The sequence below is a fragment of the Euprymna scolopes genome, chromosome 45 (assembly GCF_053919585.1).
Source record: "Euprymna scolopes isolate OS-2025 chromosome 45, ASM5391958v1, whole genome shotgun sequence".
Lineage (NCBI taxonomy): Eukaryota > Metazoa > Mollusca > Cephalopoda > Sepiida > Sepiolidae > Euprymna > Euprymna scolopes.
The window spans coordinates 52,622,403-52,694,491 of NC_136526.1; the positions used below are offsets into that span (position 1 = coordinate 52,622,403).

Genomic DNA, 72,089 nt, shown 5'->3' on the forward strand with positions numbered 1-72,089 from the left:
GGGACATAGTTTTGAAAGCCAGTTTATCATAATTTTTATATACATATTTCTGACTACCTTTTGAGTGTATTTGAAAGATTAAAGCCTAAAGTTAATTTCCAAAAGAAAAAAAAAATATATTTGTACATGTGGAAAAAAAAGTTATAATGAAAAATGTTTTCACGGCGATATTTAGAAGCTGACAATTTCAGCTTAATTTTTAACTTAAATAAATCCATTGTAAACATTCTTTGAAAGATAAATATTAGTTTTCTGGGTCTATTTCAAGGATAATTAGTAAAGTCTTAAGTGCTACCTGTGTAGACATTGGTATGAACAAATGACACGGAGCTAGGTAGAAATCAAATATACTTTATTGCCGGCCAAGCTGGAAGGCGCACTCTCCCCTCCAAGGTGAGTTTCCTCAACCAGGGGAAGTCAGTAGGTGTACCTCTACGAGGAGAGTTATGCAGACAAGGAGCAGTGTATTGTTAAGTGTGTCAGAAACTGACCTCACGAATGCGTGAAATATATTGAATAATTCGACCCCCTGCCTTTCCAAGCTTATAACTACTCGAAAAATGTAATTCAAACCCTAATTTATGTTCAATTAAAGGAGCAAGGACCAAGGTTTCATTTAAAAAAAAAAACAAAAAAAAAAAACAACGTAGTTAAAAAAAAAAAAGGTTTTAAACTTTGGACTTTACAGGTAAATTTCTAAAAACACTTATTTTTTTGTTTTAAATTTGAATATATTATTTATTGATCTTTTATCTTCAATTTGTGACATATAAAACTTTGGTGAGTAAATTAATTATTTACTTTTTAATAGGCATTTCACAGTGGGGAGGAGGCGTGAATTTAAAAAAGTTTGTCTAAAATATTATATTCGGTTTATTGGAAAGAGCATAAAATTTCACATTGACCCTGAAAATATCGTAAAAACAGAATCAATAGAAAAATTTTGATAGATTTTTTAAATTTAAAAATTGAAAAATATGTAACTCGTAAAAATCAATTGATTTCATTACTGTTTTTTTTTTTAAATAAAAAAATAATATTTCTATTACTTTTTATACAACTTTAATAGTTTATTTTGGAAGTATAATCATGAAGAAAATAAACAATCCACTTTTAAATGAGAAATTACGAGTTTTTTATTTTTTTATTTTATTGGCAGTTTCGTGTTAGGGGTGTCAAAAATTCATACAAAATTCTGATATACCTATTGTATTGTTTATACACGTAGCGCTAAGATATTGAATTAAATTTTTAAAAACACCTTGTTTGTAAAAAATAGCTTTATTAGCCTCCAAAAGTGAAAGATTCTGGCTTCGCACAAACCAAAACAAAACGAAGTCGTCTAAGAACGGATTATATGGAAGCCAAAGATATCAGAAATTCAAAAGGCTATTTGAAAATGACGTCAGGTAGTTGAAGGGATGTAGGAAGTGTTGGTTTTCTCCCCCCCCAGCCATGCATCGGTACATTCCTATCGTAAACGTTTGTATAATTTTTACCAGTTTTTAATTTAATTATTTTTCTGTGTTCTGTTTTTAAATTAATTTTTTTCAAGATTATATTAAAAAAAAAATGATGTTACGCTGAAAGTTATACATTCATGCAAGCAATGAAAATTTTAGAATCTTACATATAAAACTTACGCAAAACATGTAATCTAAAAAAAAAAAGTAGAAATATTTTTTGCAATGATAATTTTTTGTGGGAAAATATTAAATGAACAGTGCTTAATTCAACGATAATATCGATAGTTCGAGAAATTAATTCTTCTTCAAGTTATATCGAATTCATTAATATGGACTTTAGGGATTTTTTTTTTATAATCTTTCTGACAAATTAATTTTTATTTTCTACTGTTACAATTTACGATGCTTTATTTTCATTAAAAAAATCATTCATGTTTTTTTTGTTTTGTTTTTTTACTACTGAAAACCATAACTTTTGTAGTAAAAAAACATGAATGATTTTTTTTTACTACTGAATACCATAACTTTAGTAGTAAAAAAAATTATGAATGATTTTTTTGGGTTTTTTTTTTTTACTACTGAAAATCATAATTTTATGAGTAAAAAAAAAACATGAATGATTTTTTTACTACTGAAAACCATAACTTTAGTAGTAAAAAAAAAACATGAATGATTTTTTTTTACTACTGAAAACCATAACTTTTGTAGTAAAAAAACATGAATGATTTTTTTTTACTACTGAAAACCATAACTTTTGTAGTAAAAAAAACATGAATGATTTTTTTTACTACTGAAAACCATAACTTTTGTAGTAAAAAAAACATGAATGATTTTTTTTTACTACTGAAAACCATAACTTTTGTAGTAAAAAAAACATGAATGATTTTTTTTTTACTACTGAATACCATAACTTTAGTAAAGGTGTTTTTTGTTTAAAGAAAATAGTACATTTCTGCTAAGATTCAAGTAAAAATAATGTATCCATTATATTCCGTGATAATTATTTGATAAATACTGAAAATTTCATTAAAAATTAGTTAATTTTTTTAATGATTTTTTAAGCAAAGGTCAAAATGATTATACATTTTGAGCATCGTCTTCCAGTTTGCACGTACCTAATAAATAATGTGTAGCAGAATCGAACAACAACATTAGGGAAATTGATTGCATGGTGAAAGTATTGAAGAAAGTGACTTATACAAACGGGTGCGACCCCCCCCTCTCTCTCTCTTTTTTCTGTCGGGTGACGGATTGGGGAAGGAAAGAGAAAGAAAATGTCTTCGTTTGTAGAAAATCTCAGTGATATACAGATAGCATTAATCTGCATAGCAGGACAGAAACTTTTTCTTTTTACATGGGGGTCAACACTTATCAAGGCCCGGAAGCCATTCGGGGATAAGGGTTATTGCTTCTACAGTAATCAATGGGATAATATCGTAGCAATCATTAGTATTAGAGATTTGATAAAGTGTCTTACTTAAGGGGGCGATTCATCGGGAATTTGTTTATGTTGGACTTGAAGATATCCAAGTTGTAGTCAGCTGGGAAGCAGGCAAACGGAACAGTTCTACAGGCGTACACTTCTAAGAAAGAAGGTTTGTTCATGGAATCTACGTTTTGATTTAGGCACAGATAAAGAATAGGGAAAATTATTGACAGTAGTTTCAGCTAGACGGGTGTATTTCAAGATAGATTGGCGAGGGGGGACCAGAGATTGAAGCTTGGATGAGCACTTGCCATGGAAATAACGATAAAACAAAGACAGGCTCGCAACGTCTCTTCTGTAGGAGAGGTTGCAGGGAAGAGAAAAGGGCATCCCCCACTAAACCACGAAGTCTATTTTGTACTCTGTCAAGGCAGGATAGGCTGTTTTTAGCAGCTCCAGCCCAGATGTGGCAGTAGTACTCCATCCTTGGACGTACTTGGCACTTGGCTTTTATACAAATAGAGAATTGCATCAGTAGTGAGATATCTTCTGGAGCGGTAGAAGGATCCCACCCAAACTATGACAAAGAGGAGTTGCAAGCACGAGGTGTTTTTTGTTTGTTCGTTTGTTTGTTTTTTTGTTTTGTTCGACAGCTGAGAGAGAGAATGGACAGTGGAAACTACAGTTGAAGTTAGTTGTAGAAAAGTAGGAGTTCAAACAAATATTTTTTCTTTGTTCAATTTCCTTTTTCCCCCCCATTCATAATGAGTCTGATTTTATCATTATTTTCAAGTGAAGATATGTATTTGTGTGCAATATGTTGTATGAGGAACTAAGTAGTGTTTATTGTATTTCATCGATTACCACCCAATTATAAATAATAATAAAACAATGTTTTCATGGCATTTTGTTCTCATTTAAAGTCTAATTGCATTTGATTACACTAGTATATGCTAATTGAGTTTGAGATCTGATGGTACGTATCTATATATTATTACGATAGTGACACCCTGCTTTGTTTGGGGTGAAAATGTAATTTAAAAAAAAAATCCGAACTCAACTCGTACAATCGTTTAATTTATCTATGATCGTCTGATGTTTATAAACTAAAAAAATGTTATTTATGCAATTTTCGCTAATTCGTCTAAATTCTTTTTTCTTTTCTTTTTTTTTAATGGAAATTACTTTAGACAAGGCATGAAGCCATTTAATGTGAGGAGCTATCAAGAAAGAAAGATAGGAACGACAACAGACGCCTATTGACCACAGTCTTGAAAAGAGCAAGGTTAAAAGTAGAGGGAAACAGTCAGCAGGCAGAGAGTTCCACAAACATGCGGTTCCAGGTAGGAAGCTACTGGAATATGAAGTTGTATTAGTATGTAGTATCAAAACAACGAATTGATGGAGACGACTAAACCAACGAGTCAGATGTTGCAACATCTTTATAAACACCTGTTATATAAAGGCCAGTTGTCTGTATGTGTCCATTTAAAAGTCAGAAATTGGCAATATTTTTTATATCTAATGGCGGCATCCCCCCCCCTCAAAGTTGGGAGATTCTACTTATAAACGCTACTGATAGGAACTGACTAATCAAATTAATTCACGTTCTGCTATCAACAAATTAGAAACCAGAATTGCTCCATAAAAAATTAAACCTCTCAGCATTTTAGCACATATTTTTATTTGTGTGTCAACACGAGAAGGATCTTCTGCTCTTTGGCTGCAAAATTAAAAAGTCTGGAACCTGTACAAAACAGCCGTACAGTACTGAGAATTCGTCATCTCCAGGACTTGTATAGAATAACTACCCATCGGAAACTCTTCTGAAATTAAACATGGCTTCCAATTCCAAAACTCTTATGACAAGGTTGACGCAGGCATCGAATCGTGAGAGAAAGACACTTTTGTATGAGAGAAATGATGGCCGAGTTTATTTCATACAGGAAGAGAACGAGAAATGTACATATGTATTAGGTGTGAGTGAAGTCCTGGACGGAGAAGGCGCTGATAAAAACAAGAACATCTGTGTGTCCTGATGATGTCAGCTAGTCTGTAGCTAATTATACGCCAGAAAACGAAAAAGCAAGCTGCAATTAGTACAAAGAAGTTTTATTTATCTAAAACTCAGAAGCCGCACCTAAAAAAGCTGATATATAATTATTTTTTTAGGGTTGTTTTGAACAGTAACATTGTTTTGGAGAGTGAGCAACATAAAAGATAATTAGTACATCATGAACTTTGGAATATAATCTGTTGTCATTTATTCACTATATATAAATATATATATATATATATATATATATATACGGATCGAGAGAGAGAGAGAGAGAGAGAGGGGGGGGAGGTGTGTAAATTAGATTGAGACACGTTGACCGGAAGTCAGGATCAGCTGATTGGATTGCGTGTGAGTCACGTGATCAGGTTAGCTGAATCGTAGAGATTTGGTTTGGGTGTAGAACGCGATGGACGTCTCCTCCCCTACACTGGGTGAGGGGAGACGCTGACGTGTGTAGAAATAAGACCTAGAAGAAGAAACAACACAACCCAGATTCACTTTCCATCATTCTTCGAGACATCTGGAAAGTGAAATAAAAACTATAAAACCAATTCATCGTGTTGGAGTGAATGAATATTCGTCTAAAACAAGTACCAGTCTCCCCTCCAAGACGAGATGATTCCAGATGGACCAACATCCAAGACGCAGAATGTATGTTGAAAAATTATATGTACCACACACACACACACACACACACACACCAGCATATGAACATATCATTTAATAGACTGGACCACTAGACGATCACATGACGTTAAGGCTGATTAGATATATCATACACGATCTCACTTATTGGAGATAACAACGCAACAAACTCTCAATTTTGGTGCCAGTGAACCAGAACGCTCAATTTGGCGTTTGTGAACCAGAGCGCTCATACAAGAGTGTGAAAAAAAATCGAGCCTGGAGGTTACTATAATATATATATATATATATATATATATATATATATATATATATATATATATATATATATATATATACTCGGGTTTTTTTATATTCAAAAGTAATGGACTAATGAATTCAACGAGGTTGTTAGATAGTGCTCAATAAAAAGAGCTGATAATACTTGTTTATTGTTATATAAACATGCTCACATCCCGCTGCTATAAATAGCCACTTGTTTCAATCAAACAACAGATATCATCAGGCAGCGACTTGACTATTCAAAAGTTCAATGGATAATTATTCATTGAACTTTTGAATAGTCAAGTCGCTGCCTGATGATATCTGTTGTTTGATTGAAACAAGTGGCTATTTGTAGCAGCGGGATGTGAGCATGTTTATATAACAATAAACAAGTATATATATATATATATATATATATATATATATAGAGAGAGAGAGAGAGAGAGAGAGAGAGACAACGAAAAGAAAAAAGAAATATTGTACACTAGACATATAAGGTTTGAAAAGATAAAGAAAATTAAAAAAAAAAAAAGAAGGTAGGGTCCATTTAATAAACCACGGTGAAAAAAAATATAGACACAACGAAAAAAAAGAAGAAAAATAGACACATTAAAACTATGTATTGACAGATTTATAAGCTAAATTAAGAAGAAATAAGAAAAAAAAACAGATAGCTCGATCGACATACAGATATATATATATATATATATATATATATATATATATATATATATATAAAATTGTAATTAGTAAAATCCTGAAGAAAGTGCTCAATAATATTGCAGAGCAAATATGTGCTTTATTTTTTTTATTGCCGTTTTATCTGCTTATCGTGTTTCGGTTACCGAATTGTATTAACGATCCAGTAACTTCGTCAGACTTTACAGAAATGGTTATTATGATTGTAAAAATGATATTAGAAGCACGAAAAAAAGGGGGAAAAGAAAAAGTCAAAACGAGGGCGGAGGTCGACGTTTTAAGGTTTAAAAAACATTAGACGGTATGGGGGGTTAGGGTGAGTTTAGGAAATTCAGCTAGGCAGGGAGAGAAATATAGGGAGGGGGAGGGGGAGAGAGGAAGATAAAGAGAGGGGTAAGGAAAGGAGGGGGGAAGAATTTCAATTTTAAGTTTTAAGATTTTATAAACAATAGGATGTGGTGGGGGTTAGGAGGGTTTAAGCTGTTCAACCAGACACAGGAATATATGAAAGGGGTAGAGAGAGAGAGAGAGAGAGAGAGAGAGAGAGAGAGAGAGAGAGAGAGAGGGAGAGAGAGGATCAGATGGAAAGAGTTTTGGGAGCGGAGATGAGGAAAAAGAAATATAGAGATAAGAATAAATACCGAGAGGGAGAAAGGCAAGCGATTCAACACGTGGCTCTGGGCTGTCACGCTTATATATATATATATATATATATATATATATATATATATATATATATATATATATATATATATATAATTTAGGACGTAAATTGTTAATAAAAAAAAAGATGTTTCAAATAAAAACAAAAAAATATTGTTTTTTAACTACTTTATTTAATATAACAGTTTTATTTTTTGAAACTTGTGGTAATGTCACTAAATAGTATTTGTGGGTGATAGATAGGGACTGCCAAACGATTGTGAAGATTGGACCGCATGTTTCCGTGGCGTCAGATTTGTGTGTACTATATGAACACGAACTATGGAAAAGCAGAAGCGACTTAATGATTTTTAAAAAACTTTTGTTTATCTTCTTCAAACTGCAATTAATAATTAATCTTTGTTATAATTTTGTTAGGTTTTAAGATTTACACAGTTTAATGATTAATAATATTATGAACATTTGTACATTAAATATGAAATACGGTTTTACTGAATGTTCTTTGGTTACCTACGGGCTTCCATATTTTGTTCGGTAAAAAGAGACAAACAAAATATGAGGGGGGCTACAAAATGCTTAATATTTGTGCAATAATATTTTCAAATTGGTTTTAATCTGGCGATAAAATAGCTGACAAGAGCCATCTTTATATTAAAACTTAATATTTAAAAAAAAAAAAATTAAACAAAATTAATTAAAAATCTAAGAAATTAAGTTAAGAAATGTTTTTTTTAGTTGCCTACACAGACTTATTTTTTCATATTAACCACAAACACTCTAGAAGTGTAATCCATGTTTAGTTTCAGAACAGTTTCCGGTAAAATCCATTGAAAGCGGTCGGTGGTTCTATGAGAAAATAAAGCTGTGTACGCATTATAAATGTTTCTTTTCTGTGTCTTATGTTATACATTAGTACATTAGGGGTCATTTCGAGGAAAAAGTTTATTTACTGCACTCATCTGGACTAGAGAAAATCATGTGTATGTCTCGTCTAAATAACTAACGATAATTCTCTGATATGGCCGACCAGACGGGTGATCAAAAAGTCAGATCGAGCGTACCGGAAAACGAAATGAGACTAAAAAAACGGGCAAAAAAAAAAAAACACGGCAAAAAAAAAATTATCCACCAAGAAAATAAAACATAACAAAATAATCTGAAAAGCGCAAAGTTCAAGCCAAAAAAAAAAAAAAAAGGCCAATTGTCAATTTGATCTCATTTCGTTTTCCGGTACGCTCGATCTGACTTTTTGGATCACCCGTCTGGTTGGCCATATCAGAGAATTATCGTTAGTTATTTAGACGACACATACACATTTAAATTATGATTTTCTCTAGTTCAGATGAGTGCAGTAAATAAACTTTTAACTCGAAATGACCCCTAATGTACTAATGTATAGCATAAGACACAGAAAAGAAACATTTATAATGCGTACACAGCTTTATTTTCTCATAGGACCACCGACCGCTTTCAATGGATTTTACCCAGTTTCCGATGATCCGTTGTTCTACACAAGTCCTGGGAGGTGACTGGTTCGCAGTAGACAGTTCTCGAGTTGGAATCCACAAAGCAAAAGAAAACATATGCGAAATTTAGGGTCTACCAAACGATTGTGAAAAATGGACCGCATGTTTCCGTGACGTCAGATTTGTGTGTACTATATGAACACGAACTATGGAAAAGCAGAAGCGACTTAATGATTTTTAAAACCTTTGTTTATCTTCTTCAAACGGCAATTAATAATTAATCTTTGTTATAATTTTGTTAGGTTTTAAGATTTACACAGTTTAGCGATTAATAATATTATAAACATTTGTATATTAAATATGAAATACGGTTTTACTGAATGTTCATTTGGTTACCTACGGGCTACCATATTTTGTTCGGTAAAAAGAGAGAAGCAAAATCTGAGGGGGGAGCCTACAAAATGTTTAATATTTGTGCAATAATATTTTTAAATTGGTTTTAATCTGGCGATAAAATAGCTGACAAGAGTCATGTTTATATTAAAACTTAATATTTAAAAAAAATTCAACACAATTAATTAAAAATCTATGTTGTAAACGAAACATTTTGAAATAATGGAATTTTAATCGTTTTAATCTTTTAAAAATAAATTAATGTTTACGAAGTTTCTTTGTCTTGGCAATTCAACTGATTTTAGTATATATTAATTCGAAAATAAAACGCTATTTGAAAAAAAAAACATAATAATATTAAGTTTATATCAATTTTTTAATTGCAACTTCAAGGTAAATTTTTGTTCAATACGTGTATTTAAATTTTTTTTAAATAAATAATTTTTACTTATTTGAACTCTTATGTTTCATAATAAATAGAAATTTCGATAGATTTAAATATATTTTGTTCGAATTTCGAAAAAATAAATAGGGGGGGGGGACATGCACTAAAAAATATTTCCCCTTCTATATTTTACGAAAACTGCATTTTATATGTAATTTAATTCTAAAATGGATAAGTATTGAAAATTTCACGAAAATCCGACCATTAGTTGATTTTTGCTAGATTTATTAAATACGAGTATGTTTTCACGTTCGGAATGTTTACTACATGGGAACGTTATTTTAAAACGCCAATTATGTAAACACGATTTTCGTCTCGCAATTTCATTATTTTCATTCGATGAAAAAAAAAATTTATAAAATTATAACTGGTTTATTTTGCTCTTCTTCTTTTAAATGGTACAAAAGTTATATTGATAATATTCATTTATAATAAAGTTACATCGTTTTACATATAGGGTAGGGTAATTCTGTAGTAAATTTTAGCAGTCTCAAGCGAAATTGCTACAGAACGGTTTAATATTTATGGGGCAATTCTGGTTTCTCTTTGGTTGGAAGCAGAACTTGAATTAATTCGATTTGTTAGTTCCTAGCATCGTTTATAAATAGAATCTCTCGAGACTCTCGACTGTGTGGGATCATACCTCAATACCCCCATCAGAAGTCCATTGTGATGGGATGTGTCTCCTAGCGGCTTCGGCTGCAGGGAGACAGGGCACAGGGCAGTACAAGTCAAGGATTCGTCACTTGACACTCGGCCTCTAGCACCTGTTGGACTGAGGTAGGTACGCCGCCTGGGTAATACCTAGGAGGTCCACCCTCCCAGGCCTTGCCACCGGGCTTTCCGGTGGGGCAAGTTTATTGCTTGCTGCCTGAGGCGCCCCGACCGGGGAATGCCGACGGGGTTACTCAGGCAATTTTTTAAATTGCAGGAGTGCCCCTCCTTTAGGGGAGCCTGCGGGTTCCCACTTTCCGGCCTTGTGCCACATAATGCTGATGTGGGTGGGCAGCATTTAAATATATACCTCATTATAGTGCATTAATATTGTAACAAACACTATTTAGTGACATTACCAATTACTCCAATATGTTGTTTAGGAAAATGTACGATACTGATAATTATGAAATATGCGACTAGGTTGCCTTTTTTTTTTTCTTGGCCTTCAAGTATCTATTTTGAAGCTACACATTAGCCTACACTTCATATTTTGGTCTCGGTTAATGAGGAGAAATCCTTCATTACTGATACATTTATTATTTTTCGGAGAGCTGGTTTCTCCACACACATACACATTAAAACCCGACCTCGTGTCTAACTCTGCCCTCGTGGAGAGGCGAGTAAAAAAAAAAAAAAGCGACCAGTTTTTCTTTCAAGCGAGAAAAGGTTTTTAAACTTTTAACAACAATTTTATAAGGATGCGACTATTTAGAAAATTCAACTTTTTTTTTTGTTTTTGTTTTTTGTTTTTGAAACAAAAAATGTCTCATCTTCCTTTTCTTACAATCAGCATCCCAAATTATCGTATAAAATAAAACAAAAACAAACTTATCTTTTAATAAAAAAATAAGTTACGTGTCTTAGACGAATTGGTCTTTCTTTTCTTTTTTTTTAAACAAATAAGTTAAATTAAATTATCATTTGGAGAAAATGACAACAAATAAAATCAATTAAAAACGAAATACAGTTTTGCTTATAAAAATATTGTTGTTGCAAATCAAGTTTTGGCAAAAAAAATATTTCTTAATTGCCTCCCTTTAGTTGTCTTAATTGTCTCCCGTTAGACTATTCTTAGTTATTTCCCTTGAAGCCATTTGTAGTTGTCTCCCTTTAGTATAATAAGAGTTGTTGTTATTGAAATCTTAAAATATAAAACGAAACTATAATAATCGGCGTTCGTATCGAAAGGATATAGAATGCAGGGGTGAGGGATAACAAAGTTTCATTTGCAACACTAGCATACAATGAAAAGAGGATTTAAAACGCTGAAAACGTACGCAATTTATTAGATAATAAATTAAATAAATAATAATAATAATAACTATAATTAATAAATAATAGTAAATAAATCATTTTAAAGGTTTTTAAAGACTTAGGTTAGTGAATTTTTATGTGAAGTTCATTGTGAAGTCGATTGAATCACGACCACCGAGATATAGAAGGCCTGTTAACTGAAAAATGCTTGCAAGCAATGTAGGTAAGATCTGTCAGACTGTCGGTACTATTTGAAAAAGAGCAATAAAACATTTTTAAAAAGAAAAAGGAACACAGTTCGATTAATACTGAAACTGAACTTTATAAAATATAAATATTATCTATGTAAAATTAAGTAATTTTAAAGCAATATACAATTTAATACTGATAAAAGTGAATTATGAATTTAGGGAACAAACAATTAAAGAAACATATTAAACACAAATATTTTGGGGCCTTTGGAACAAGATCACAGTGTAGTATCTGTTTTGATGCTACACTTCACCTTTTCTGTCCTCGGTCAGTGGAAGAGAAATCTTTCAAGACTGAGATTATTTTTGTTCTTATCCAGAGTGCCCCTTATTGGGAAGCTAAAATATAGAAATTATATTCAACGTTTTGGTTTTCTGTTTTTCTAATGTTCATTTTTTCACATGTTTTTCATGAAAATGTGTAGCGTATTAGCTGTCTCACAGGCCATCATCAGTGATCGTTCCTTGGCAGTAACTTGTGGTGTTCCCTGGAGACCAAGTGACAACAAGTCTCCCCAGATTTCCAGTGTTCTCCACCTCTTGACCACTTGTGCAGATGATTGCATGTTATCGCAACAGCCGTTGTCACTGAGTTCTGGTTGGCATCGACCATTGGTGTTTCCTGGGGGTTGGGTGACAAAATACCTCCCCAAGGTACCAGATTTGAACTGCACACTTTCAGTGAAGATTTGGTTAGTACTCCCTCACCTCGATTTTTCCATCCTCCCTGCCTCTTCACAACTAGCTGGTGTGGCACCAGTCGATGTCATCTACACCAGTTTTTTTTTTTTATTATTATTACTATAATTATTATGATAATAATAAGGGTGCTTGTGCAGTGTACGCACATGTATTTCAAATAGTATTTCCAAGTTAAATTAAATTTTGGGTTTGTATTACTGTACACAGATTCGAAAAAGTTGTCAAAAAAAAACAAATATTTAACAAATAAATCTGGAAAGGTTTTTAGTTGTTTTACTCACTTTAAAATGTGTAATCGCTTCGAAAATCACACAATGTTTTTCGACATATTTTAAAAAGCAAAATGTCGGCACGCTCACTAGTGAACTCGATAAGTTTGGGAAAATGAGTTCAAATAAACAAATTATACAAAATACTGTTAGAAACCCACCGGATATGTCACGGTAACATATATGGAGTGAGTTTCTAACAGTATTTTGTATTTTTTTGTTTAAGCTCGTTTTCACAAACTTACCATGTTCAACAGCAAGCATGCTGTCATTTGCATTTTTCAAATACATCAGTAATCACTGTATATTTTTTGAGCCAAATAACCACTTTACATTAAATAAAAACACTAAAACATTATCCAGTTTGGTAGAAAAGTAACTTATCTTGCCTTTGATAACATTTATTTGTTATATATATTTGTTTGTTTTTTTTTACAACTTTTAAAAAATTTTTTTTTTTTTTTAAGTTCTTTTAAATCTATGTGTATAGTAAAACAAACCCTGAATTTTTAATTAATTTGTGTCGTTCGTATGTCTTGGGAGAGAATAAAAATTTCCTATTTCATTTCCTGTTTCACTCATGTAAATTATTTACAGTTAAAATGTTATAAACAAACAAAAATTTGAAGTTTTAAATATATTTCAAAGAAATAAATTACGCCCGGTGCTAAAATATTGAAAATTCATTGATCGTAAAAAAAAAAAATAAATAAAAAAAAACTGTCTGGGAACAATGCTAACTTTAAAATATTTGGAAATACTCAGTGAAAAGTTTTATGTATTATTAAAAGAATGGACTGAAAAATATTAAATAAAAATTGTTTGTTTTGCAGTAAAAAAAATAAACAAAATGAAATATTCGACTTTCTTAGATAGAAATACAAGTTCAAAAATGAATGGTTCACACTCCCATATTTTTAGTGTCATAAAAATCTATGAATTCGTCCATTATTATTATTTAGGGGCTTTGTATTTACAAAGGAATCACCACCACTTATCAAGGCCCAAGAGCTACTCAAGGATAAGGATTAATTAGTAGTCATGGGGACAATATCATAATAATTGTTAATAGTGGAAATTTGGATTATTTAAGTGGACAGCTCATCAAGAACTTGTTTATATTAGACTTGAAGATGATTAAATTGTAGTCAGCTGGAAAGCAGGCAAACACAACAGAGTTCCACAGGCGTGCAGTTCTAAGAAAGAAACTTTCTTCATGAAATCTACATTAAGGCTTAGGCACAGATAACGAGTGGAGGAAATTATTGATAGTGGTTTCAGCTAGATAAATTCAATTGATTACCTGTTCTAGTTGAGGACCCATCACGTTGTACCGGGAGGGAGCTTCACATGCCTCTTCGCACTGACTTAGTCCACAATACATTATAGTCTACATTGCATTGCTACTGCTGATTTTATGAAATCATTTTAAATATAATCGCTTGAATTAAGGTTTAAAATGCAAAAGTCAAGTATTATGGTTCAGTTGTGCTCTAAACAGAAACTTTCATTTCATACTTGCCCCTGTCTTATCAAAGATCCTACTGTTGATTTTATATGCAAGGCCTTCCTGCTTGTGTGGTAATAAAACTTCTCAAATGTACTTGTGATGTTAGGATGTATAAGGTGTTCATTTTAGTTAAAATCGCCTGTTCCTTCTTTGATTGGATTTTTTTGGATTATCGATTATCGATTATCGATACTTATTGAAGACATTTGATACAAAACCTATCTAAGAACATTGCCAGGTACATGAAGTACATTTGTGTGAACTTTTATAAAAATCGGCTCAGCCGTTTTAGAGTCCATAGGGAATTCTCTCTCTCTCACACACACAAAGTTCCTTTTATATAATCCCTATCTCTACTATTAAATAAAAGGAACTGTGTGTGTGTGCGTGTGCGTGCGTGCACGCGCATGTGTGTGTGTGTTTCCTCTGGACTCAAAAATGGCTCAGCTAATGTTTACAAAATTTTACACCAAGGTACTTTCTGTGCCGTATAGTGTTCTTAGATAGGTTTTGTGTTGGACTGTCTTCGATAAGTATTGATAATCGAAATAATCCAATGAATAAAATAAAAACGGGATTTTGACCAAAGTCAACACCTTTATTGTATCATTATACTCGACTTTTGAATTTTAAACTTAAATTCAAGCCATCATCACCACACAAGTAATAAGGCCCAATCACGTTGACACACCAGTCCTCACCAGATCAGTGAAGTTAAACAACGTTGAGGCTGCCTAGTACCTGATGTGTGACCATTTGGGAAGGTTAGGTGCTGTATGTACCTTCAGGGAAGATTGAGCGTGGGGCCAGTATCTTCACCCCCAAAAAAGAATTCCTCGCTAGAAAAGCACCTACAAAGTTATAGATGGCCTATGCCCCTCCAGAGGCTCAAGTCTATGGATGGATGGATGGAGCGCCGCTCTGTGACTTTTAGTTTTGGAAGAGATAGAGTTTGAAAACATGGAGACAGACGAAAAGATAGACTGACTGACAGACACACATATAGCCATTTATATTAGATATACAGTGTGAGCCAAAAGTAGATAGACAGCATTGTCTTATTACACATACGTGATCTGAACATTTATTTAGAGATCATGTATATGTGCTATAAGTAATATGACAATGCAATCCATCTACTTTTGGTTCACCCTGTATATTTTTTATCCACGGAGTCAATCATTTCTTATCATCTGACAAGAGTTCAACATTTGAACAGGACTTCCGTTTTTCTGAAATAGAACTGCATCACACTGTGCACGTGAAACATTTTCAAATATTTTGTACTGGTATTTTTTGTTTCTTAATCTCATTCATCCAGAGGAAGTCTCGAAATAAAGACGAAACGTTGATGAACACATAATACGGTTTGTTCCTTTTTATTTCTCTCTCTCTCTCTCTCTCTCTCTCTATATATATATATATATATATATATATATATGTGTGTGTGTGTGTGTGCTTACAATACATGTCATCTCTTCCTTTCAGTCTCAAAAGACATTGGATATCTCTGTAAGCGTAGCTGCATGTGTAACTGTGAGGCAAGGGTTGTGCAATCCTTAACCTCATCTCTTGAATCAGCACTGCGTGAGTCAGGGAGAAGTCCAGGATGACTAGAAACCAAAGATAAGCAGAGAGCACATACAGCACTTGATATCCCCCAAATAGTCACCCATGTTTACTGACCAGGCTCAACGTTGCTTAACTCTGGTGATCTAACGGAACATGTGTGTCAACATGATTATACCGTATGTTCACAATATAAATAATTATTAATAATAATTTATTAATAAAAGCAAAGAAAATATCAGATTCATTAAAACATTTATTGTATGCAGAAAAGACCATGAAAAATTCCAATTAAAACAAAAACAAAGTGTAAGCGGATGATGCGTATGCATACATGTTTGTGTATATGTGTAACTCAGTACTACCTGCCTCATGGTCGGGTCACCAGCGACTAAACTGGTTCCCCCACCAGACTTGTTTGGTGAGGAGGGTGGCTAGTCTCCCTAAAGGATTAAAAACAAGACCTTCCAAAGGGAGAATGAACTCTTTTCTGGGTCAACAGCCAACTAGCACCGTGTATATTTGTGTGTGTGTGTGTATATGTGTATTGGGGTGGAGAGGGCTCCTGTAAGCCGTGGTGAAGGCAACCTTTCTAGGAGAAGCAAATCTCTGATTTAAAAATCCCTAAAGCGGAAGACCATTACCCGCATTAAGCTGGTCTGCAGTTTAATTTGTTGCTCGCTATCTTGCTCTTGCTTGTTGCTGGATCTCAACATTTTGAACCGAGAGAGAGACTTAGCTGTCGTACAAAGCTAAGACTCTGTAACATCATATTTGTATAGATACTCCCTCAGGCATTTGGGCTCATGGATTTTAAATGTCTGAGAGAGTGGCACTCGTCTGACAAGACGTTGCAATCATCATGTATATATATATATATATATGTGTGTGTGTATATATGTATGTGCATATATGTGTGTATAGAGACAACGTGTGCCTTTGTTTCTCTTTTTTATGAGTTCGTATGTGTTCTTCAAGTGGAAACAGTGTAAAAATCTATTTCTGCCTCCTAACTTCCACATGGCTGTTGAAATCTGCTCCATAAAAATAAATGCAAGAGAAGTAACTCTTCTCAAATTACTGCCATAACATGTTTAAAAAAATGTTGTCTTCAACGTTGTGGGTTATCCACAAGTCCTGCATGTTTGATTTTTTTATTGGGGTTTTATTGACCATTTTGCTTCACGATGAATACCCTGAAAATGTCCCTTCTGATTAATGTTTATTAGTTTTAAGATAAACAAATGAACTTGGCGTGTTTTTTTTTCCAGAATATATTTTTAATTGATAAACATTAACATGCTGAATGAGAAAAAAATGTCTTTATCCAGATGTAACACAAACTTCATAAACTAGCAGGGCTACCCGGCGTTGCTCGGGACCATATAAACAATGAAAAAACAAAAGCAGATATTGAACATATGTTTTATTCTTAGGGGAGAGGAATCTTTCATCTCAAGTTTTAGCGTTACAAACAAACATTTGTCTTTTATATATATAGATAAGATTAACTGAAACAAATTTGGAAGCAGAACATTTTTCTTTTTAGCAATGAAATAATAATATACTAAAATTATTTTTCTCTCTTAAATTAGATTTTTTAAACTCAAATTTAATCGTTTGTGAATTTAACAGAATTTGTTAAAGCCAAATCGCTAAAAACTATATATTTTTTTAATTTCATGAGATTTAACTTTGTTGCGAACCTATTTTGTACTTTCACCTAACAATTTTATAAAAACAGGTATCAGCCAATTTTCCTGTTAATAATTACCTATAACTAAAATCTCCGGACCCAAAAAACAAAACATATAACAAAATAATCTGAAAAGCGCAAATTTCAAGTAAAAAAAAAACAAAAAAAACAAGGCCACACATGCTAAAATTCTTTCTTTTCCTTTCTGGATTAATGAACGCTCCCTAGAACATGCTGCGCTGCTGCATACAACATCGGAGCCGATGCATATTTCGCTATGGGAGCCTCAGTGCCTGCCTCACTCGTGTACGCCCGCCGAATAAACATTTAAATGTGATGAAATAATAAAATGAAAAAACAAAACTAAACAAACAAACCGGGTTTGTATTATGTTGCAGACCAGGATATAAATACCCTAACTCGCTACAAGAAAAAATAATGAAACGAATTGAATGAAGGAAACAAAGAACTCAAATGCTGGAATAAAATAAACATGTCGTTTATTTTCTGTTGAGAAATGAAAGTCTTGGGTGTACACGTGTTCATTCGGCCATTGACGACTACATGTGTGGAAGGAAAGGGGAATGCAATAGAGAAATGCGAAGTGGCAAGCCGGCTGTAGAAAGAGAGGGTTAAGCTCAGTAGAGCATCGCGCACATGTCTGTTTTGATGGACCAAAGCCGACGGGGAGATAGAGTGAGAAAGTCAATCCAGTTCATGAAGAGAGAAAGCGATAACTTATCCCACATTACAGTAGCAAGGAAAGTGACGTTAGGGCGCGCGGTCGGTTCGTCGACTCAACAGGTTGAACATTGGTCTGGACGAAAAAAGGGAAGTTGAAAGATTTTGTTGACTTTTATACTGGAGTTAGTGTTCTGGGTGCGAATGTCTGGTTTTCACTTAAATGGAAGTGATGTCACAGCTCGGGTGTGTGTATGCGCATGAATGTGAGTTGAGTGTGTGTATGAGGCTGTGTATATGCGTGTGTGTGCGTATGTGCGTGAATATATGTGAGGGAAAACATGTTCGAACAACTTCTAAAATATAAGAAGGTTTTAGCATTATGAAACGTTCCTACATTTTTTAAAATTTATTTTACTTGATAAATTTTTAAGAGATCAAGGGAGATAACTTCTCCCGGAGCTAATACTTGATTTCATTATGATTTGAATTTACACTTGTGCCCGATATTATTCATACCCCTCGGATCTTTGAGATTTCTATAAGAATATTGCTCAAACCAGAAGGTAGACAATATTAAAGGGATTTCAAACAATAAATCAAGCATAAGCATTTAATTTAAACTCAACAAATAAATAAATTATGCAAGTTTGAAACATTATACAAAGAAAAACAATAATGGCACTAGTTCAAAATTATTCATACCTCTCTTACTAATAGTCAATAGCATGCCCTTTATTCTTAATAACTGCCTGTAACCGTTTTGGATATTTATCAACAAGGTTTTTACAAGCATCAACACTGATTTTTGACCATACTTCAATGCAGTAGTTCTCCAAATCCCTCAAATTTCTAGGTTTCCGCATTTTAACCTCAGTTTTCAATATGTGGCAGAGGTTTTCGATAGGGTTCAGGTCGGGACTCTGGCTAGGCCATTCCAAAACATTAATTTGATTATCCTCAAACCATTTCTTGACTATTTTGGCAGTATGTTTTGGATCATTATCCTGTTGAAGGACCCAGTTTGGTCCTAAATGGAGATTCTCCGCATCCTGTCTAATGTTTTTCTGGAGTATCTCCAAATATTGCTCTTTCTTCATGGTTCCATCTATCTTGACTAAACTATCTGGATCACTAGCCGAAAAGGAGCCCCAAAACATTAAGCTACCACCACCATGTTTCACCGTGGGTATGGTTGTAAGCTTCTCCTTTCTTCCTCCAAACGTAAGAAGCATCCATATGGCCAAACAATTCAATTTTTGTTTCGTCAGTCCACAAAATACTTGAGAAAACGGACTCTGGAGAATTCACATGGGTCCTAGCAAACTTTAGACGTGCTGCAAGGTGTTTTCCGGTGTGCAATGGAGTCCTTCTTGGTCTTCTTCCTTTCAGACCATTTTCATGCAGAGTCCTTTGCAATGTTTGCCTTGATATTTTTATGCCAGAAGACTCCAGATTTTCTAAAATGTCCTTAGTAGTGGTGGTTGGATTTGCATTAACACTTCTTACAATATTCCTGGTGGCTCTAGCAGACAGTTTCCTTTTCCTTCCTCTACCAATCAAGTTGTTTGTTGTGTGGTGGCTCTGGAATTTTTTGATGGTGCTCTGTACTGTTGCTGTAGGGACCTCAAATTTCTTGGAAATTGACTTGTAACCTAAACCATCCTTATGTGAATTCACAATTTTAGTCCTAAGATCATTACTAAGCTCTTTTTTCTTCCCCATTCTAATAATTTTTATTCTTTTATTGGTTTTCAGTTGATATCATTTTAATTTCTCAAAAATGCAAAAAACGAAATGAAATTAATCAAAGGTTGTATAAAAGCATTCAAAATAAGAATCAAACAGGAAACAAACAGTCAGAAACTCGATTAATACTGAAAAAATAAGGGGGTATGATTATTTTTGAACATTGCAGATTTTATAAATAACTGTATATTTCTTTTATTACAAGTATCCCGAGATTTTAAAATGACGAAAATGATCAGAAGAGGTGTATTAAGAATGTGTATCAATATGGACGTAAAGAATAAATTCTTACAAAGTTACACCTAATAAACTCAATTTTCAAGGGGGGGTATGAATAATATCGGGCACAAGTGTATATCCGAGGGCTAATTTTTTTAGAATAGAAGTTGTTCCCTTTATGGCTGCAATCTGTATTTCATTACAGCTTGGTCTTCCAGAGATTGTTTCCAGGTACTTTTTAAGATGCTTTTTTACTAAGCCAGTTGCTCCTATCACAATCGGTATCATGTCTTATCTCTCTAGGAGATGTGTGTGTATGTGTATATGTGCATATTTGTGCATATGTCAGGTCATGTTATATGCTACTTGTACCATGTAATCCAATACTACCTGCCTATTGGTCGGTTCCCCCTCAACTAAACTGGTTCCCCCACCAGACTTGTTTGGTGAGGAGGGTGGCTAGTCTCCCTGAGAATTAAAAACAAAACCTTCCAAGGAGCGAATGAACCCTTTTTTGGGATCAACGGCCAACTAGCACCGTGTGTGTTTGTGTGTATGTATGTATGTGTTGGGGTGGAGAGGGCTCCCGTAAGCCGTGGTGAAGGCAACCAATCTAGGAGAAGCAAATCTCTAATTTAAAATACCATAAAACGAGAGACCAGCACCCGCATTAAACTGGTCTGCAGTTTAACTTGTTGCTGGCTATCTTGCTCTTGCTTGTTGCTGGATCTCAACATTTTGAACAGAGAGAGAGACTTAGCTGTCGTACAAAGCTAAGACTCTGTAACATCATCTGTGTATAGATACTCCCTCAGGCATTTGTCTATAAAAATGGTCCTGTGGCGATGGAAAAGTTGTGACGCATGGAGGCTTGAAATCCTGGAAGCATGTAATAATTGATCTCAATGACCGTCTTAAGTGCTTGAGTGTGTGAATTCACTGGTAGGACTAAAAAAAAAGTCATTTTTCGGCTCATGGACTTTAAGTGTCTGAGGGAGGGGCAAGACGTTGCAATCATTATTATTTATTATGTGCATAGGTATATGTCTGTGTATATGTGTATATATGTATATGCATGCATATATGTATATATACATATTATAATTTCGAAAAACAAAAACCGGAATTTATGGTATATCACTTTCAAGAATTTAACACGAAAGCCTGTTTATGTGTATAATGGTTGCAGAACACATGTTCTAATATGATGGCTGGTTGCTTGTTTTTGTTTTATGGCATATCAACCCTTTTCAGGTTATTTAATGCCGAATCCAGTTATTTTGAAGAAAATTTTTTTAATAGAATATATATTTTTTTTCAAGTCGGTTTCTATTTAACCCATAGTTGGGACTCTAACAGGTACTACCACTCCAGGTCAGCGTGGACCTGAGAGCAATGGCAATTAAAGGGTGGCTCCACACCTCCCAAAACCCGCAAGCTGGGGCTTCACCATTGGATATAGTTTATATTCATATCCAGGTCCAGTTCTAATTTGAACTCAGTGACCCAGAACAATGTTACTGATTCCAATATGTTTTCCGCATCATTAACGATACAATAATTAAAATTACTGATATGCTGTCAGGCCAGAATAAAAATATAAGGCCAAATTCTGCTGATGAATCAGGGGAAATATGTTTGTATATTGGATTTATCACTTACTTTAAAAAATGTTTATATTTTCTTAAATATTTGTTGTCTATAATTATAATTAAGCTTTAACATAAATTCTATGAAATTCGCAGCAAATTAATGTTAAAAATTTAACTAAATTTTAAAATGAATCAATTTAAAAGAGAAAAAGAATTAATCATATTTTAATGTATTATATATTTTATCATTAACAAGTGAAGCATGCACAGTGAAAAAGGCATAAAAAAAGTTCAGCATTTGCCCCCCCCCATTTAGCCTCAAAAGTCCCCAGGCGAGGTCAAACCCTGGTGAAAATGAACAAACGGTAATGTTGTATGTAAATTTGAGTTCTGCACCATGCAAAAAACAGAAATAACTAAGTCCATCCTTTGCCATGCCTCCCCCATTTAGCCCCCAAAATCCCCAACATATTTGAATTCAGCACCATGGAAAACTGCTAAATAGACATACACAGAAAATTTTGGACGAATATGGTAAAATAGTCCCAAAAATGGAGTGTTTTTATTAGCCCTAAAAGAGCTCCTGTGACACACCCAAGAGTTATCGTGAAGTATAGACAAACAAAATTATACAGAAATCAATTAGTTACAACTTTTCAGAAAGTTTTAGAAAACTCCAAGGCATCAATTTTTTTTAATAAGCACAAAAGTGTACATTTTAGTCATTTTAACCCAAAAGACACCGTTAGGGGGTCAATCGGCGTTTTCCCAGAAAATCTGTTCTGTTACTTTTTTACTCATATCATGTTTAATGTTTGTGCAAAATTTCCAAGAATTTTAAGTTCCACAATGAAAGAAATTGTTTACTTCCAAATTTGTTTTGGTTGACCTCATTTATGAAATTTTTATCACATCGAGACGAAAACAAAATTTTTTTTCTCCATTCAGCGTATTAGAGGTCACTGTTTATAATTGTGCAAGTTGGAAGCAAAAAGTTGAAATAAATTTCTTTGGAATCTCATGAATATAAAAAATATTTTCCTTGATTTACAAATACAAATAAATGGTCACTTAAGTCGCTAATTAGTATTCTGACCAAACATATAGGTGCAATTTCATAATTTCAATCTTTGTATCATGAATAATGTTTGGCTTAATAAAAATTTCTTACAAGTTCAACATATATTTATTGTAGTTAGCAATTTAATATTTCGTCAAAACTAACAGATCAAATATTGATTAAAGTTAAAGGCTAGCATTGCCTACTGTTCATAGAAATGGTTGTTAAATAGCATTCAAGTTTTTGGGGAAAGACACCAAAAGATTTTAAACTAAGCAAATATCATGCATATTAAGAGCCTGCAGCAGCCGACACTCGCTACAAACAGGCAGCAGCTAATTCTCCAGACTCGAGATTTGAAATTCATTTTCTCCCTGGTTTGTCTAATCACAAGCCAGTTCCCAATCATGTGACAGAGTATATAAAAGGTGAAATCTGAAACTCTCAACCCTCTTTCAACTTGACCCTGCCTGGGAGCAGACTTTGCCTGGGAGCAGACTTCGCCTGGGGTGCAGAACATGAGTAGAACAAGCTAGCTATGGCTCTCTTTAAACTCACTTTTATTTCCGCATTCTGTACCCTAACACACATTCTTTATCATGCTGAAGAACGAACACACACACACACACACACGCACACACACACACGTACTCTTTCTTACCACGAGACATAAACCCTTTGCCCTGTCTCTACCATTGGACGTACGCTCCTAAATATGTAAACACACTGAAGTCTTTACCCTTTCTTTCTCCTTTAACTGGCTTCATTCATACCGACGGCTACTACCTGTAAACACATGTAAACAGAACTGAACTATTCTCTCCTTCAACCAGCCGGCATTACATTAATTATATCTTCACACAAGAACACTTCAACCTAATAAACCTTTTCTCTCCTCTACTAACGAAGATAACAAATAAAGTTTTTGATTAAAAGTTAATTTCCACATTCTGTACCCTGACGACCATAATAATTGTCCCAGTATAGAGGGCTTCCCCTCCATTGACTGGTACAAACCATCTTAAGTGCAGCATCTGCCGGAACAGATACTACACTTTGATCTTGACCAAAAAGCTCTTATATTATTGTAGCTCTTTCCTTAAAACTGCAAAAGTATTTATCTAAGCTAGCAAGGACGCCCGGTATAGCCCGGTTGTAAAGTACGCTTAAATATGATATTTTAATTCTTGTAGATTTCGTATATATTATTATAGAGTTAATGTTCTATCGATTTTTATATTTTATAAAGTTGTGATTTCAAAAGTAAAAAAAAAAATATCCATATGACTTGGGGGCATCAGCTTTAATCGAAACCAAAACCAAAACTTATGAAATATATAGATATAGATGTATAGATATACAACTATAATCGAAACTGAAACTAAAAAATGATAAAATTTTTTATTAAAAAAAAATAATAGATTACTGGAGTGCCATAGCTATAATCGAAACTGAAACCAAAACTTATGAAGAATTCTTGGTAAAATTATTTTGTATAAGAAATGGAAATCCATCTATAATATAAATCCCACTTGTCTGTTTAAATGTATGTATGTATGTATGTATGCATGCATGTGTGCCTAAAACTTTCGGTAAAATCCATTGAAAGCGGTCGGTGGTTCTATGAGAAAATAAAGCTGTGTACGCATTATAAATTTTTCTTTTCTGTGTCTTACGTTATACATTAGTACATTAGGGGTCATTTCGAGTTAAAAGTTTATTTACTGCACTCATCTGAACTAGAGAAAATCATAATTTAAATGTGTATGTCTCGTCTAAATAACTAACGATAATTCTCTGATATGGCCGACCAGACGGGTGATCAAAAAGTCAGATCGAGCGTACCGCGTACCGGAAAACGAAATGAGACTAACGAAATGAGACCTCATTTGATCTCATTTTGTTTTCCGGTACGCTCGATCTGACTTTTTGATCACCCGTCTGGTCGGCCATATCAGAGAATTATCGTTAGTTATTTAGACGAGACATACACATTTAAATCATGATTTTCTCTAGTCCAGATGAGTGCAGTAAATAAACTTTTAACTCGAAATGACCCCTAATGTACTAATGTATAACGTAAGACACAGAAAAGAAACATTTATAATGCGTACACAACTTTATTTTCTCATAGAACCACCGACCGCTTTCAATGGATTTTACCAAACTTCCAACAGTGGCGATGGATTTTCACAAGATCGGTATCATTTTGAAGCTCGACCCTTTAGATGACAAATATCGAAAATTGGCCGAAAACATCAATTCCTTCACCCTCAACTGGGCACTTTTCTATAGGGATGGTCATTTTTTTTTTCGCTGACATTTTTTGCAAGTCATTCAACTCTTGATGTCGCATAAAAGGAGTTATTTCATCTGCCCGTGACGTCACAACCACGGTAGGCACATTGGTACGACTATTTGTCTTTTTTTTTTTCTAACCTTTTTTTTCTCTGGCGCGTTTGAGCCTGCTTATTACAATTTTTTTTTTTTTTTTTTTTTGCACTCGCAATTTTCCTTTCTTTTACTTTTTTTTTCTCAACCAACACTCTTACACATACATCTCCACACTCGTTTCCGCCTTCACGTCACGGGTTCCGTCCTGCCTGCCTACCACAACTTTTTTTTTCTCAACACACGCCTCCAAACACCCGGGAAATGCCGGGCACCCAGGCTAGTGACAATTAAACCACAGTTACTCAGATGTAAGCGTGACACACAAAATAAATAAAACACACACAATATCCTATTAATATATGATTCCGACAAGTTTTTCTGCCTGTTTCCGTATCTTCTCATACTGAGAACATATATCATGTTTTTCTCTGTGTTTCAACTTCCGGTTTGGTTTCTCTATGTTTTATATCAACACTGTGTAGATGAATCCAAAGGAATTTGAGAGAACAAGTGCTAATGGGTTGTAGGATAATAAAATGCACTAGTATTATTAGTAAGTTTAATGTAGATGACACATATTAACCATGATGTACATAAGATCTTGTTGTGCAATAATTAAAAGTATACTTAATAAGAAATAATGGAAAATAAAGGTGAAATATTTAAATATTACTTAATCAGCAACAAAGAAAAAGGAGCCATAGCACTGTAGTTAGATTACTTGGAAATTGTTGTCATATTTGGGATGGTGCATCTGATACTAGTCTCTAACTCCTAGACAAGGTTCAAAAGAGAGTCGCTGACCCGATAGGTCCTGAACTGTCATCTAAACTTCAGCCTCTGTCCCATCGACAAAATGTTGCATCCCTCTGCCTGTTCTACAAGTACTTTAACGGTGCTTGCTCTGCGAACTGCAAGCACTTGTACCCCCTCGACATGAATACTCCCGACAAGCAGCTAAATCCCATCCCTTCACAGTAGAGATCCCTAGATGTAAGAGAGACTTCTACTCCAGTAGTTTCTACCCCAGAACCGGTAGATTTGGAATTCCCTTCTGAGTCCCTGCTTCCTTAACTGTACTGACATGTGGAAGTTCAAGTGTAACGTGAACCGACATCTTGCTGCCCAACTCCCTACATAGTGTCCCTGATAGTAGCCCCCTATATTAAAGTGGCAACGTGCCTTGTTTGGGGTGAAAATGTAAAAAAACAAAAAACAAATTCAGTTGTAAAGTGAAAGTTCCCTTGTAGGTTCAATCCTTGGTGTAGGCGACCGAAAAATACAATTGTGAATTACTTAGGACTTCTATCCAGACATGCCTGACAGAACAAGTATGTTACAGAGAGAGAGAGAGAGAGAGAGAGAGAGAGAGAGGTAACCAGATTATGTATATGTGACGTGGTCAGCTTGGCTAGATCGGGGAGATTTGATTTGGACTTTAAAGAAGACGGACGTTTTTCCGTTGTCTCCCCCTCTTAATTGGGAGAGGGGAGACGAACGCTGACGTGTGTGAAGAAGAGCCCACACAAGCAGATTTCACTTCCACCTTCTGCAGGACCTCTGGGGAAAGTGAAATAAAAACTATAAAACCCATTCATCGTCTTGGAGTGATAAATCTTCGTCAAACAGGTATCAAGTCTCCCTCCAGGATGAGAAATTCCCAGATGGTCCAACATCGAAGAAGCAGAGGTAGGTTCAGAAATTACATGTCACACACACGATTCCCTTTATTATAATCAAACACACAACCATTTATATTAGAGACAATCATACGCACACGGAATCCTTTTTTATGTTATACACAAAACGTAAATGATAACCCCATGAAGTAAATAAACTGTTCTGTTCAAAATTTTTTTACTTTTTATTTTTTCTCCTTACATTAAGTGGCCTTATGCCTTGTCTTGGAATTCCCTTCCGGGTCTCTGCTTCCTCAACTGTACTGACATGTGGAAGTTCAAGTGTAACGTGAACCGACATCTTGCTGCCCAACTCCCTACATAGTACCCCTGTAGCTTATGTCCCTGATAGTAGCCCCCTATATTAAAGTGGCAACGTGCTTTGTTTGGGGTGAAAATGTAAAAAAAAAAAAAATTCAGTTGTAAAGTGAAAGTTCCCTTGTAGGTTCAATCCTCGGTGTAGGCGATCGAAAAATACAATTGTGAATTACTTAGGACCTCTATCCAGACATGCCTGACAGAACAAGTACATGTAACTCCCGTGAAGTAAATAAACTATTCTGTTCAAAATTTTTTTAATTTTTATTTTTTCTCCTTACATTAAGTGGCCTTATGCCTTGTCTGGGACGATTTCCATTCAAAACAAGTGAAGCATGCATGGTTCCCCGTGAGTGCACAGCGAAAGAGGCAAAAAAAAAATTACCAACTCCAGCATTTACCTCCCTCCCCATTTAGTCCCAAAAGTCGTCAGTGGACGTCAAGTCCTGGTGAAAATGAACAAACAGGGCCGTTTTAGGCTTTTATGTAAATTTGAGTTCTTCATCATGCAAAACTGCTAAATAGACATACACAGAAAATTTTGGACAAATATGGTAAAATAGTCCCAAAAGTGGACTGTTTTTATTAGCCCTAAAAGAGCCCCTGGTGCACACCCAAGAGTTATCACGAAGTATGGACAAACAAAATTATATAGAAATGAGTTACAACTTTTCAGAAAGTTTTATAAAAATCCAAGCCATCAAGTGTCAATTTTTAGCCATTTTAACACAAATTTTAGCCATTTTAACACAAAAGCCATTCCTAGTTATGCAACCGGAGTTTTCCCGGAAAATCCGTTCTGTTACTTTTTTACTCATATCATGATTAATGTTTGTGCAAAATTTTAAAAAATTGCAAGACGTAGTTATTAAGAAAAGTGTGGACAGACGAACGGATGAACGGACAAGGGTGAATTTACAGGTCCACCCTCCTTTTGTCGGGGGCCAAAAACGAATTCACTATATTTTAATGTATTATATCGCTATTTCATCATTAAAAATAAAAAAGTTCCACAATGAAAGGAATTGCTTTTGCTTCCAAATTTGTTTGGTTGATGAAATTTTTATTGCATTGAGACAAAAAAACAACAACATTTTTCTTCGTTCAGCATATTAGAGTTCACTGTTTTTAATTGTGCAAGTTGGAAAAGCAAAAAGTTTAAATAAATTCCTTTTGAATCTCATGAATATAAAAAAAATATTTTCTTTGATTTCTAACTACAAATAAATGGTCACTTAAGTCGCTAATTAGTATTCTGGCCAAACATTATATAGGTGCAATTTCATAATTTCAATCTTCGTATCGTGAATAATGTTTGGATTAACAAAAATTTCTTACAAGTTCAATACATATTCATTGTAGTTAGCAATTTAATATTTCATTAACCTCGTCAAAACAAACAGATCAAATATACAAATGTTTAATAGTTGTGTATATTTTTGTTCCTGATTAAATTTGATGTTTGAGAAAATGAAGCCTTGCATATCTTACAGGAAATGAGTTTTGCACTAGTTTGCATATGCATATGTACCTATTTATTATGCCTCCCCAGGGGACAGAGTTAGACACCAGGGTCGTTTTTTAACGCGGAGAAAACGTACAAAAATAAAAAAAAATTGTCTCAGTCGTGAAGGACTGATCCTCCACCGAAAGAGAACAAGAAATGGAAGTGCAGCATCTGAAGAACAGATACTACACTTTGATCTTGACCAAAAGTGTGATATTTGATTTCTGTTAGTTTTAAGAAATTAAGGGTCTCCTTCGGGAGCTAACACTTGATTTCATTAAAGTTTGGATTCATATCCGAGGACTCTTTTAAGAATAGACGTTGGTAACTTAATGGCTGCTGTCTGTATTTTATTACAGGTTGGTCTTCCAGGGATTGCTTCTAAGTATTTCTCCAGATTCTTTTTTATAGACCAGTTGCTCCTATCACAAACGTATAATGTTGATTTCTTTCACAAACCTTTTAGGTCATTCTTTAGGTCCTGATATTTTGTGATCTTTTTCCATTCAGCTCTCTTAAGGCCAAAATCATTTGGGACTGTGCCATCAATAATGAGCATAATTCTTTTGGACTTGTTCCATATTACAAAGTTTGGCTTGATGGCCTTGTCTTTTATGTATCTGCCTGCCTGTATGTCTTTGTCACAGAACACGGTCACGTTTCCGTTTTCTTTCTTTTTTTTAATTTTACTTTTGTTAGTTTGAAGAGATCAAGGGGCTCCTTCCTGGAGCTAACACTTGATTCTATTAAAGTTTAAATTTATGTCCGAGAGCTCCTTTAAGAATAGACACTGTTCCCTTTATGGCTGCTATCTGTATTTCCTTACAGCTTGGTTTTCCAGGGATTGCTTCTAAGTATTTCTGAAGGTTCTTTTTTATTAGGCCAGTTGCTCCCGTCACAACTGGTATAATACTTATTTCTTTCAGAGACCATGTTGTTTTTAGATAATTTTTAGGTCCTGATTTTTTTGTTTGCTTTTGCATTCAGCTTGATTAAAGCCAGAGTAATTTGGGATGGTGGCATCAATGATGAGTGCAGTTTTTTCAATGTATCGTTTGACTTATTTTTATTTTTTTAATTTTACTTTAGAATGTCTGTACACAGTAGACAATGTTTTAAACAAACTATAGAATTGTTTGTGTATTTCGTTAAGCGGGTTTACACAGTGTATTTTCGCATGTGAATTGTTAAACCCGATTCCCTTGCAAATGATGAGTCATAAAGTTTGTCAAAACAAAAGTTATTTTTTTGGTTGAGTTTTTGCAGTCTTGTTCCATATTAAAATGCCTGGCTTAATGGCCTTGTCTTTTATGTATCTGCCTGCCTGTATTTCTTTGTCATAAAACACTATGACCATTCCTTCCAGTGTGTTGCCATATGTGTATTTCTTTCAGCAACAACAAATTTTTAAATCATTTTTTTTCATCTTCTAATATTTTATCTTTTCTTGTTCAACTCTATTAAGGCCATAATCATTCATAACTGACATCAATAATAAGTGTAGTTCTTTCGCGCATATTACAATGTCTCGTTTAATAACCTTGTCTTTTATGTATTTGTCATAGAACATTGTGACCTTCGTTTGCTTTTTATTAGTTTACTTTAGTTACTTTTAACAGATCAAGGGACTCCTCCTTGGGCTAATACTCGATTTCAATATGATTTAAATTTATTTTATTATTGGTCCTCTTTATGGCTGCTATCACCCACGAGTTATTAACATGGATTTATCGGAAAATAAAGTCCCACATATGTCTTTGTGATGCAACACTAATAAGGAATAATATAAGCCTATATATATATATATATATATATATATATATATATATATATAATGAAAAAAGTCCCATATATCTCTTCGTCATGGAACTGTAATAATGAAAAATTTAACCCTATATATATATAATGAAAATAAAGTCCCACATGTCTTTGTGATAGAACTCTAATAATGACTAATATAACCCGATATATATATATATATATATATATATATATATATAGAGAGAGAGAGAGAGAGAGAGAGAGAGAGAATGAAAATAAAGTCCCACATATGTCTTTGTCATGCAACTCTAATAAGGAGTGCAGTTCTTTCAGACAATGTCTGGGCTTTGTATTTTATGTATTAGCTTGTATGTCTGTCATAGGACACTATGACCTTTTCTTCTACTGTGTGTTATCATGTGTCTATTTAAATGTGATTTAGTTGAAAATGCAAAACCGCACGTTCCGCATGCAAACGGTTTCTCCCCAGTGTGCTTACGCATGTGCCGTGTCACGTGCGCCTTTTCATATGACGAATAATTGCAAATCTCGCACGAAAACGGTTTTTCGCCCGTGTGTACGCACATGTGTTTCGTTAGAATTGACTTCTGAGAAAATGACGATCCGCAAATTTGACAAGCAAAAGGTTTCTCACCAGTGTGTAAACGCATGTGTTTTTTCATGTTGGATTTCTCAGAAAACGAAGATTTGCATATCTCACAAGAATATGGTTTCTCCCCAGTGTGTACACGTCTATGGTTTATCAAATTTGTTTCCAGGGAAAAAGAAGATCCACATATTTCACATGAAAATGGTTTCTCACCAGTGTGCACACGCATATGGTTTCGCAGAACAGACTTCTGAGAAAACGAAGATCCACATATTTCACAAGAATGTGGCTTTTCTCCAGTGTGTACACGCATATGATTTGTCAAAGATGAATTCATTATAAATGAAAAACCACAAATTTCGCAGGAAAATGGTTTATCCCCAGTGTGTATACGTGCATGGATTTTCAAGTATGATTTCGTAGAAAACAACGATTTGCATATTTTACATGAATATGGTTTTTCCCCGGTGTGTATACGCCTATGCACTGTCAAAGTTGAATTTGCATTAAACGAAGAGCCACATATTTCACAGGAATATGGTTTCTCTCCAGTGTGAATACGAATGTGGACAGTCAAAGACGATTTCTTAGAAAATGAAGTGCCACATATTTCACAAGGAAATGATTTCCCTCTTTTATGTACACGCACGTGACTTGTCAAACTTGTTTTATGAGAAAATGAAGATCCGCATATTTCACAGGAGAATGGTTTTACTCTATTGTGTACACTCATGTGACAATGCAGCTTTGATTCATGCGAAAAGCAAGCACCACAAAATGTACAGGAAAATGGTTCATGTAGCTCATCCATGATATCTGTATAAAATAAACAAAAACATAATACATTACTGTTTCATTCAACTAGCATATTAAAAAGTACTGTTTTCATTAATCAACAATAAATTCTGTGTTTTTATCTTATTTATTATATTAAAAAAATAAAACTTTATTGTTATGTTTCTGTTTTGTTCAACTAATAGAAATTAGCAAATACGTTACTGTTTTCTTCAACTAGTATATATTAAAAATTGTTTTTAATAATTAACAATAAGTTCTGTTTTTTAGCTTATCTATTATATCTAAATAAAACATTAACAGACTATTAAAATAGGTAGTACTGTTTCATTCAACTAGAACACATAAAAAGGAAATACTGTCATTAGTAATGAACAGTCTTTTAACTGATTTATAATTAAAAAAATGGATTCCTGACAACGTTCCTATGGCATTCTAAATTCCAACCTGTTCAATTTCATTTCAAGAACTCGACTCCCCTGCCCTCCTAACTTTAACTCAAAATTCTTAAAGATCATCCCATAAAACAATGCCAAAATCAGCAATTACATCAACGTCAAACACCACTAGACACTACTAGTCCCTCAAGCACTGCTAGAGACTACTAGCCTCTCAAGCATTGCAAAACACTACTAGCCCCTCAAGCCCCACTAGATACTACTAGCTTCTCAAACACAAAAAAGCCACTTGAATCATAAATTTACATTATGTAATGACGATTAGGAAACAGCCGGACTTGAATCACACTTCAATCTTCATTTCTCAATGGGCTCCATTTTGAAAGTTCTATGTAAGGAGCTAAAAAATACTTCAATGTCAAAAACTTGCTAATGATAAGGAATTAAAACAAAGAACTATGCGATAAATGTTGTATGGACAGATTCCGACCTAGAAGATAGCAATTCTTTCTCATTTGTCAGAAAGAAACACTGCCAACTGCAATGTTAAGACTAAAGGGTAAAATGTCTTTAAGTCCAACATAAACAAATTCCTGATAAACCGCCCCCTTAACTAAGACACTTTATAAAATCTCCATTGCTACCGATCACTACAATATTATCCCATTGATTACTGTACATGCAATAACCTTTATACCCGAGTAGCATTCAGGCCTTGATAAGTGGTGACTTCCATGTAAAAAAATTTTTTTAAAAAAACTTTCTCTCCTCCTTAGAATATTAGGACTAAAGGGTAAAATAAGGGAAGAAAAGGTTACACAGCTATCGAAAGTGAAATCAGGATCCAGTTTCCCACCTCACTACAACTTGGATGTCTTCAAGTCCAATATAAACAAATTCCTGATAAACCGCCCCCTTAACTAAGACACTTTATCAAATCTCCATTACTAACGATTACTAAGATATTGTCCCATTGATTACATATACATACAATAATCTTTATACCCGAGTGGCATTCGGCCTTGATAAATGGTGACCTCCATGTAAAAAAATTGTTTTTTTTAAACTTTCTCTCCTTACAACTGTTCATCTGTGATTGTCCCTTTTCCTTTGTCGAATTTTGCTTGTGTCTGTTTTTCTTTTCTGTACATCCGATCAGCATCCCAACTAATCTCAGTCTTGCATGTTAATGTTATGTTATTTGCATGTTAATGTTATGTTATTTGCATGTTATGTTATTTGCATGTTAATGTTATGTTATTTGCAAGTTAATGTTATGTTATTTGCAAGTTATGTTATTTGCATGTTATGTTATGCTATGTTATTTGAATGTTATGTTATTTGCATGTTATGTTATTTGCATGTTAATGTTATGTTATTTGCATGTTATTGTTATGTTATTTGAATGTTATGTTATTTGCATGTTATGTTATTTGCATGTTATTATTACGTTATTTGCATGTTAATGTTATGTTATTTGCATGTTATGTTATTTGCATGTTAATTTGCATGTTATTGTTATGTTATTTGAATGTTATGTTATTTGCATGTTATGTTATTTGCATGTTATGTTATTTGCATGTTAATTTTATGTTATTTGAATGTTATGTTATTTGAATGTTATGTTATTTGCATGTTATGTTATTTGCATGTTATGTTATTTGCATGTTATGTTATTTGCATGTTAATTTTATGTTATTTGAATGTTATGTTATTTGAATGTTATGTTATTTGCATGTTATGTTATTTGCATGTTATTATTACGTTATTTGCATGTTAATGTTATGTTATGTGCATGTTATTGTTATGTTATTTGCATGTTATTGTTATGTTATTTGCATGTTATGTTATTTGCATGTTATGTTACTTGCATGTTAATGTTATGTTATTTGAATGTTATGTTATTTGCATGTTATGTTATTTGCATGTTATTATTACGTTATTTGCATGTTAATGTTATGTTATGTGCATGTTATTGTTATGTTATTTGCATGTTATTGTTATGTTATTTGCATGTTATGTTATTTGCATGTTATGTTATTTGCATGTTATGTTACTTGCATGTTAATGTTATGTTATTTGCATGCTATGTTATTTGCATGTTATGTTATTTGCATGTTATTACGTTATTTGCATGTTATTGTTATGTTATTTATATATGTTTACATGTACAACTATCAAGGATGTAAGAAGGAGTTTATATATAGTTTTCTTTTTTCCAAGATCCACTTTCGACTCTCCTTAGGGTTAGAGTTTACCATACATTGCTATGATAGAACTATTAGATACATAAATTGGAATAAGTTGGGATTCAGAGAGTCAGGCTCTTAATTATGACATTGACTGAGACACTTGCAAATTGCAGCTTCGTTTGATGGTCTTACACAAAGAAAAATATTACTGTATAATTGTGTACCAGACAAGGATATCGTCATTCTTGTTGTCTCTTAAGTTTTCCTGGGTTTTATTATTATTACTAGCCTGGGTGCCCGGCGATGTTATAAATAATAAACTAGACAAAATATTGTTAGAAATTCGCTCATTATATGTTACCGTGACATAAGTTGACATATATTCGGTGTTTTTTAAATAGTATTTTATCTAGTTTATTATTTATAACACTTTTTGCCAAACTTACCATGTTAAAGAGAGTGTCGGGCGCCATTTTGAATTTTCCAATACATCGGTAAACACTGCATGTTTTTCGAGCTGAATAAACATGTTACATTGAATAAAAACAAAAAAATGTATCCAGTTTGGTAGAAAAGTAACTTATCTTGCCTTTGATAATATTTATTTGTTATATATTTGTTTTTTGACAACTTTTTCGAATCTATGTGTACAGTAATACAAACCCAACGCAATTAATGACATCACTCTACATAAAAACAAGGAAAAGAATTTGCTGTTGTCATAGCCCTAGTAATTACATACTGCATAACATCTTTTTTATTCAATGATGTTTTATTGGTTTCGTTGAAAAGTACTAGTTGCAAGTAGTGCTTGCTTGGGTCTTTGCTTAAGTGTGTCTTTGTATATTCGTTTTTAATGAGTTGTGTTTCTGGTTTTTGTTGATATCTGTGTGTGTGCATGTTTTGATTATTTCATTCTTTGCATTTGTTAGGGAATTATTAAAGTCAATCAATTAGATAAGATCGAATATGTACAGAAACCATTGGAGTCTGCATTTTCCTTCAGAATGGTTTTATTTTTATAGCTGTGCACGCCCTTTGTTAAGCTTTGAGACATTATGTTGAACAAAGATGGCGGCGTAGTTCAGATCAGATCCTGACTGTAATTGGCAGTAACCAAGATGGCGGCCAAGAATCAAATACAGTCCGTGATGTATTTAGCGGCAAACTGATTGAATCTAAAATTCGACAATTTTTATACCAACAGTGGAAGGTTTTCATTGGTTGTTTAGCACAGCCGATGGTTATAAAAATGATTTGTGAATCCACTGGTCTCATACCCCCAAATAGTAGTCAAAAACAGTTTACACACCCCCTTTTTTGATATAATGGAAAAATCCTTTCGGATCCAATTTTGGTTTAACTTGAGAAAAGGAAAAAAAAATAAAATAAATAAAAAAAAAAGTTTTCCAGCCCAAAATCTACAATCTATCTTTTATATTCTAGATTTTTTAGTCTCGAAAACTGACAACAAAAACAAAAACTGGAGACATGTAATAATTAATCTCTTTCTGTTATCACATGTAGACATATCGAGATACATGTCTAACCGCCTTTATTAACATCGTGGAATCTGAAGTGTACACGTGTACCAACTCTCTTATCAGATAGAAAAACGGAAAATTCCTAACATCATTACAAAAATCGAAAAATATAATCAAAAGGAGGAAACTCCTAAAAAATATTATAAGTATTTAACGTGATAGTAATTGTCTGTATTTTTGAGATGAGGTGTTTTCATTGATTGAGATTGTCAGACTGACTTCCTCATCTTGGTTGTTAGAGTCACAACGTTTTGGCCGAGACTCCTAACAAACGGTTTCCCAGTTCGATACAAAACACCTGATGAAGGCCAGAGGGCAAAACGGCAGAAACGTTATTTAACATGATCTTCAATACAATCAAATGTGTATGACCTGTCAAGTTATTGCTGATCTACTTGTGTAAAGTCAGTAATTGTGTCACTGTGGTGTGTAGAATACAGCACCATCATGTTGACCCACCAGTTCTCATCAAATCAATAAAGTTAAGTCACGTTAAGCTTGGCCAGTACCAAATGGGTGATCATTTGGGAAGGTGAGGCACTGTATGTATGGCAAGGTAAAATACCAGGTTGGGAATCTGGCGTGGTCTATACTTCTCTCGAGGGTAGATGGGCCTCTCTCAAGCCATGGTACACAACCCATCTAGTGATGGCGTCTCGATGAAAAATAATCCTGATAGTCTTAGCAAAGCATCAAGTATTCAGCTACAGACAAGATTTGAATTACACTATAAACTCATGTAGTGAGTTCAATCTCGGCTGTGGCCGCATGTTACGTTTATGTGATGTGTAGGTAATTCATTCACAGCAATCAGAACTGTTCTGCTCTCATTTTATAGTTAAGATGAAAAAAATTAATTTTAACAAGAGTTATATCCCTTTCACCTTGCTTTGCTGAATTCAAAAGATTTGCAGAGTGGTCTCACCTTTTGCACTCCAGATTATCTTCCCTGTGATACTTTCTCCATAGAGGGAAATATTTTGGTTGGATATCGAACCTTAGTGATCACGCGGCATAGAAAATATCAGATGTAAAATAATCTTGTTGCAGTGACTATGAGATGTTATGAAAGTACGACTGACTATGAAAATGTGCATATGAAACACGCCCAGCTCCATAGATTTATATCTTTTTTTTACAAGGAAATCATCACTTACAAAAGGCCCAAATGCCACTCGAGTGTAAGAGTTAATGAATGTGAGGTGATACTGTAGTAATCATCAAATGGCATAAATTGGGTAGAATTTTGATTATTTAAGGGGAAAAAAATTATTTACATTAGAAAACAAAATATGCATCAGGTGTACTTGAAAGCCAAATCACAATACAATCTTATGAAAAAAAAAAACTAATATTTTACTTGTTTGAAATTTATAATTTAAATATATTTCGGAATCACACTCCATCCTCAGAATTTTGTACATTTTTTTCATTCTTTTTTCTTTCTTTTCTTTCTTGCCATGTTGTAAAGGTGGAGAAAGAAAAGTCATTTAGTAAAGATTTGCGTGTTGTCTTTCTCGCCATGTAACCAACACACCATTCCGAAATTTCAAAATACAACACCTGAGAGACAACACGCAGATCTTTACAAACAGATTTTCTCCAACTTTACAATAAAGTAAGAAAGAAGAAAAAAAAGAAAAAAAGATGTACAAAATACTGAGGATGGAGTTTGACTCCGAAATATAATTAAATTATAAATTTTTAAACTTTAAAAATCTATAAAAAAATTTCTATTGATTCAATTTTTACGATATTTTCAGGGTCAATGTGAAATTTTATGCTCTTTCCAATAAACTGAATATAATATTTTAGACAAACGTTTCAGGTCAGTTTCTGACACACCTAACAATACACTGCCCCTTGTCTGCATAACTCTCCTCGTAGAGGTACACTTCCCCTGGTTGGGGTAACTCACCTTGGAGGGGAGAGTGCGAGTTCCGGTTTGACCGGCAATAAAATATATTTGATTTCTACCTAGCTCCATGTCATTTGCTCATACCAATGTCTACACAGGTAGCCCTTGGGACTTTAATAATTATCTTTGAAGTAGACCGAGAAAACTAATATTTATCTTTCAAAGAATGTTTACAATGAATTTATTTAAGTTAAAAATTAATTTCAAACAAATAAAATATTTGTTTATTTTTGTAATATTGCGTTGCGATTTGGCTTCCAGTGTACCTGATGTATATTTTATTTTATTCAAATTAAATCAATGCCTCAGTAACGGAACTCACACCCCTGACATATTTACATTAGACTTGAAGGCTACCATATTCTAATCAACTAGGAAGCTGAGCAATGGAACAGTGTTCCACAGGCTGGCAGTTCTAGGAAAGAAGCTTTGTTTATGGAAGCTGCGTTTAGATTAAAGCGGAGATAGGGAGTGGGGGAAAATTATTGATAGTGGTTGTAGCTAGTCGAGTGCTTTTTTGTGAAAGTTTGACCAGGGGATCAGATGAGCACTTGCCATGAAAACAATGATATAGCGGACTCATGCCCGCAACGTCTCTTCAGTGGAAAAAGGTTTCAGAGAGGAGAAACAGACATCACCTACTAGATTTCGAAGCCTGTTTTGAACTCTATCAAGGCAAGATAGGATGTGCCAAGCATCCATAGGTGTATCAGAATTTGGGGGAATTTTGGACACCCCTAACACAAAACTGCAAATAAAATATAAAAAATAAATTCGTAATTTCTCTTTTAAAAGTGGGGTGTTTATTTTCTTTATGAAGTATACTTCCAAAATTAACTATTAAAGTTGTATAAAAAGTAATAGAAATATTCTTTTATTTTTTAAAAAAACATTTTCTCTACGTAATGAAATCAATTGAATTTTACGAGGTAAATATTTTTCAATTTTTAAACTTTAAAAATCTATCAAAATTATTCTATTGATTCAATTTTTACAATATTTTCAGGATCAATGTGACATTTTATGCTCTTTCCAATAAACCGAATATATTTTAGACAAACGGTTTTTTTTTCATGCCCCTCCCCATTTTGAAATGTCTATTAAAAAGTATATAATTTACTCACCAAAGTTTTATATATCACAAATTAAAGATAAAAGATCAATAAATAATATATTCAAATTTAAAACAAAAAAAGTAGTGTTTTTTAGAAATTTACATGTAAAGTCCGAAATTTAAAACCTTTTTTTAAAAACATGTTTTTTTTTAAATGAAACCTTGGTCCTTGCTCCTTTAATTGAAAAAAAATTAGGGTTTGAATTATATTTTTCGAGTAGCTATAAGCTTGGAAAGACAGGGGGTCGAATCATTCAATATTTTTTCACGCATTCGTAAGGTCAATTTCTGACACACCTAGCCAAGCAGCTCCTGCTCAGATGTGGCAACAGTACTCCATGTTCTCTCTCTACATTCACTTCAATACAGAGACTATGCTAATCCTGTGGATTAAATAAAAGGTTCCATTCAAAATTCCATGCTGAGTCAGGATTTCAACATAATATAGCTGAAAAAGATCGGCTGTTGCACTAATTAAAACGCTGTGAAAATAACACTCAAGATGAGAACAGCAGTCCATCATCAATGCTCTGATCCCTACCTGGCATCAATTGAAATCAATGGCTCTCATTTTAAGAAAACTCCATGTTTTGACAAGCTCCTAAGTTTGACCTTTACTCCTTATCTGAAATGGAACATGTACATCAAATCTGTTGCCATGATCACTCGAAGAATGGTGGGATCCTTCTATTGATCCAGTAGATATTTCACTGCTGATACAATTCGCTACCTATATAAGAGCCAGGTACGTCCAAGTATTGAATACTCTTCTACATCTGAGCAGGAGTTGATAGAAAGACCTTATCCTGCCTTGACAGAGTTCAAAATAGACTTCATAGCCTAGTGGGGGATGCCCTTTTCTCTTTCCTGCAACCTCTTTCTCACAGAAGAGACGTTGCAAGTCTGTCTCTGCTTTATTGTTATTTTCATGGGAAGTGCTCATCTGACATCCAATCTATCTATCGTCTCATCTCACCAAACTTTCATAAGAAACACACGTCTAGCTGAAAACACTATCAATAATTTCCCCCACTCTTTATCTGTGCATAAACCCAAACATAGATTCCATGAATAAAGCTTCTTTCTTAGAACTGAACACCTCTGGAACTCTCTTCCATTTGCCTGATTTCCGTCTGACTACAATATGGCTGTCTGCAAGTTCAACATAAACAAATCCAAACAATATGAATTATTAAACAAGTTCTTGATGAGCCGTTCCCTTTAAATTATCCAATTTAATAAATTTCCGCTACTAAAGATTACTATGATATTGTCCCATCGACTATTGTACACACTTTAACCATTATCTTCGAGTGGCCTCTGGGCCTTGATAAGTGGTAACACCTATGTAGAAAAAAGTTCGAAGAATCCAAACAATGTGAATTATTAATTCGCCTCTCAAAAATTGAGAAACATTTAGTATCTTGCTGAGAGTGTTGTTTCTAATATTGTTTTAAAAATATGTGTGATTATATTGTGAAATGTATCAACAGTAATCCATCCTAAGATGTACTTAGCTTGTAATTATATTGTGAAATGTGTCAACAGTAATCCATCCTAAGATGTACTTAGCTTGTAATTATATTGTGAAATGTGTCAACAGTAATCCATCCTAAGATGTACTTAGCTTGTAATTATATTGTGAAATGTGTCAACAGTAATCCATCCTAAGATGTACTTAGCTTGTAATTATATTGTGAAATCACGTGCAAAAGAAAAAATTATTTTCTATATTTTAATCAAACTATTTTACAAATATTTTGGTTTTATTAACAAATTGAAATTACTAAGGATAATGTCAGCATTTTTTTTCTCCATATATTTTACTGGGTGCTTCTTCATTATTTTACCAAAATCAAAAAAATGAATTTTCCTTAAAAAGTAACGGCATCTGCTTACTTTTTATGGTCAATTTCACCTAAAAGTTATCTATTTTTCATATCATAGTTACTTAAATATAACTGCATTATTACTAGAGCTATGATAACAGCATATTCTTTTCATTGTTTTGACACTCGAGTATATATCCGACACAGACACAGTTAATCACATGAGAACCACATCACTATATAAAAGCATATAAGATATCAATGGATACACACTCGAGAGTCAAAACAATGAAAAGAATATGCTGTTGTCCTCGCCCTAATTATCACAGAAAACATGTACTTTGACAATTTCATGATTCAGTCATATCCGGCATTAATTGTAGCAAGACAGACTGCAGTTACTTTCCCTAATTTTATGTTGTTTAGTCATAGCTTTAAATTTGTCTGTAAACTATTTTCATTTTTAACTTTCTACTTTATTGTTTTTCATATTTTTGGATATATTACTAATTTCGCCATGACAATTTAATAGATACAATCAGTTTTTAATTTCGATTTTAGATATAATAGTGATGAAGCATCATTTACAGTTATGTAAAATATTTCAAGCAAAATATAACGATTCTACATTTAAAGTATTTAATGAAATGTTTATTGGGTTTGAATTGTTTAGACGTAAAATGTTGGGAAATTGGATCTGTTTTTAAATAATTTCAATACATAAGCTAAAACAAATTTACTTTTTCATTTTGTGTTTATTTTTTGTTTGTTCGTTTATTTGTTCGCTTGGTTTTGTTTTTTTGATTTTTTTAACCCAGAAAAGTTTGGGGTGAAAATAAAGATAATTTTGTCTGTATGATGTGAACATTGGGGCATTTTTAATAAGAACCAGCGCTTCTGCATTAATCAACTTGCAATTTCCATGAATTTCCTTGGGTGTGCCCAGCAAGTGACGAGAATAACCGGAAACAGTTACACCCCAACATGTTAAGAATGGCGCCTCTCACTGAAGTTCATCACATATTACATTAGAAAAAAAAATAATATCTTAATAACCAGAAAACTATTTGTCGATGATTACCGATTCTTCTCATTATCAACCAGGCAAATCCAGGTAAATTTAGAAATCACGGGTACATAAATGCAGAAGTACCCAAGAGCCAACAAATTTTAAAGAAAGATGGATGAAAAAATGAATACACAATGAATGAATATTACCAAAGACTAAATAGCTATCCAGATAACGTTTTTGCGTTTTACCTTATTTTAAAGTGTTTATTAACTTAAAAACAATGTTGAGTTAAAAAATAAAAAGATAGCAAGCTAGTTACAGTCATATCGACCTTCACTAAAAAAAAAAATCAAAAATCAAAATCCTGGTAGATCATTACATTTCTACACAATTTGTGAGATTTATTGGATGTGATTTTATTAGTATTTTGTTTCATTTTCAATTTTTTAGCTGTTTTCAAGTGTCAGTATGGTGGTAATTAGATCACCATATTTTTATTTTTTAATCAACAGACTTAACATTATTATTGTCTCTTCATAAATAATTTCTTGAATATAAGTTAAAACACAAAAACCTTATCCAGGTAGGTAGAAGAGTATCTTATCTATCAATGTGCACTAGAGTACCAACTAAAGACTTACCTTTAAAAAGTGTATTTTTTTCAGGAGTATTCAGTTCTGGTTTGGGTTAAATCCAAAAATTCAGTTCCCAAAGTGGAGACGCTAGAAGTGAACATGGTTAAACTAAAACATGGAATAGAAATCACTTAGCATGAAACGAAATGCAAAACAATATAGAAATATTTTATTTCAAAAAATTATTTTAGTTTGATGATAGCACTTGTGCTATCATCAAACAATAAAAAAAATAAGCTTATTTTTTTACATTTCTATAAATAGTTTTTTGTTTTGTTTTAATACTTGTGTTCTCATTATTTTAGTTTGATGATAGCACTTCTTGTGCTATCATCAAACAATAAAAAAAAATAATAAGCTTATTTTTTACATTTCTATAAATAGGTTTTTTTTTGTTTTAATAATTGTGTTCTCATGAAATAATAATAAAAAAGAATGAAAATTTTTATTATTTACATGGGTTTTGTTTTACTTTGGCATCCCCATTGTTCTGCGAGACTGAGAACATGGCAGTGTATGCGAAAAATTCATCCCTTGCAATGTTTTAAGTCAAACGTCATTGTAATTGAAAAAAAAAAATTTAATTAAAAAAAAATCACCTTGTTTTTATTAAAAATAAATTTTAATAAAAAACGAGGTAGTTTCTTTTTCAATTACATTACAAACTTTATTTGAACCTTTTTAACAAACTTTTACATAAAAATAGACTTTATAGATCTTTTATAATATAATTTTTTTTAATCTATTGAACAAAATTTGTTTTTTGTTTTTTTTATATTTCTCATGTATTTTAATCAAGCATAATAAAAAAACGTATCCAATACATGAGTGGCAAAGTAACAAATGAAAAATAAAACATTTTATATATATATATATATATATATATATATATATATAAAAGAGCAAATAGGTAATAAAATATGTTAAAAAACACTTTGAAAAAGAGTTAAAAACATATTTAATCTGAAAAGGAAACACTTAATAAGTGGATAGTCCTTATCCGGAGTTTCGGAGAAATACTTTCCTTCTAAACAGAGAGTAGGAATCAGCAAAATGCGGGATCAGATTTTGCATACAAAAGTATTTGATGAAACCGAAAGCAAGTCAAAGATCTTACTTGATAACAAAAAGTGAAGCAGAGGGAATATGGTGAAGAAAAAAGGTGATTTCATGTGAATGGATAGTCTGGTGAAAGGTAAATTATCCAATGACGGTAAAAATCCAAGAAAGTAAATCCAAGAAAGTTAATTAAATTTCCATTTGCACAAGTAAAATCCAAGGAAATCCCGTAAGTGGAAGGTGGTCCAAAATAACCCAAAAGCCGAAATCCGTGGAATAATTCACAAATATGTAACAAGGTGAAGGGGAAAAAATTCCAATAATATTAATAAAAGAAAAAAAAGATATGCGTTTCACAGGGCTGCCGAGACAAAATGTAATTAAGAAAAATCAGTGAAAAAGATGAGAAAAATATATATATATATAATTATTTCCAAAAAAGTTGATTGAAAAAATTTAATTTCCCAAAAACAAAAAAAAAGTGGAAAAATCTTTTCAAAAAAAAAAAAAAAAAATGGGGACAATTTTTCATCGTATCTTTTGGTTAAATAAATTTTTAAAATTTTATTACAAAAGGTGTATAAAGTCTATTTTATATATATATATATATATATATATATATATATATATATATATATATAAAAGTTTGTTAAAAAGTGCAAATAAAGTTTGTAATATAAATGAAAAAAAAAAACCACCTCGTATTTTTTGTTGTTTTTTTTAATTAAAAATAAAACTAACATTGACGTCCGACTTAAAACATTGTCGGGGACAAATTTTTTGCATACACCACCATGTTCAAAGTCTCGCAGAACGGCAATTTCATGATAAAACAAAGCCTTTACATGTGTTAAGGAAGTTTTGGTTTCTTAATTCAATTAAAGGCAGTTACCATGTTTTATGATACGCTAGCGAGGGGTACCCGGCGTTGCCCGGGTGTTTGGAGGTGTGTGTGAAAACTCTGGAGGTGAGGGGGGGGATAAAATAAAAAAAAAATGGTTTGGTAGGTAAGTAGGAGGATCGAACCCAAACCATTAAGGCAAAGTTGTAAATTAAAGTGTGAAAAAAAAAAAGAGTGTGACGGTTTTAACCATTGGGCCACCGTGAGATGCTAACGGAAACACGTTTGAATTTATTTAATTACTTGGATTTGGCAGGTGCACGTTTTAATGACTTAATGAGGTCAAGTTTGACTGCGGGATAGTATTTCATTTACTGCGGGAACGCTTCCCAAGATGTTATAGGAAAAAGACTAATCCACATGCAGCGAGCGACAAATGTTTATTATTTATCTTCCCGAAATCGAGCAAATTAAATAGACAGGCGAGCATCGTTGTTAACTCTGAGATATTACGATTTATATGTGATATAAAAAGTTTTAAAATCTTGTGAACCGACCGAACCGCTTCTCTGAAAAAAGCCTTTTGTAGACATACAGAAAAAGCGAACACACATACAAACATACATACATTTTTGCTTTTATATTTATAGATTATTTATGACAAAATTATGTGATAAAAGTTGTGAAAGACATTCTAAGAATTAAAAAAACTAAAAAAAACTTTATTCATAGAAACGTAAACTATGAAAGTTTAAATTATTTTTTGAAATAAAATATTTCCATATGAATATCTTTTAAATATAAAAAATAAGTTTCTTATTTTTGTTTTATAATAAAACAAGAAGTGTTCCCATATAGGTTCGTATTTCGTTTCATGCTTAGTAAGTTTCATTTCATATTTAGGTAACCTGATTCCACTTCCGGCTTCTTAAATTTGGGGACTGAATTTTTTCAGTGGTTTGAGAGAACATCACATTTAAAATTGTTGCCGACAAGTAGTTTTTAGGATATTAAGACGCTTGTTATAAGATCTTGTCTCTGGTGACAGTTGTTTTTTTGTATATTTATTTATTTAATCATCTCTTATTTTGCTGACTGTTAAAAATATCAGCAGATTTGCCATTTAGTTGTACAAATAGCCTCGAAGCCAATTATCACAAAAAGGGACACGTTGGGCCGGCACCGGTATATAGCGCTTACTGTAAACAAACATTTATTTATACGTGATTATTAAAACTGTACCTATTTACTATGCCTCCCCACGGGACAGAGTTAGACACCAGGGTCGTTTTTTAACATGGAGAAAAGGTACAAAAATGAAAATTGTCTCAGTCGTGAAGGATTTCTCCTCCACCGAAAGAGAACAAGAAATAGAAGTGCAGCATCTGAAGAACAGATACTACACTTTGATCTTGTCCCGAAGGCAAAATAATCACGTTGTTTGACAAATAAAAAAAATAATGAAAGATGAAGTTTTAAACTTGCACAAGTACCTTGTTTTTTTTTTTTAGTGTCTTGAAAATTATTTTCATAATGAAAACGTCGCAACTACCTAACATATTATTACATAGTATGTACATAATTCTTAATGGCCTAAACTACATGAATGGAAAAAAAAGAAAAAAAAACGATTTTCGGTATGATTCAGTTAAAATGAAACGTTTAAACACCTTTACAAGAAGTTATTTAACATGTAAAGGAAATTTTCAATGTTTATAGGAAATATTTATTTTTGGAATGAGAATGTGGAAAAAGTGGAAGAATAAGACTGATATTTACAAAAAAAAAAAAAAAATCAACAGAAAGTGCCTCTCCCTTCACTTAAAAATTCAGGCAGATTTGCCATTTAGTTGTACAAATAGCCTATCATAAAATGGGACACATTGGGTCGGCACCAGTATATAGCGCTTAATGTGAACAAACATCTGTTTATATTTACATGATTATTAAAACTGTAATCTTATGATTAAAATTTAATTTAAATTAATCACGTTGTTTAACAAATAAAAAAAAAATAATGAAAGATGAAGTTTTAAACTTCGTCTGTCATTATTTTTTTGTTAACCAACGTATTATTTGTATTGTTAAATATTTTAAATTATAAAATAAAATTTTAATTATAAAATAAAACACATTTAATCATTTAAAAACTATTTTTCATTATTTCCTTTTTGTATTTGAATGTGTATTTATAGTGTTCAGTGTTTTCAATGCAAAAATAATTTTTTTTTAATCATTTTAAAACTGAATCTTTCAGCATTTCTTTTTTTTATTTGTTAAAAAATATGGTTCACATTAAGCGCTATATACCGGTGTCGACGCAACGTGTCTCTTTTGTGATAATAGGCTTCGAGGCTATTTGAACAACTAAACGGCAAATCTGCTAAAAATATCACCCCTTATTTTGTTGACTGTTAAAAATGTCCGAAAATTGTATCAGAAAATAATCGAATTAAAAATAAATAAATAAATAAAATTTAATTAGAAAATGAATGCATTTCCCAGCAAAAATAACAGATCGGAATTTAATTTAAGAAAATACACAAATAAACTGTGAAAACAGTAAATCGCAAATTATACTTACATTTTCTAGCGTGCTTTGTGGTTGAAGTGTTTTCACTGGAAAAGGACAAAGCAAGATGATATTAGATAAACAATGTCTTTTGCAATTAAATTTCTTTTAAAGGCTTTAACTTTTTTCGTTTTGCTAGCTGTAATATTTCAGGCAGAATTTAGGATGTTTACAGATAGCCGTGTTGACTAATTCATAAAAAGATGTGTGAAAAAGGAGGTGTCATGGCGGACAGCGGTGTAATCGTTATTATTACCCACAATGCAACAGACGTTGTTAACTTGCTAATCAATCACTAAAACATCTTAGTCTTTCATTCGCCGCAGACAACAAAACGATTTATTTTCTACGTAAGAACCGAATTAATTTATTATTGAAGTTATTAGTTATACGGAGAACGATAAACATTTTAAAGTATGGATGATCACAAATGTAATAATACAATCATTTCAGTTAAAAATAAAAATATGGTGATGTTAACGAATGGGCGGTACGAAGTCGGAAGCAAACAGCCTCAGATGAAAAAGATCGCATTATATTTAATCATTTTGTGCATGAAATAATAAACAAAATGTTATTGTTTCATTATTATGGATCTTTTGGTTTTCTTTAAGCAAAGTCCCACCCCACCGACATTTGCTGCGGGCCTGTCAGACAAAAATCAAACATCATAAAAAGAAAAAAAAAAACACTCTATACAATACAGAATATTCCTAAAAAGATTTCTTATTAACTATTTAGATTTATTGACATAAAAAAAATATGGGGGGGGGTGTATTGGATACGTTACTTATTTACTTGATTTTAGTCTGACAGGCCCGCAGCAAGCGTCGTGGGACTTTGCTTAAAGAAACCCAATTTGTTTTTAGTATTATAATATATATATATATATATATATATATATATATATATATATATATATATATATATATATACACACACACACACACACACACACACTACTTCCTGAAATATTTATGGCGTAACAGAAGAATGAGCGACTCTACATCCGGCTATACCGGTGTCAGGTGAAAACCTCGAATGGAACAAATAATAGTCCCGTTACCAAACCGGACTTCCGTTTTTATTGTACCTATGCCTCCCCACGGGACAGAGTTAGACACCAGGGTCGTTTTTTAACGTGGAGAAAAGGTACAAAAATAAAAATTGTCTCAGTCGTGAAGGATGTCTCTTCCACCGAAAGAGAACAAGAAATAGAAGTGCAGGCAATGATTGCAGCATCTGAAGAACAGATACTACACTTTGATCTTGTCCCGAAGGCCAAGAAAAATATTTTTTATTTTAAAACAAATTGGCATGAAAGAAAATGTGAAACTTTCGTAAATGATTTTATTTTTTACGTATATTTTACAACTATAATTGGTTAAATTTTGGGTATTTGTACAGTTTAATCAAGACATTAAAAAATGAAAATATCGAAAAAAAAAAAAAGTTTATATCGTACGTACAATGAAGTTCTCCGAAAAAAAATTCACCTAATTTCATTGAGTAGTTTTTTATTTATTTATTTCTTTTTGTTTTGTTTTTTTTACAGCGAAAAACATTTCAATTTGTTATGATACCGAGCAAAAGGTTCGATTTTTAGAGAGAAAAGATAGTATTATAGATGGAGAGAGAGTGTCAGCGCTTTAAACTGGGTTATCTCCCCGTGGCGTGTTCCAAGAATTTAAAGATGGCTACCTTCAACGTACGTGCGTGCGGTCATAAAAACGTGTTTTTCCGCTGTAAAAAAAAATAGATAAATAAAAAATAATAACAAAACACTACTCAATCAAATTAAGTGAATTTTCTTTTTTTTTTTTTTTTTTTTTTTTTCGGAGATCTCGAGTCAAAAAGCGGATACTTACGATATAACTTTTTTTTTTTTTCGATATTTTCATTTTTTTGATGTCTTGATTAAACTGTACAAGTACCAAATTTTGCATTAGTATTATTAAATATTTCTTGATTTTGGTGCTTCTCCATTAGTGGGACGAGATTTTGTAGTCGATAAATGGAGTTTTTAGATAAAAAAAAAACAAAACAAAAAAAACAATGGTTTCAACTGATTTTTTTTTGTCAATTCTACTAAGTTACAATGGCAGTTTCCAAATTATGCAGTCGAAATTACCTGAATATTGCTGAATTATTTAAACAAAACAATAAAAAATAAATAAATAATAATCGTGTTAGCAGGTAAAAATTTGCCGCCATCTTTGTTTGATTTGAATGGAAAATTGCCTCCCCTTTTGAACTCTCCTGTGTCTTAAGATCGTTTTCATCAAATTCAATATTTTTTTTCTTTTATAAAATATTTTGTACTAGTGAACTTATTGATCCGTGGTAAAATAATAACGTTATTATTTAGAAAGCCATAAAATAATAACGTTATTATTTAGAAAGCCATTCTTAACATGGGAAGGAAAGGTAGCTTTTCTGTACTTTAACTTCACAATATGATAAAAAAAAAGACATCATAAAACTTTAATTAAACTTGAAAATTTTATTTTAAAAATAGCGCGGATCAATAAGGGCATTAGCACCAAAAATTTTCTACCTTATCGATTTTCGTAATTTTTTTGGATCTTAAAAATACAAGGAATACGTAGATACCATTGTTTTCATGTGAAATCCAGTTTTACGATTTCCGAAAATCTCGTCCCAATAGTGTAGAAGCGCCTTGATTTCTTTTATATTTTTTTGAGAAATAGAATACAATGTTGTCATCGTTTTCCTTGTTTTTTCAATGTTTTGACTCTGTTTTGTGATTATAAAAAATAAATTACTTTATTAAATATGAATAAAATAAAATACGCATCAAGTGCGCTTGGAAGCAAAATCGCAACGTAATATTAGGAAAATAAACAAATATTTTACTTGTTTGAAATTTATAACATAAATATATTTCAGAGATAGACTCCATCTTCAGTGTGTTGCAATCCCGTGGTCATTCGGGCGGAATATAAAAATAAGAGACATTACTTTTAGAACGTCCCTAGTACATTTTACACATATTTTCTATAAAATAAAATATGCGTTTGAAAGCCAAATTACAACGTAATATTAGGAAAATAAACAAATATTTTACTTGTTTGAAATTTATAATTTAAATATATTTTGGAGCCAAACTCCATCCTCAGTATGTTTTTTTCTTTCTTTCTTTTTCTTTTCTTCTTTCTTGCCATGTTGTAAAGTTGGAGGAAGGAAAGTTTGTTTGTAAACGTTTCTATAATGGAACTCACACCGTTGATGTTATTCTCGCGTTGCCTATGCACAGTTCCGACATTTCAAAATACAACCTCTGAGATACAACGTGCAAATCTTAACAAACAGACTTTTCTTTCTCCAATTTTGCGACATGGCAAGAAAGAAGAAGTGAGAGGGGGAGGAAAAAAAGCATACTGAGGATGGAGTTTAGCTCCAAAATATATTCATGTCATAAATTTCAAACAGGTAAAATATTTGTTTATTTTCCAAATATTACATTGTGATTTGGCTTTCAAGCGCACTTGATGCTTATTTTATTTTATTCAAATTAAATCAATGCTTCTATAATGAAACTCATAGTCTTGACGTTACTATTTTAACTATTTATTGATTTCTTTCGGAAATTAAATTAACAAAAGCAAATTCCGAGTGATGTGAAGAATCAGTGCCAAAAACTTTGGTTAACTGTCCTAAAATTTTAAAATGACTCGGAAATGGGAATCATTTTGCATTAAATTTTAATTCCATAAGGATTTTCCATCATAAAGTTTTAAAATACTTTATTTGAGCAAAGAGAGCTATTTGATAATATATCTATTTATTTTATTTTAGTGTGTGTGTGTGTGTGTGTGTGTGTGTGTGTGTGAACATTTCTTTATTGATATATTGGTGCTTATTCAGGATTGGCACTTATGTTGGCAACAGAAAAGGGCACTGTTTTACAATCATTTATTGTGCAGAGGGAGACAACTACATTTTACTTTTTTAGAGATTCGTTCATTTTTTCATCTCATAATTTAGGACGCTCAGTGCTATAATATTTTTTTTTATTGAATTAAAATATTAAAAAAAGAAAGTTGCAACGTTATGTTTCCATTACGCCATTTTGGAATTCAAAATGGCGTAATGGAAACATATTAAAGGTATTTGCAGCTTCTCTTCCAATTTTTGGATCTTTAATCATGTCAAATCACACTATTTCCTTTTGATGGATTGACTGTTGCTATTTCTCCTGAAGAGTTAAGGGCATAGTAGATTCACTGATTGATATAATAATTAAGTGATTGATTTTGCGCTAAAAAACCAATACTGTCAAGAATTGTAAATGTCAACTGAATTAAAGGAATAAATAATAAGATGGTCAACATCATGAATTTTGGAATATAGTTTCTTTGTCATTTAATCAACACACACACACACATAGATGCATATATATATATATATATATATATATATATATATATATATATATATGGATGGATGGATAGATAGATAGATAGATATGGGATATTGATTACGTTTCTTTATAACTTGTAATCTCCTGTGGTCATGAAATTAAATTAAAAGCATTTCAGATATTTTAAGCAGTATAGTTCATAGAGTAATTGTGGTATTGTGGTGATTTCTGAAGTTAAAATGGTAGACAAATTGCGAAAGAATTGAAATTTCCACCGAAATGTTTCATTCCTTTTGTTTGCATAAAAAGTTAATTTGGTTTTAGAATCGAAAATATCAACTGCAGCTCTATTGGATTTTTTAAAATAATAAATGTGGTTTCCATATGTACTTTTATGTTTATTGGCTAGATAAATGTATAAAGATTTTTGTAAAAATAAAAACTATATTCATTTTAATTTTTAGGAAAAATATTTTCCCAGTACGCCACACAGATTTATCAAAAAGGTTAGTCTTTTTGTAAATCGAAAACATCAACTTCAGCTTTGTTGCATTAGATTTTTTGTTTGTTTATTTTATTTTATTTTTATAATAAGAAATGTGATTTTTGTTATAGTCTCCCATAATTGGGTGTCAACCTTGGGAAGGTTGGAATGTAGACCCCTAATGTTGGAGAGGAAGACAAGGTAGTGGAGGTCTACGTTGAAAGGTATATTTGTGTATTTTTCATGGAGAGTTTTCATGATGAATTTGGGATTTGTGAAACTAGTCAACAGACTTGGTTAGAGCAGGGTAGAGAGAGAAAGTAAAAGAGAAAAAAGAAACGAAATATTTTTTGTAGCGACTCTGTAATATTTATCTATGTAAATAAAAGTATTATATATATATATATATATATATATATATATATATTATTTCTTTATTTACCTTGAAGTTGTAAATAAAAAATGGATATAAAATCAATATTATTATATTTTTACAAAATTGATGTTTTTTTTTTCTCAATAATATATACTAATTGGTTAAATTATAGCAGAAAATTTCTAAAATTCTAAATTAAATAAAATAAAATTCCAATATTCCACAATATGCAGTTTTAACCATAGGTTTTTAGATTTTTTTTAGTGTTTGTAATAGGTCGAACAGAATAAAGTGTCGATCTATATATTTAGTTATCTATTTCTATATCTATCCATCTCAGTCTATCTATCTATCTAACCGGAGAGATGGACGTGAGATGAATAAGAAGAATATTTATAAGATCTGTCAAAATATGGTGAATCATATTGTACCTATTTACAATGCCTCCCCACGGGACAGAGTTAGACACCAGGGTCGTTTTTTAACATGGAGAAAAGGTACAAAAATAAAAATTGTCTCAGTCATGAAGGACTGATCCTCCACCGAAAGAGAACAAGAAATGGAAGTGCAGCATCTGAAGAACAGATGGTATTTATTTGCTCCCCCACCGAGCAAATTAGGCACAAGGCCGATTTTTAATGTGAGGAGTGAAGGGAGGGGGAAGGGGAAAAGGGGACCAGCTTCCGAGAGGTGGGAAATGGGAGCTGGTTAAAGGTCAGACATGTGGGGTTGCCCCCACATCTGGTCTTTGCTAGTCATAGCTTGCAGCATCTGCCGGAACAGATGGTGTTTATTTGCTCCCCCACTGAGCAAATTAGGCACAAGGCCGTTTTTAATGTGAGGTTAAAACCACCTCCCCTAAAAGTAGGCAAAAAGGGGGCACTCTGGTTACCAAAAATAATAATTGTCCCAGTATAGAGGGTTTCCCCTCCATTGACCGGCACAAATTATCTTAAGTGCAGTATCTGCCGGAACAGATGGTATTTATTTGCTCCCCCACCGAGCAAATTAGGCACAAGGCCAATTTTTAATGTGAGGAGTGAAGGGAGGGGGAAGGGAAAGGGGGGACCAGCTCCCGAGAGGTGGGAAATGGGAGCTGGTTAAAGGTCAGGCATGTGGGGTTGCCCCCACATCTGGTCTTTGCTAGTCATAGCTAGTCCTAGCTAGTCATAGCTTGCAGTATCTGCCGGAACAGATACTACACTTTGATCTTAACCAAAAAGGCCAATCATATTGTAGACACATTTATCTGAGGGGTTGGTCAGCTGATCGGATCTGCCTGTGAGTCACGTGATCGGGTTAGCTGGAAATCAGAGCATTGGAATTTGGACGTAAAGAAGAGCGGACATATCAAAGATCAATTTGGATCTCGGGTAGGATTTGCGGTGAACAGAATTCTTCAAATTATGAAGACTATTATAGACAGGGCTTATGAGATAAATCAAGAAAGCAATATTGTAATATATCTAAAACTCCTACACTCGGTAATACAGTTATATAATAGGTCGAACACCAGAAAGTGTTGATCTATTTATTTAGTTATCTATTTCTGCATATATCCATCTCAGTCTATCTTTCTATCTAACCGGAGAGATGGACGTGAGATGAATAAGAAGAATATTTATAAGATCCGTCAAAATATGGTAAATCATATTGTACCTATTTACTATGCCTCCCCACGGGACAGAGTTAGATACCAGGGTCGTTTTTTAACGTGAAGAAAAGATAAAAAATAAAAATTGTCTCAGTCCTGAAGGATTTCTCCTCCACTGAAAGAGAACAAGAAATTGAAGTGCAGCATCTGAAGAACAGATACTACACTTTGATCTTGTCCCGAAGACAAATTTATCGGAAGAGATGGTCAACTGACTGGATCTGCATGTGAGTCACGTGATCACGTTAGCTGGAGATCAGAGAGTTGGAATTTGGATGTAAAGAAGAGCGGGCGGTTTAACAGGTCGTCCCCTCTTCACTTGGATGGGAGCTGGTGTGTGTGAAAATAGAGGCCTAGAAGTAAACCAGGCAAGCAAAGATATTCACTTTCCATTCTTCTACTATCGGCACCTGGAGAGTGAATAAAAACTATATAAAAATCAACGAGCGTTCTTGTAAGTGATTGAACCTTCGTCCAAAACAGGGCTCCAGCCTCCCCTCCAAGAACAAGATGAATTCCAGGTGGACAAGATCAACAACGCATGAAGTTAAGGTACGTCCACAATACATGTATCACATACACACACACACACACACACACACATCCGCATATGAACAATTAGATATGAATATATCATAAATAGACAGCAACACCACAATTCTAGGGTTCAAACAGTGAAGAATCACCAACAACAGACATTTAGTGACACATATACACATCAGGATAAACCCTTCGTCCCAAGTACACATATCAACATTTAGACGATCATACAACATACACTAGCAGTGTCAGAAGTCGCCATTAAAAATGAGTGAGAAAAAATTGAACAATTAGACTCACTATCTTTCGAAGCTTATAACTACTTGAAAAATGTAATTTAAACCCTATTTTTTTTTCAATAAAAGGAGCAAAGATCAACTTTTAAAATAATAAAAGGTTTAATAGAAAAATATGCAATATTTTTTTTTTATCGGATTTCTTTAAAAAAGATTTCAAGAAATTCAACGAATTTTAACTTACTCCAAATATAATAAAATATATGTTCCAAAAAACTCACTTACCTATAAAAAATATTAATCAATGGGTACTTCCATTCTTCATTTATAAGAATTTGTCCATATTTATATTTTATATTCCATGTACTTTTTCAATAAAAAAATTTTTTAAGCAAGTATTCAAAAAGACCGCGATTTTAAATTCTAATATCAGATGTTCACAGAGCGTGTTTGTCTCCCTTTCTTCCAGTTGACAAACACAGAGGACGAAAAGCGCCACAATTAATTATTTCAAAAACGTAATTATTTTTGGTTGTATTTCCTTTGACTTTCTGACATGTGCCTTATCTCCCCTTTGTATTTCTGACATGTGTTTGCTGCCAATAACGAAGTTAGTCCAGATGGGTCACCATACTTGAAAAATGATCACATTTCACTCATAAGTAAGTTTACTTGTATAAACACCCCCCCCCTCAACAAATTTTCTATATATTTTTATTCTCTTAAAGAATACATGAGTTTTTTTTATTTAAAATATTTTATTTCTTCTTTATGCAATGAATTTATTTTTAATATCTAAAAAAAAAAAAAAAAAAACATTGCAAAATTCATGTAAGTGTTTAATATTTACTGGGCGGTATTTTCAAATTATGAGGTTCCACTTTAAAAAAATCAACGTGCTTTTTTAAAAAAAGGTTTTAAACTTTTGACTTTACAGGTAAATTTGCACAAACCTATTTTTTTGTTTATTTGTTTTGAATTAGATTATTTTATTTAAGGTCTTTTATCTTCAATTTGTGATATATAAATCTGAGGTGAGAAAATTATTATTTTTTTAATAGACATTTAAAAATGGGGGTTGAATTTTATTTTTACAGTTTGTCTAGAACATTATATTCGGTTTATTGGAAAGAGCATAAAATTTCACATTAAATCTGCAAATATCCTAAAAATTGAAACAATAGAAAAATTTTGATAGATTTTTAACTTGAGAAATTGAAGAAAAAAATGTAACTCGTAAAATTCAATTCTTTTCATTACGTAGAAAAAAATGGCTGCATTAACGCGTGCATGCACTTTGTAAACAGTTTTTTTTTGTTGTTTTTTTAAATAAAAAATAATATTTCTACATTTTTTTTAAATAACGTTAATAGTTTATTTTGGAAGTATATTCCATAAAGAAAATAAACAACCCACTTTTAAAAGAGAAATTACGAGTTTTTTTTTTTTAATATTTTATTGGCAGTTTTGTGTTAAGGGTGTCAAAATGTCTCCCCAAATTCTGACACACCTAAACATGCACCGTTTTGGTGTATTTTTGGTATATGATTATATAACATTAATAAGGTTTTCTAATTAAAAAAAAAAAAAAATTTTCAGCGCTTCTACACTATCAGAACGAAATTTTGTAGTCGATAAATGGAATTTTCAGATTAAAAAAAAACAAAAACAATGGTTTCTAATTATATTTTTCCGTCAGTTCTAATAAATTACAATGTTAAGCTTCCAAATTATGCAGTAAAACTTACCTGAATATTACTGAATTATTATTTAAAAAAAAAAAAAACTTTAATCGCGTGAAAAATTGTTTTTATAAAATAAATCGAAACGGAAAATTATCTCCCTTTTGAATCCTCGTGTGTCTTACAAATACGATCGTTTTCTTCAAATTCTATTTTCTTTAATAAATAATTTTCTACCTTATCGATTTTCGTAATTTTTGGATATAATCATCTTAAAAATACGAGGAATACATAGATGCCATTGTTTTCATGTGAAATTCAGTTTTACGATTTCCGAAATTTCGCCCTTATAGTGTATGAAAATAAGGCGCTTCTAAGAAGCGCCTTATTTTCATATAATATAAAAAATGACACTTGTCAATTATAAAGTAGCAAATTTAACTACAACTTGAAATTATTTTAATTGTTAAAAGATGTTTATCCCTGGGGATTTTAACGCCTATTATTAAAAAAAAAAAAAAAAAAAAAAACTTGATTATTCAAAATGACGGAGGTGATAATCAAAATTTGCGCTTTTTCCTCAAAAATGTGCTTTCCCAACTGTACTGATATGCAGAAGTTCAAGTGTAATGTGAACAAACATCTTTCTACTCATCTCCCTTCATAATGTCCCCGCAAATTGTCCCCGATAGTAGCCCCCTACTTCAAAGTGGCACTTGCCTTGTTTAGGGTGAAGACTGAATAATTTTTTTTTTTTTTTTTTTTTTATGTACGGAGGTCTGTAGTGACATCATGTTTAAATACATGTATCAACAAAACAGGTTAAAATTAATTTTATCGTCTGTGTAGTTAAATTAAAAATCTATTTGGTTTAAAAGGTAAGTCTTATATTGTTTTTTATCCATTTTTTTTTTTTTTTGTACATTTGATTTATTCATAAATTTCTGCATAAATGATCTTCCATAGAAATTGAACCAAACTATAGTAAACGCACGAAATGATGACGTCACTACTTAATGTGTATAATGATCACGTTCTGAGGTGGCTACAATACCGTGTATACCATTGCCTTTTTTTTTGTTGTTGTAATTGACATAAAAATCAAGTAGATAGCATAATTTTTGTTATTATTACTTTTTTTTGCGACTTTCGACAGTTTTTTTCTATTATTTTTAAAGAGCTTTACATGATATTAAATTCAATTATTACACGATATGAAGTTTAAACAGCTTTATATATATATATATATATATATATATATATATATATATATATATAAAGCTGTTTAAACTTCATATCGTGTAATAATGTATATATATCGTGTAATAATATATATATATATATATATATATATATATATATATATATATATATATATATATATAGAGAGAGAGAGAGAGAGAGAGAGAGAGTAATTTATAAAATATATATGGCGATTAAGCTACACTGAATATTCTGCGTTTCATCCAACTATAGGATTCGTCAGGCTTATGCGCATAAGCCTGACGAATCCTATAGTTGGATGAAATGCAGAATATTCAGTGTAGCTTAATTGCCATATATATTTTATAAATTACTAACTAGCTCTACCTACGTATTGAGCACTTTTGAAGTAAATACTTAAAGTTTACGCATAAATCTATACTTTCGTATAGTAAATTTATGTGAATAAATGAAATAGTTATATATATATATATATATATATATATATATATATATATATATATATATATATATATAACAGGTTTCCAATAATAAAAAAAATATATTCATATAATAGAATATATGACTTTTGAGATAATAAAAATTACAAAAGCAAAATCGACTAAAAAAAATTCGTTTGGATTTGATTATTTAAAATGACAGAGGGTGATATTCAAATTTTGAATCGTTTTTCCAAAAAACAAGCATGGACGCTGTAGGTAAAGCATCTTTAGGTACATGTATCAACAGAACAGGTTAAAATTAATTTTATCGTCTGTGTAGTTCGTTAGTAAAAATCAATTTGTTTTATAAAACGTAGATCTTATATTGATTTTTATCCATTTTTTTATTGTGCATTTTATTTATTCATAAATTTCTGCATAAATGATCTTCCATAGAAATTGACCCAAATATAGTAAACACGAAATGATGACGTCACTACTTTATGTGTATAATGATGACGTTCTACACAACGGTTTGGAGGTGCCTAACCAGCAGCAAGAATGGTAACCCAGTATTTTTTAGTCGCCTGATTATTCTTAAAGATATGCAATTTGAAAAAAATAAAAGTTTTTTTTTTAAAATAGATAAATAAATAACTCGTTTCATTTTGCAAATGGCACCTCCAGACAAAATCTTTTTAACACCGGGGATGTAGCTGGAAAAAGTTAGCGAAACGGACAAAATAATCGATGTATGTTTAGTACTTTAGGTATCTCCACAGCGATGTGTAAAACATCCAGCATTGTACACAATAATAGTGACGTCATCATTTCCTGTGTTTGTGTCAATTTCTATGGATGGGCATTTGCGTTGTAATTGTTAATGGAAGTAACGTTTTTATTTTTATTTTTTTTTGCTATGGATAAAAGACAATATAAGACTTACCTTTTGTAAAACAAATAGATTTTAATTAACAAACTACGTAGACGAGGGTGTAGAGGACTAGGATATATAAATCCTAATCCCGTTACAAAATAAAAATAATGAAACAGATGGAATTGAAGGAAACAAAAACTCAATTGATGAATAAGATAAATGTCGTTTATTTACTGTTGAAAGAATTAATGTTTTAGATATAACACGTGTTCATGTCCGCGCGGGTGTAACCATCGTTTGTTGCGGGATTGAGAAGGAATAGGAAATGTGAGTTCATCTCATGTTCGGGTCACTATCGTTTGTTCATGCGTGGGAACAGAAATGAGTAATATAGTAGAAATGAGAATGATAGTCCAGCGTGTAGACAAAGAGAAAGGATAGAGGGTTGACATCAGTTAGCAGTCAGCTATGCGAAGGTATTCTCAGGGACAAGTTGTATATATATAGAGAGAGAAAGAGTGAGAATGTCAATCCAGGTTATGGAGATAGAAAGCGTATAAAGTGTACGCACTGTTTGTTAGCTTTTTGTCCCACATAGTAGCAAGTGGCGTGAGGTACACGTGTGCGCGCGCATGCCGAAAAGGCACGCTGTCGGTCCGTAGACCGCCCAGCTAGGAGGCTGGTCTGAAAAGGGCTGGAAACAGCTTGTCTCTTGCTTTTATAGTCGTTTCCGGTGGTCTTTTGCGCATGTGTGGATTTCCTTTGAAAGGGGAAGTGACGTTGCCCTTGTGTGCGTGTATGTGCGTATGTTAGCGTGTGTGTGTGTACACACGTGAATGTGAGTGTATGTACGCGAATGTGAATGTGTGGACGTGGGCGCGTATGTTTGTGTGCGCGTATGTATGTGACAAGTAATATAGCTTGAGATGTGAACGCGTGTTTTTGTGTGAGACTAGAAAAGGCTCGCGCAAGAGTTAATGAAATAAAATTAATTTTACTGTCTTCTGTTGGCACTTATGTATCTAAAGATAATGTTGCTTAGGCCTTCATACTTTTGAAAAAGAAAAAAAGGCGCAAAACATAAAGACCACCCTCTATCAATTTAAATAATAAAATGAAAACGATTTTTTTTGGTCGATTATGAATTTACAATTTTTATTATCTTTTTTTTTTTTTTACACAGATGTCACCACTTATCAAGGCCCGGAAGCCACTCAGGGATAAGGGTTATTGCAAGTACATTACGTTAGTGTGGAGATTTGATGAAGTGTTTACTTAAGGGGGCGGTTCATTAGGAATTTGTTAACGTTGGATTTGAACACATCCAAGTTGTAGTCAGGTGGGAAGCAGGCAGACGGAACAGAGTTCCACAGGCGTGCAGTTCTAAGAAAGAAGCTTTGTTCATGGAATCCACGTTTTGATTTAGGCACAGATAAAGAGTAGGGAAAATTTTTCACAGTGGATTCGGCTAGACGGGTGTTTTTCGTGAAAGATTGGCGAGGGGGGACCAGAGATTGGAGCTTAGACGAGCACCTGCCATGGAAATAACTATCTCAGTAGTCTTATATTCTCTTGTATGAATATATATATTTTTATTTACTGTTCAAAGAATGAATGTTTTAGATATAACACGTGTTCAATTATTTTTTTACTATAATAATTATTAAATACCTCCAGGCACTAGTGTTTCATCCTTTCGGGAATCTTCAGTGCAGGGTGTCACAATTAATACCAGTCGAACGTTTCGAACCCCGCATCACGAGACATCTCTGGCTCGATTTAGCGAAGATCTAATCCATTCGGCTTCCATTAACCGCGTGAAATAACGTCGAATTTAAACATTTTAATTTTTTTTAAATGTTCATTTACATCAGTCAGAGAGTGATCTAATCGTTATACAATGATCTATGCATAAGAGCTAAATTGACCGACTTTATTTATATATATTGAAACAAATACTACTTGGGCCAATTGCGCACTAGTGCGAATGCGAAGGTACAACTTTTTTCGTTTTCAGTTGGGACATTTGGAGAGTGCATAGCAGGGGTAGACAAATGCAATTTCTGGACCGAATTGAAAATCTCACAACAATAAATGCGTGATTTTTGTTTTCTTTTTTAAAAGAAATTTAAGAAAATTATAATAACACAAAATACAATTTTTTTTCAACACAAATTAGAGATTTTGGTAAATTTTTACTTTCTTTCCATAACCTTTTAAATGACGACATTTTACGGGTTTTCGGGTATACTAAAGACGAATATCACATTTGAATTTTCTGCACACAACTAGTTTTCCAACAGTGCGCACATATTTTTTTTTTTTAATTACGTGTGATTGTCATCAGTGATAACGCAAAGGAATTGCACTGCTAAACTACTTGTTTGCGGAAGATTTAAATGCGATATTCGTTTTCAGCATACTCGAAAACGCATAAAAGTCGTCATTTTAAATGTGATTGTTAAGGTGGAAGGTAAGTAAAAATTTACCGAGATTCAAAAAAAAAAAAAAATTTCTGTTGTCAAACTTCTAAATTTTCAAATGCATGTTTTAATGTTGTTGAGAACGTTTTTGTTGCACAGTAATTGAAATTAAAATAATATTTAAAAAATAAAAAACTTTTAACACAAGATAGTTTTCTGCCCCTAATAAACGCTTTTCTGCCCCTGCTATGCACTCTCCAAATGTCCCAACTGAAAAAAAAGAAAGTTGTTCCTTCGCTCTCATGTATAATTGCCCCATTTTTAAACACCTTGTTAAAAAAAAAAAAAAATAGAAAATGAAATATAGTGTTGGAATTTTTTTTTTTTTTAATCCATATGTCGCATTAGTGCTAAAAGGGGGAGGAAAGCAGCAATCTTAGTTGACATCTTAACTTTCATGCGACCCCTTCTTGTTTCTCCCCTGGAGGCGGAAGAACGGAATTGCCTTTCTGCTGGTGAACATTCGTGCGCCCTCTCTCTCTCTCTCTCTCTCTCTCTCTCTCTCTCTATATATATATATATATATATATATATATATATATATATATATAGTGCCTTTATTTTTCTTATCAGTTCATCATCATCATCGTTTTGCTTGGCGGTGAAAGTGGCTACTATGAGACGACCCCACTCCTTTGTTTAACGCTTTTTTTTTTTTTCAAGCAGTTCCAGAAAGCATGTCTTTAGAGGAAGTCTGACCTCCGTGGAAGACAACTTTCGACGTATTTTTATTTCTGCACCATTTGAGGGTAGAGAGAGCGCGCCCTCTTTTTTGGCAGCATGAAATTAAAGTGTTCCGAGGACACCTCTAATTACAAAAGCGAAAATGATACGTTCTGTTGACGGTGTCCATCGACAATATTTCTCCATACTGGGGACGTTGACTGACTGACACGTCAACATTTATTTATTTATTTTACTGCCACTTCTGCCGAGTAAAAGTTTATTGAAGAAGAGAAGAGACCTACAACCCTTTCAGAGAAAAGGAAATTTAATAGACACGTCATTCTCTTCAAGCGAGAGAGCCCAAATTTTCAAACTTTAGAAGATTCCATTTGTTCGAAGGACTAAAAGAGAGAACTTTAAAACCTTTTGAGGGGTCTTCCATTTGTTTGAAGGACAGAAGAACATTAAAAAAAAAGGTGCAAGTTTATAAATGGTCCACAAGCAATCTTTTTTACTATAAAAATCTGAAAAAAATCTTTATAATGTTCGTACTTGTCACTGCATGAAAAGGTCATATTCCAAAAATCACGAAAATCGATCAAGTAGTTTTTTTTTTATTTAAGAAAATCAAATATTATGAGACATTTTATCGAAGAAAAACTTCCCACCATCTTGTTTTTGAATGATACACTGCTAGCGACACCTATTGGCAATGTTTGGAATATAAGACCAGAAAGGGGCAGACAATCGACTTTCCTCACTATAGAAAAAAAAAAAAAACTTGGAAAATTAAGACATTTATAAGTTTTTGAGGATGTTGAAAACGAAAATAACGTTTAAAATTCCAGCAAACGAGTAGTTTCCAAGATATGAAGAATTTTACGTAAATTGAGCACCCACACGTTGACGCTCTTCCAACAAAAATTCGGCAAATGTGTATTTCAGCGGCGTAAATTCAAGTTTTAAACTAGTGGTGGCCATAAAGTGGGTGATCATTATACGTTAAATTATTATAGAAAAGTGGATACACCACTTTCTTTAAACTAACATTTCTTCATATCTTGGAAACTACTCGTTTGCTGGAATTTTAAACATTACGCAACTATGGAAGGCAATAATGGGAGTGGATGCAGTCAGGAGATTCAGAGTTCCTATCCCGTCACGGTTACCACCTGACGAAGGCCAGAGGAATAGTTGGCCGAAGTGTCATGATACAACTAAGAAAAAGCTGACGATAATGGTCCGCAGTAAATAAAATTAAAACAATACTCATCTCAATAAGGAATTCCAATTAAAATAATATATTAAAATTGGAGACGGTGACAAACAAATAAAAAAATTTTTGTGTGATAATAGATTAATGCGCATGCGTAATAAAATAAAAGAATACATAACTTTTATTTAGAATAATTTTTTTATTTTAAACAAATTAAATAAATATTAAAAGAAAAACAAATATTACAATAAATATAGAAGATAAATATTTCCTTGTTGAAAGTGGAGTGGGCTCGCTCTAGCATGTTAGAAAATCATTCACACCAGAGAGTGCCTTACATCGTTACAAAGTCACAATTTTCCCATACATAGAGCATTGTTGCCACATCTAGGCTGTTTTTTTTTTGTTTTTTTACATAGGCGTCACCACTTATCAAGGCCGATAGGCCACTCAAGGATAAGGGTTAAAGAGTGTAGAGTAGTCAAAAGGACAATATAGTAATCGATAGTAATGGAAGTTCGATAAATTTGTTAACTTAAGTGGAACGGCTCGTTAGAAACTTGTTCACGTTGGACTTGAAGACAACCATATTATAGACAGCTGGAAAGCAGGAAAACGGAAGACAATTCCACAGGCGTGCAGTTCTAAGAAAGAAGCTTTGATCATGGAATCTATGTTTAGGTTTAGGCACAGATAAAGAGTGTGGAAAATTATTGATAATGTTTTCAGCTAGTCTAGTGTTTCTTGTGAAAGTTTGGCGAGAGGGGACCATAGATTGAAGCTCAGTCGAGCACTTTCCATGAAAATAATGATAAAGCAGAGACAAACTCGCAACATCTCTTCTGTGAGATAGAGGTTGCAGCGAAGAGAAAAGGACATCTCCCACAGGGCCACGAAGTCTATTCTGAACCCTATCAAGGCAGGACAAGTCTTTTCTAGCAGCTCCTGCCCATATGTGGCAACAGTATTCCATCTCTGGACGTATCCGGCTCTTATATAGATAGAGTTTTAGCATCAGCAGTGAGATATCTACTGGATCGATAGAAGGATCCGACCATTTTTCCAGCGCATCTATCACTTGTCTTTCCATCTTGAACAGGTCCAAAAAAGGTCTCCAATCTAATAGATCATACACTATTGGTCAAGCTCCAACCTTTGTTCCATCACTGAAATGTTGCTGTGACGAGCATGCACAGAAACACTTCAGAATCGTATGACAATGTCTTAGTTGGGTGTACATACAGTGAAAATGAGTTCGTCCAAGGAGTATATTTTATAGCCAATACCAGAGTCATTTGGGTAGTACCTACAGAAGTTGCTCAGATAACATGTTGTGTTGAGTTTATTTCGTTTGAGATTGCTTCGTGTCATATAGTTGGAGGTGTTCAAGTTCGAATCGTTGCCGTTCTTTGAGATTTAGTCATGTCTATTCAATAGAGGTGTTCGGGTTCAACTGACAGAATTGTTCAGGATCATATCGGGTCGCGTGAACGAAATTGTTTGAGACCATACTGCTGTGTGTTCCTTTCATGTATATTAAATAAAAGGTTCCATTCAAAATTCTTATTAACAGGAAGATTCCCAAGTTTGACAAGATACACCTGAAGAAGGTCGGAGGTTACATCGACCAAAACGTTGTGAAAATAACAGTCAAGATGAGAACAGTAGTCTAAAAACTCCAAACATAATGTTTAATAATATTAATTATTTAATGCATTGTATTTAATAATAATAATTTAATGTATTATATTTAATAATAATAATTATTTAATGTATTATATTTAATAATAATAATTATTTAATGTATTATATTTATTAATATTAATTATTTAATGTATTATATTTAATAATAATAATTATTTAATGTATTATATTTAATATTAATTATTCAATGTGTTATATTTAATAATAATAATTATTTAATGTATTATATTTAATAATAATAATTTAATGTATTATATTTAATAATAATTATTATTTAATGTATTATATTTAATAATAATAATAATATTTAAAATATAATGTTTAATAATATTAATTATTCAATGCATAATGTTTAATAATATTATATTACGAAGATGTCATATTCCATAAACTACGTAATTTGATCAAGTAGGTTTTTTTTTTCATAAAAAATGTATTATGTGTGACCTGGTATTGAGGTATGAATTTCTTCCCAGATCTGCATTAACGGCATCATTATGAATTCTATAATGTTTCCTAGCGATATGTAAGAGTTTTTTCTTCCGACGAAAAGTGTCTAAATCTATCTATAACAATGAGAATGTGTGTGTGTGTGAGGAGACTCGTCAAATGATATAATCAATGGATTTTTAGTTGGGTTAATTAATAACCTTTGTTAGCGACGTTTCTGAATTTTTTAGATGAGGATTGGTTATTTGTATTATCATTCATTGGACTTACTGTTCTTATCTGCAAGAACCCATGGCGCAGAGGTTAGAGTACCGGGAAAAATCAATTGTAAAAACTGATATTCTTCTGAGAGTTGAAGGTTCAATCCTCAGTGCAGGCGACCAAAAAAATACATTTGTGAATTACTTAGGACCTCTATCCAGTCATGGCTGATGGAACAAGAGCACGCTACCCCCCGTGAAGTAAATAAAGGGTTCCGCTCGCAATTCCATCGAAATTCCCGAGTTTGACAAGATACACCTGAAGAAGGTCAAAGATTACATCGACCGAAACGTAGTGAAAATCACACTCAAGATGAGAACAGTAGTCCGATGACCGTTCCTTATATTATAGTCAATAAAAGGGAGACAACTATGGTTGCTTAATTTAAAATATGCGTCAGTAGTTAACAGATAAAGGGAGGCAACTCCAAGCCGCTCACATACTTGAAAATAAGAGTCAAAGAAAGACAACTCTTCAGTATTTAAAAAAAAACACCAACGTTGATATTTTTAATAGTTTTGATCTACAGACTTGAAATTTGGTATATAGGGTATTCAGACACGTGGAAAACGTTTTAGTAGGTTTTCATCTGGAAAAGAGGACTGCTAAGGGGTCAAAATTTAAATTTTGGTACTTGAAGTCATCAGATTTTTATCTGTTTGTCAACTGTTTCATGACTGCACATGCGCGGTCAGGAAATATGACAGATTCCTTATGTTAAGAATAAGTTGGTTTGAAAACACTTCTAAAGATCATGGCAAGCTGGTCTAATGGTTACCGCACTTGCCTCACTGTCTTTGTATTTTGGTTTTGATCTCAGCTTGATTTTGTTTTGCGTAAAAGAAGTGAACTGTTTGGAAAAACATTACTTACATGCACAGTTTCTTTTTGTTTTTTACAATTTTTAAAGGACTTTTACGTTATATTTAATAACTACAGTATATCTGTTTATAATAAACAATAAATATGCATTAATTAAAATATACTATTTATTTTTCTATATGGAGGTCACCACTTATCAAGGCCCAGAAGCCACTCGGGGATAAGGGTTATTGCATGTACAGTAATCAATGGGATAGTATTGTAGTAATTGTTAGTATTGGAGATTTGATAAAGTGTCATTACTTAAGGGGCCGATTCATCAGGAATTTGTTTATGTTGGGCTTGAAGACATCCAATATGTAGTCAGATAGGAAACAGGCAAACGGAAGAGAGTTCCACAGGCGTGCACTTCTAAGAAAGGAGCTTTGTTCATGGAATCTATGTTTTGATTTAGGCACAGATAAAGAGTGGGAAAAATTATTGACAGTGGTTTCAGCTAGACGGGTGTTTTTCATGAAAGATTGGCAAGGGGTGGACCAGAGATTGGAGCTTGGATGAGCACTTGCCATGGAAACAATGATAAAACAAAGACAGCCTCGCAACGTCTCTTCTGTGGGAGAGAGGTTGCAGGGAAGAGAAAAGGGCATCCCCAACTAAGCCACAAAATCTATTTTGTACTCTGTCAAGGCAGGATAGGCTGCTTTTAGCAGCTCCTGTCCAGATGTGGCAGCACTACTCCATTCTTGGACGTACTTGGCTTTTATACAGATAGCAAATTGCATCAGTAGTGAGATATCTTCTGGAGCGGTAGAAGGATCCTACGATTTGTCCAGCGACCTAGGCAGCAGATGACGTACATGTTCCATTTCAGATCAGGAGTAAAGGTCAAACCCAGAAGCTTGTGTGTATTTTATGACCGGGCAATGCCGGGCGGCCTGCTTGTATATCTATATAAGTGAGAATGTGTGTGTGTGTGTGTGTGTGTGAGGACACTTGTAAACCTATATAATCAATGAATTTTTTATCTATAGACTTGAAATTTAGTATAAAGGGTTATTCAGAAAAAGTTTTCAATCAGATTTCATTCGGAAAACAAGGCTGTTAAGAAGTCAGAATTAAAAAATTGGTATGAGAGAGTTATCAAATTTTTATCCGCTTGTCAACGGTTTCACGAATGTGCATGCATGAATCGTTCACATGACAGATTACTCATGTTAAGAATAAGTAAGTTTGATAACACTTTTTAAAGATTGTGTCAAACTGGCCTAATGGTTATCGTACTTGACTCTCTGTCTTTAGGTTTTTGTCTCGATTTCAGCTAGAGTATTTTTTTTTTACTTACAAAAAGTGAATTGTTTATACAAACATAATACTTGCATGCACACGTCTCAGTTTTTCCGCTTTTTTAATTTCATTTTTTAAAGGAATTTAATGTTGCATTTAATACCAATGGTATTTCTGTTTATGATAAATAAGAATTCTGCATTAATTAAAATAAAATATTAATGCAGATTTTACGACTGGGCAACACCAGGTGGCCTGTTAGTATAAAATGCATTAAATATGCTGGTTGTATGTCATAGTATTACAAGGGTGCAGTTTCTTCCGTGTGAATTTTTATTGTATATTAAATAGGAATATACAAGGAAGAAATGTTTTGGGCATTAATAATAATGATATGAAGTGAAAGAAACTTGTCAGAATATATTTTTTTCAAATGATTTTTAAAGTTAAAGACTGTACAGATAACAATGAACGTTTCTAATTACTATAAAGACAGAACGTGATGCACAAGTATGATGCTACAAAGTGCCAAAGATCAAAGTGTAGTATCTGTTCCGGCAGATGCTGCACTTAAGATAATTTGTACCAGTCAATGGAGGGGAAACCCTCTATACTGGGACAATTATTATTTTTGGTAACCAGAGTGCCCCCTTTTTGCCTACTTTTAGGGGAGCTGGTTTTTACCTCACATTAAAAACGGCATTGTGCCTAATTTGCTCAGTGGGGGAGCAAATAAATACCATCTGTTCTTCAGATGCGGCACTTCCATTTCTCGTCTTTCAGTGGAGGAGAAATCCTTCATGTCTGAGACAACTTTTATTTTTGTACATTTTCTCCACGTTAAAAAACGACCCCGGTGTCTAACTCTGTCCCGTGGGGAGACATTGTAAATAGGTACAAAGTGGGCCTGAGGTGGACTTGAGTCACTAAGTACCGAGAGGAAGGGGGGGCAATATACAAAGGAAACATTAGATAAGAAGTACCAAACAATGAATCTCTAGACATTTTTAGCGTTGAAAGGATAATAGAAACCGACAGATAAAACAGAAGGGCAGCTTCTGGTAGCCAGGATGGGGGGGGGCGACCTCAGATACCAACGTAGAGGAGACAGTTAGTTGACAACTAGATGCCCGTTGCAGCGGATGGAAGTTGGACAGTTTTAGAGTTGACTGTGAAACAGAAAGAGACGAACGTAACATCGATACAACGGGGAGAAGACACACACACACTCACACAAGTCCAACAGTCAATTCATTGGCGTTTGGGTTTTTCCTTTCTTTATTCCACGATTTATTATATTTCTACTTTTGTGAAACTGTGTGTGTTCCCGTCGACAGTCGCCAACGAGAAAATGACGATCCACCCATAAGAGGAATTGTCGAATGAAAAATCCACGATACACGACGTTGGGAGTCGGCAGTCTGTCAGGGCCGCACACATCTGGTCACACAAGTTATGCAAACTTGGCATAAGATATAACAATTCTCTTTATTGCTTTGTTTTTCTGTTCATTTTATTTCATTTTGACTAAAATCAGAGTTGTATTGTTCTCCCGAACCCTTATAGTATAACGAAGTGGAGCATTTACAAACAAGAAAATCAGCAGCAGCCGTGGGATAGCTGACTAACGAAAATATTAGCAGCAGCAGCAGCTGTGTTAATGATATGCAAATTAGAAAGTGTGCACGATCTTGCATGACAAGAAAAGGAGAGAAAATTATGCCACGTGGCCAAGGGAAGAAGCAAGTTGCATTCTAGGTAAGATCGACATGTGAAAACGAGGGGGAGAGACTGCTGGCTATGGCTGGCATGAGGTGGCGGGGAGAGAGACTTTTAAAAAGCACATATATCGTGGCAGAACGTTGTAAAGCACGTGTGTGCAAAAATACTTCTGAAAGATAAGGAAATGTGTTATTATTGGAAAAAGCATGAATAAATGCACTTTTTTTTATTCAATTTTCACCCCAAACAAGGCACAGTGCCACTTTGAAGCAGGGGGCCACTATCAGGGACTTAATTAGCAAGGTCATTATGAAGGGAGATGAGTAGAAAGATGTTTGTTAACATTACACTTGAACTTCTGCATATCAGTGCGGTTGGGAAAGCAGAATCCTGGAAGAGAGTTCCAAAGACCCGCAATTCTGGGGAAGAAACTATTGGAGTAAAAGGCTTTCTTGCACCTAGGGATCTCTAGTGTAAAGGGATGAGACTTAGTAGCTTGTCGGGTTTGTCGGGGGTAGTTACGTCGAGGAGGTACAAGTGTTTGCAGTTCGTCAGAGCATTCAACATTAAAGTATTAGTAGAACAGGCAGATGGATGCAACATCTCGTCGATGGGACAGAGGTTGAAGCCTAGATAACAGTTCAGGACCTATCAGGTTGGCAACTCTCTTTTGAACCCTGTCCAGAAGCGAGAGACAAGCAGCAGATGCACCAGCCCAGATGTGACCACAGTACTCCATACATGGGCGAATGGTGGCCTTATAGAGGTATAGGATACTGTCAGGCATAAGTAGTTTTCCAGCACGGTAGAGGGAGCCAACCTTCCTTACAGCAGCCTTGGCAATGCTCTCAATGTATCTATTCCAGTTCATATTCCCTGTATAGAGGTTGGATTTTTATTTATTTCTTTTTTTGCTTGTTTCTTTGTGACAGTACCAGACAGTGTGTGGGTCCGAGTGGTAGAAATGTAACAACACGGTTAAAATGTAACCGCCATGTTACAATGGGATCACAACACAAATCAAGAAATTTGGAATATCTTTGCTTTCCTGTTTTTTCATTTTAGGTTTACAAGAATAAAAATATAATAAAAATGGTTGTCTTAGTTTAGGTTATTTGAGAACGAGTTGGCAAGGAGTATCTGGCCAAGTTAGTTCTCTAATGTATACACTCATGAGCAAAAAGAAATGGGCCAAGCGTGAAAGAAGAAAAAAATCGAATTTTCTAATATTTTTCCATGAATTTTTGTTAATTTTAACTGAAAATTTCTATTTTGCAGATCATTATTATTATAGCATATAATAATAAGTGGAAAAAATTAATTAATGGTAAAATCGCATCTTGTCAAGGATGTAAAAAAAAAAAAAACAAATTGCAGGGTTAAGGCAGTCGAAAATGACTTACAAGCAGAGTTTTGATATTTTAAGAAAAGAAAATGTGAAAACATCTCTTTCTGTAGTGGAGCAAATTGGTCAAAGGTTCGAAGTCGAACGCTTGTGAAAAGGGAAATCTGGATCTGGTCGCCCTAGAGCATCCACTTTGAAGGGCGACCACAGGCTTAAATTAACTGTTTTGAAAGATTGAAAGAAAACTTATGTTGACCATAGCAAAGAATTCCAAATGGACTGGAAATTCTCTTTCTAGATATACAATATCTAGACGAATGAAAGAAATGGGATTTTCTTCTAAAAGGTGTGCAAAGAAGCTATTTTTATCTAAGAAGAACATCAATGATAGAAAGAGATTTTTCTCATGTTATGGCAAGAAAGATACAGTCTGGTTCAGGAATGTTTTCTGGTTAGATGAATCAAGATTTTGTCTTGTTAGTGATGCTCCCGATGCTCCCAAACGGTGCAATCAAAGAACTGAAGAAAGATTTTTGCCAGGTTGCATGAAAACAACAGTTAAATATGGGGAGTGAGGGATAATGGTATTGGGGAACTTTTACTGCAGCAGGAGTTGGGGAACTTATTAGATGTGAAAAGTCAATCAATGCAAAGGAATACATTTGAATATTAGAAACAGGATTGTTACCAAGTATCCAGAAGCTGGGAATATCCAAGAACATTATTTTTCACCATGATAACACTCCTGCACTAACTACTTAAGTCACAAGAAAATGGTTTTCTGATAATTCAATTAATGTGATATTTTGGCCACATCAAAGCCCCGATTTAAACCCAATTGAGAATATTTGGTCCATAATATCTCGTGCATTGGCCGGAAGAACTTTTTTGAATAATGACAAACTGTGGGAAGCTGTGCAAAGCGAATGGAATAGCATCTCCTCTTCACAGTGTTCCACTTTGGTTGAGAACATATCTAAAAAGATTGATCTTTTAAAGAAATCAAAAGGGAATGCGATTCCATACTAAGCATTTATTAAAGTAAATGTTTTGTTCTGTGTTATTATTATTAGTCTCGTTTAAGTTTACTTGTTCAATTGTTCTTTGTTCAATATAGCTTTTAGTGCGATAAAATGTATAAAATTTGTTTGGCCCATTTTTGTTTTTATGTTGGCTTTGTTCTTCAAAACTCCCATTTTCTAGTATGTTGTTATGAAGGAGGATTTGTTGATTTATTTGTGTATCTCAATTGGTTTGGTCAGGTTTACATTTAGGGACTTGTTT

The 72,089-nt window shown here is 33.1% G+C and overlaps 2 protein-coding genes across 3 annotated transcripts in view; both read right to left on the reverse strand.

Moving 5' to 3' along the window:
- Positions 1–26,800: 26,800 nt before the first annotated feature.
- On the reverse strand, positions 26,801–47,296 carry LOC145269635 (uncharacterized). 2 transcript variants are annotated; one of them, XM_080125353.1, is made up of 3 exons: positions 46,986–47,296; positions 42,508–42,588; positions 26,801–31,880 (listed from the first exon to the last, which is right to left on the reverse strand). In XM_080125353.1, the coding sequence occupies exon 3, from the start codon at positions 31,873–31,875 to the stop codon at positions 30,832–30,834; it is 1,044 nt and encodes a 347-aa protein (XP_079981479.1). In that variant the 5' UTR covers positions 31,876–31,880; positions 42,508–42,588; positions 46,986–47,296; the 3' UTR covers positions 26,801–30,831. The 2 variants fall into 2 exon arrangements, with proteins under 2 accessions (XP_079981479.1, XP_079981478.1); XM_080125352.1 differs by lacking the exon at positions 42,508–42,588 and having other exon boundaries at positions 46,986–47,295.
- Positions 47,297–70,234: 22,938 nt separating this feature from the next.
- The window catches only part of LOC145269639 (uncharacterized), a 35,567-nt gene continuing 33,712 nt past the window's right edge, over positions 70,235–72,089 (reverse strand). The window contains exon 2 of the mRNA XM_080125357.1: positions 70,235–72,089. This exon is cut by the window's right edge and continues 1,344 nt beyond it. The gene's annotated coding sequence lies outside the window, so the exon portion shown is untranslated.

What these genes read in the sequence shown, in the direction of transcription:
- LOC145269635 (XM_080125353.1), bottom strand. Translation starts at nt 31,875, where the DNA reads ATGGATGAGCTACATGAACCATTTTCCTGTACATTTTGTGGTGCTTGC.